Source organism: Salmo trutta, chromosome 23 (assembly GCF_901001165.1).
Source record: "Salmo trutta chromosome 23, fSalTru1.1, whole genome shotgun sequence".
NCBI classification, from domain to species: domain Eukaryota; kingdom Metazoa; phylum Chordata; class Actinopteri; order Salmoniformes; family Salmonidae; genus Salmo; species Salmo trutta.
Window position 1 is genome coordinate 21656584 of NC_042979.1, and position 64733 is coordinate 21721316.

At 44.8% G+C, this 64733-nt stretch overlaps 1 protein-coding gene across 3 annotated transcripts; it reads right to left on the minus strand.

The window, feature by feature from the left end:
* Positions 1–23989: 23989 nt before the first annotated feature.
* Positions 23990–60621, minus strand: LOC115159569 (mediator of RNA polymerase II transcription subunit 13-like). 3 transcript variants are annotated; one of them, XM_029709431.1, is made up of 28 exons: positions 60470–60621; positions 48288–48433; positions 46896–47129; positions 44686–44850; positions 44118–44271; positions 43875–43979; positions 42819–43514; positions 42465–42675; positions 37131–37206; positions 36919–37046; positions 36649–36721; positions 36198–36418; positions 34984–35186; positions 33951–34879; positions 32200–32379; positions 31727–31962; positions 31322–31544; positions 29498–29813; positions 29136–29394; positions 28656–28844; positions 28211–28434; positions 27785–27927; positions 27444–27602; positions 26673–26837; positions 26184–26335; positions 25930–26094; positions 25621–25748; positions 23990–25282 (listed from the first exon to the last, which is right to left on the minus strand). In XM_029709431.1, the coding sequence occupies exons 1-28, from the start codon at positions 60589–60591 to the stop codon at positions 25150–25152; spliced, it is 6135 nt and encodes a 2044-aa protein (XP_029565291.1). In that variant the 5' UTR covers positions 60592–60621; the 3' UTR covers positions 23990–25149. The 3 variants fall into 3 exon arrangements, with proteins under 3 accessions (XP_029565291.1, XP_029565292.1, XP_029565290.1); XM_029709432.1 differs by having other exon boundaries at positions 36198–36415; positions 44118–44274; XM_029709430.1 differs by having other exon boundaries at positions 44118–44274.
* Between the last annotated feature and the right edge of the window lie 4112 nt (positions 60622–64733).

Below are 64733 nucleotides of genomic sequence, written 5' to 3' on the forward strand. Positions count from 1 at the left end.
GAGGGGAATGGAGGAGGAGATGGGAGGGGAAGGGAGGGGAAGGGAGGGGAAGGGAGGAGGAGATGGGAGGGGAAGGGAGGAGGAGATGGGAGGGGAATGGAGGAGGAGATGGGAGGGGAATGGAGGAGGAGATGGGAGGGGAATGGAGGAGGAGATGGGAGGGGAATGGAGGAGGAGATGGGAGGGGAAGGGACGAGGAATTGGGAGGGGAAGGGAGGAGGAGATGGGAGGGGAAGGGGAAGGGAGGAGGAGATGGGAGGGGAATGGAGGAGGAGATGGGAGGGGAATGGAGGAGGAGATGGGAGGGGAAGGGAGGAGGAGATGGGAGGGGAAGGGAGGAGGAGATGGGAGGGGAAGGGAGGAGGAGATGGGAGGGGAAGGGAGGAGAGGATGGGAGGGGAATGGAGGAGGAGATGGGAGGGGAAGGGAGGAGAGGATGGGAGGGGAAGGGAGGAGGAGATGGGAGGGGAAGGGAGGAGGAGATGGGAGGGGAAGGGAGGAGAGGATGGGAGGGGAAGGGAGGAGGAGATGGGAGGGGAATGGAGGAGGAGATGGGAGGGGAAGGGAGGAGGAGATGGGAGGGGAAGGGAGGAGGAGATGGGAGGGGAATGGAGGAGGAGATGGGAGGGGAATGGAGGATGGGATGGGAGGGGAAGGGAGGAGGAGATGGGAGGGGAAGGGAGGAGGAGATGGGAGGGGAAGGGAGGAGAGGATGGGAGGGGAATGGAGGAGGAGATGGGAGGGGAATGGAGGAGGAGATGGGAGGGGAAGGGAGGAGGAGATGGGAGGGGAAGGGAGGAGAGGATGGGAGGGGAATGGAGGAGGAGATGGGAGGGGAAGGGAGGAGAGGATGGGAGGGGAAGGAGGAGGAGATGGGAGGGGAATGGAGGAGGAGATGGGAGGGGAAGGGAGGAGAGATGGGAGGGGAAGGGAGGAGGAGATGGGAGGGGAAGGGAGGAGGAGATGGGAGGGGAAGGGAGGAGGAGATGGGAGGGGGAGGGAGGAGGAGATGGGAGGGGGAGGGAGGAGGAGATGGGAGGGGAAGGGAGGAGGAGATGGGAGGGAGGGAAGGGAGAAGAGGATGGGAGGGGAAGGGAGGAGGAGATGGGAGGGGAAGGGAGGAGGAGATGGGAGGGGAAGGGAGTAGAGGATGGGATGGGAGGGGAAGGGAGGAGGAGATGGGAGGGGAATGGAGGAGGAGATGGGAGGGGAAGGGAGGAGGAGATGGGAGGGGAAGGGAGGAGGAGATGGGAGGGGAAGGGAGGAGGAGATGGGAGGGGAAGGGAGGAGGAGATGGGAGGGGAAGGGAGGAGAGGATGGGATGGGAGGGGAAGGGAGGAGGAGATGGGAGGGGAATGGAGGAGGAGATGGGAGGGGAAGGGAGGAGGAGATGGGAGGGGAAGGGAGGAGGAGATGGGAGGGGAAGGGAGGAGGAGATGGGAGGGGAAGGGAGGAGAGGATGGGAGGGGAAGGGAGGAGGAGATGGGAGGGAAATGGAGGAGGAGATGGGAGGGGAAGGGAGGAGGAGATGGGAGGGGAAGGGAGGGGAATGGAGGAGGAGATGGGAGGGGTAGGGAGGAGGAGATGGGAGGGGAATGGAGGAGGAGATGGGAGGAGGAGGGAGGAGGAGATGGGAGGGGAAGGGAGGAGGAGATGGGAGGGGAAGGGAGGAGGAGATGGGAGGGGAATGGAGGAGGAGATGGGAGGGGAAGGGAGGAGGAGATGGGAGGGGAAGGATGGGAGGGGAAGGGAGGAGGAGATGGGAGGGGAAGGGAGGAGGAGATGGGAGGGGAATGGAGGAGGAGATGGGAGGGGGAGGGAGGAGGAGATGGGAGGGGAATGGAGGAGGAGATGGGAGGGGAATGGAGGAGGAGATGGGAGGGGAAGGGAGGAGGAGATGGGAGGGGAAGGGAGGAGAGGATGGGAGGGGAAGAGAGGAGGAGATGGGAGGGGAATGGAGGAGGAGATGGGAGGGAAATGGAGGAGGAGATGGGAGGGGAAGGGAGGAGGAGATGGGAGGGGAAGGGAGGAGGAGATGGGAGGGGAATGGAGGAGGAGATGGGAGGGGAAGGGAGGAGGAGATGGGAGGGGAAGGGAGGAGGAGATGGGAGGGGAAGGGAGGAGGAGATGGGAGGGGGAGGGAGGAGGAGATGGGAGGGGAATGGAGGAGGAGATGGGAGGGGAATGGAGGAGGAGATGGGAGGGGAAGGGAGGGGGAGATGGGAGGGGAAGGGAGGAGGAGATGGGAGGGGAAGGGAGGAGGAGATGGGAGGGGAGGGAGGAGGAGATGGGAGGGGGAGGGAGGAGGAGATGGGAGGGGAAGGGAGGAGGAGATGGGAGGGGAAGGGAGGGAAGGGAGTAGGAGATGGGAGGGGAAGGGAGGAGGAGATGGGAGGGGAAGGGAGGAGGAGATGGGAGGGGAAGGGAGGAGGAGATGGGAGAGGAAGGGAGGAGGAGATGGGAGGGGAAGGGAGGAGGAGATGGGAGGGGAAGGGAGGAGGAGATGGGAGGGGAAGGGAGGGACGAGAGTCAGAGAGATTCCAGGCGGAACATCATTCTGTGGGAATCTGTGATCATTTCTGGGGAAAGATGATTTGGAATTTTGCTCATATCTCTCACACCAAAGTTACTGCACCACCGTAGACATTGATGTTAGGGAGGGAGGGCGACTGGTTTTCATGCGTGAGCGTGGTGTGTCTGGGTGTGTGTAGGTGAGCAGTATGATGTACACAGCAAAGCAAAGCAAAAGAGCAGAGGTCTTGGCTCATAAAATCTTTTGTGTGGCGCATTTAGAGAGAGAGAGGCAGATACCCAGAGAAAAAACATGTCAAATGTCTTTCTGCACTGAGTCAGATCTGGTTTATAAAGACATATGCCATTTTAACCTGAGACAGGGAATTTAGAATTATGATGCTCAATGAAAGCGAAGGATTGACTTTAAGCTATTGCACTGTATATTTGGGACTGCTATAATAAGAAATAGTAACGTTTTGAAAATAGTACCATGTTGAAGTAATGCCCAATAAAGTCAATAGATGTTCAATACATTGATGCCATTATTATGGTAAACATAAACATGGGATCAAAGGTCATGTATTTAAATACAAAATACATTATTCTTATGTGGGACTTGCCTACATTAGCCTATAGGCTACATCCAGATTCCTTGCTGATAAATAGTCGTATTGATGTTTGTATTTTTGGGGGCTTTACAAAGGCATAGCCAGAAAATGTGTCTACTTGTTTCCTGTACATTTGACAAACAACAACAGCTAATTAAAGAGCAGACATATAAGGAATATGATGATTTACAGAACAGGGCCCACAATCTATAGACCTTATTGTGACAAAATTCAATATAATCAGCAATGAAAAAACAATACTGCTCTTTTTTATCGATCATCCATCCATTAGAATAAATTCAAAAATTCAAGATTGGCTTTTAATTTAAATTTTACATTAACACATTAACACAAAGTAACCTATTGTCTACAATGACGGCTGCCATTTCTGCAACTTGTATCAGTAGCCTTACTAATGATCATTTATATTAGTAATAGTAGCCGTATGGTTTTTGTTATCATTGGTATGCTATGTGTTTTTCATATGTATGTATGAATATGATTATGATAATATACGGTGCCTTAGCGCCATGCAGTGGTGAGATACATTTTCAAATACAATACTTTTCAGGGTTAGAGACTATGTACATGAACATCTAGTTGATTTATTGAGCACGCGTGTGTAACATGTTTGTAAGTATTTTCAAATGAGGTGTAATCTAATTTAATGTTATTCATTCACTTTAATAATACTCTAAATCCGATCTATTAATTTATAATGTATCTAAACAAATATTAGATTGCCATTAGTTTGGATTGTTAGACAGTAGGCCTATAGCCAGTATTTGTTTCAATGCATTTTAGGCTATGTAGTTGGTTGAATAGTTTACACTTTTCAATTCATCTTCAATACGAAAGAACACTGTTCTATTGAATTCTAAAATTGTAAGTGGATTTAAATGTCCATTAAAGTGTTTCATGAAAATAATCTAAACAAACGTTGATTTATGCTAAAAGTCGACTTTGATGTTGGAAATCAAAAGCTAGTCCTTTGTAAAAATTCCATTTGAGAAAAATGGGGTCGATCAAGTATAATTGTTACAATAACTTCACCTCTTCCTGGCCGTTTACAAAGAAAACTCAGAAAACCTCTGCCTCGTATATAATGATGCAATTTTCCTTCACCCGGACACCGCTCCACGAGTCATTTGCTAGGGAAAGGAGTAAAATGTTAAACAGGACCATTTGAGAAGATGGTTTTTCTCTCAAAATAATTTTAACAAGTTGAGATGCCTCGCTCTCGGAGATCGTTTGAAAATCTGTCTTCTTCAATTAAGGACGACTGCCATTTCGGTGGGGGACTGGGGGTTACAACAACTCTTACTTAGAATTCTGACACGAGCGCGTTAAACAATGCCGTTCTAACCCGACTGGTTTTTACAATTCTACTACGTCTGGTTAAATATAATGTCATATTTCGAATTATATTAGTTAAATGTTTGTTTTTTATAAAAAATGAATGTCTTTATTGTAGGCTATTGTAGCTTATATTTATTTATTTAGCATATGGGAATTGTTGCTCGTTTATTTTGCATATCCTGATTGTTAAATAAATAAGCAGTTGTGATATCAAAATGTCAGTGATATATCTTCTCACACAGCAAAGATCAAAGGGTCCTTCCAGAATAAACAAATGAATCAACTACATTTCAAAGGAAGATATTATTTATTTTCGTTTAAGCCTATTAAATGTTAAGCTAATTAGCAATGAAATTAACAATAACTAGGTCGTGTTGCCTAATGCAGTTTCTTTTGCATTTTTCATGGTATCAAAACAATAATTGAATCATCGAATTGAAAGCATCGCTAGCAATAATGAAAAAGAAGAATCTCACCGTGAACTATCATTTAGCTCCTGTAGTTATTGACAAGCCAATAGTGTATGCTTGGAGCTCCTTCTCTCTGGCCGCATGCCCTGGGCAAATATTTTTCTGACCCAGTTTTACAATCAATTGCGGCACAGCCATTCAGGTATCTAATAACACCCTCCGCGTCGTTTTAACTGTCTAACTCTAGACATATGATGCACTGTGAAACGTTTTCTAATTAATAATAGCAAAATAGACCAAAATCTGTTTTAAGAAAAATATTATTGAACATTTTCATATGTTTACGTGTGTCTTTAAAAAAATACATTTTAGTAATGTATTTGCCCATACAAAAAAATAGAAACAACCGACATAGGCTAAAATAGAGTTTTATGAGGCATACATGCATCTTTTGGAGGGTGTTGTATACCTACAGCAGGTATAGGCATGAAGTAACCACTTATTAAAATTCTAGAACCAAGCTGATTCATTTCAGGACAGGTCAAAGTGAAATCAAAACAAGTGTAAACTGTTTGAACTGATCTATCTTCTCTTGGTACAGTATAACATTCATTACAACCCCGACACATCCTACAATCTAGGGCCCTGTGTATACACTGTATTATACAGTATACACACTGTGCATTAAATACACAGAGTTCATACTCTGCTAGATGAGCTATGGAGTCACACAATAATAACCTCTAATATATCAAATGCCTTCAAGTTTTTCTCGGAATTGCGTATTTGTTCGAGACAAATTAATTCAATGACTCGTCAAGTAGGCCACAAACAGTAAACAGCATTATAATTACCCTTTTTCCCCCTCTTATTCTTCAGCGTGTTTTTTCATGTAAGTTTTGGACATGGAAAAGTTATCAATTTAAACTGTTTTCACACCATTAGAAGTAGATGTGGAATGGAGCAGAGGAGTCTGGAGTGGGGCAACTATTTCTCACTACACTCTAAAAATGCTGCGTTAAAATCAACCCAATTTGGGCTATTTGGTAACCCAACGCTGGGTAAATATTGGACAGAACACACACTGGATTATTTTGACCCAGCCAGTAGGGTTGCTGAATAACTCAACACAGTTTGGTTGATCCAACAGCTGGGTCTTTTTTAATGTAATCCATAGGTTATTTCCAGGAAGCATGGCCTATTAGGGCTGTGTCTTTCAAATAATCCGTTTTAAACTCCCATAAGAGTAAATGTCATTCCTGTTCATCACATTAAGTTTATACACTACAATTTATATATTTTTTCACATTACATATTCTAATATAAAATCCACAACATTATTATTTACATATCCCAACATTTGGATATGCATAGCCTCTTGAGGAACTCATACACTTGTGTAAGCCTCATTAAAGCTTCAAAAGTGTCAGTGTACAACCTTAACATGTGAAAGCAATACAACAGAACAGAATAACCAGAATAACATTTACTTTTACAGGTGGCCAAAAATAACTACCTGAAAGCCACGCCCTACTAAGCCACGTCTCCAGTCTTCTGAGCTGACCCACTGGGTCATATCTCAATAACCCAGCATCAATAACCCAGCGCCCAGCATCAATAACCCAGCGCTTTGGTCAACCAAACAACCCAGCATTTTGTAGAGTGTAACCCCTAGCCAGCCGGCGGAAAGGAGAGACTCCCATGTGCAACTGTTTAAAAGAAGAGAGCTCTCTATCTTCCTTTGTCAGAGTCCCTACTGTCAGTGGGACACATCCATAGAAATAGAGACAGATGACTAAAATTATAGGCAGTCAGAGGGGCTGCCAGCTCAGAAAATCTAGGTATGAGATAAGATGCTAGAATCTCCAAAGTCTCTCCTTCACCTCTCGCTTGCATCATGCACAGTACACTGTACATCAACTATCAAGCAGACTTAGTTTTCTTTAGATGGTGTGTGTGTTAATCTGCTGCTGCGGCTGCTGTGTGTGTGTGCGTGCGTGCGTTCGTGTGTGTGTGTGTGTCTGTGTTTGTGTGTCTGTGCTTGTGTGTCTGTCTGTGTGTGTGTGCGCATGCACATGCGTGTGTGTCTGTATGCATTCATAGGTGTGTGTAGCTCATCCATGCAGGCCTACAGTGTGTGTAGCTCATCCATGCAGGCCTACAGTGTGTGAGCAACTGCAGCTACCACGTCTACAGTACTGTTTGTTTTCTGTCTTTAATAATCACCCCCTTGCCATTTGATCTGGGAGCAGAGAACCTTTCTTTTGTGTACGTTCCTTGTTGTGTTTGTCCACTTGAGTGAAAATGAATTTTTATGGGCACATTTCACCTCTCAGTTTACGCTACAACGGCTGCTTGGTGATGCTTTTATGATTAAAATGGCCAAATGAGAACCAGAGAAGGCAGAGAAGGGAGAGAGCAGAGAGAAGGGAGCTACGGTAGACTGCTAGAAAGCATGAGAAACAAGGCAGTCGGTGGGATGGATATTTCTGTTATCAATGATGAGTTCTTCTCTAATGAAATCCTGCTAAAAAAGACAAATGGATCTTGTGTTATTGTAATGAGTGTACAGACTTTCACTTCAAAGTGCTTTTAGACAAATGGCAAACAGTGGGGTGATGGCACTCCAAGAAAACAATGCATTTTTGTTGTTGAAAGTCAGCAGTCATTGTGGTCACCAAGGCACTCTGGCAACAGTAGTGTATCAGGTGAAATGATTTTGACAAACATTAGTGTTGTTTTACAGTGCAACGACAAACGCCAACCCAAACGAGGTAAAAAAAAAGAAGCTAATGTTCTCTGCTTTCAGTCATGCTGTCTTAGTTAGTTGATTTATCTTTGAAATATAGTTCTGTAGAATATACAAGGAGACAAACCTAGATAGTAAATCATTATGTATTCATTATTGCCTATCTATGTAATGATCAGAAGAAGATCCTGGCTTTGATCCACGTTTTCAAATGCAACTTGAATGGACTAGCAGAGAGACAGAGGAGGGACATATTTTTCAGGAGATTGCAGTGTAAGTGCCTGCAGCGAGACCTTGTGTTTATGTTGCACTCTGAATTGTTTGCAGCTCTCTCTCGCTCTGTGTGTCTGTGCATGTGTGTGTGCCCATGCGTGTGTGTGTGTGTGTGGGTACGCCGATTGGTCATTTCAAATTTCATTAATTAAGGAAGGACATCATGTGAAACAACTTGATTACCGGATAGTAAAGGTGATGGTTATTTCTAAAGGAATCCTATCCACTGTGGCTCATAGAAACATAATGACTCCTCTGGGTGTTATCTGTTGGACGACAACTCTCCCTTGTGGAGAGATGAAGCACTGGTGGGGTACAACACAATGCAATCCTCACAGTCAGTTCTCCTGTGGTCTCAAAAACATAACCTTTAGGATCCAATTCATATGTCAAATTCACATGTCAAATCCTTTCAAATACTTGATCCTAAATGAGTATGCATGGTATAATGGAATTAATGGAATAATCCCCAAGGCGCAAATTCCAAACTAAATCAAGCTCATTTGAATGTATTTGACTGTTGTTTTCTAATAACAGGGCTGTTCTTGTTAGTGATTTACGGAGTTTTAAAAGGTTTTCCCTTCACTTAACATCTGTGAAAATCCTGATGTGCAATGTTGGTGTAAAGATTTACTGTAACATTGTACACATTGTAATCTTCACCATCTCAGGAGCACACCCAGGACTGGCCTGATCAAATCCAGTATTTCACCTATTTATGCTTGGCTGTTTAAATTAATTACATTTTTCTCTTTACTTACCTCTCCTGATTTCCACTTAACCCCTTTCAACAGGGGCACAACTTTGGTTTTAGAGGTGGGGGGGACATCATTTGGCAGGGGATCTGAGGGGCCTCCCATTTTTGTGGGCATTTAATGCTCATTTCCTGAATTTCTACATGATCTAATATGACCCATGGCTCTTCTAGCTGTCTCTATTTAGAACAACAAAAAGTAAGCAAAAATGCCCTCAGTCATCAAGCTAGGTAAGAGACCATTGTTAAATATGTTTAAGTGATTGATAAGACTGAACTAGAAGGATGATAATTCAATAATCAATATTGTGGTGCACCTTTAATCAATAGCCTAACAAATGAACAATTCTTACAAATAAAGTACAGACTTAACTTTTGATTGTCTTTAAGACATCCACTATTTCACATTTCAGCCAGACCGCCCAGCCAGCCTGAGCCGCCTGCATGCCCGACCCCCACCTGTCTAGTCAATAACTCAACTCTCTCCCCAGTACATCCTCCATATAATTGATATCATAGGCCAAGGCCAGAGTGACAACCAACAGTACGACTGGGATTGTGACTGCCTAAATAGGTATTTCCCCTGACGTGGGAATGCTTTCAATACAGACTCCTTTTGTCGTATAGTATTCCATGTAAGGAATCCAGACCTTATGAAAGTTGCACAGTATACCCTTAATCTTGTAATAAATCATATCAAGTGATACATAACGTGACATTTCTGCCATCCATTGTGACATTGTGGGAAGATAACCAACCTTTCAATTAATGGCAATGCATTTATTAGCCGCTATAAATGCTAGGTTACACAGTTTCTTCTGATAACAGTCTCCAGTATCAATTTCCATGCTGAGATAAAATAACATACTCTTTGCCAGAATTCAGCCAGCCTTCACAAGACCATAACATATGCAAATATGTCCCCTTTTGTGTTTTACACCTCCAGCAGAAGAATTACATTTCTGAGCACACGATATTCAGTTTAACTGTCATATAGGATGTTCTATGGATGGTCTTAAACTGCAGTCATTTATGTTTGAGATTATATTAATATTACTGGGCCTTCTGTATCCATTCATCATCATCAAATGCGTCACATTTTTGTTCGACAAAAAGATTGTCAGACAGCCTTAAAATAGTTTCAATATTTGAAGCTTCTTGCTTGTCTATTGTTGGCTGCACTGAGAGAATAAAGTGTTGTATCTGCAAAAGTTTACCTCTACGCTGTCACAGACTGGTCTTCCCTGGCTGCCTGATCCTGATGAGACCCCTGTCACAGACTGGTCTTCCCTGGCTGCCTGATCCTGATGAGACCCCTGTCACAGACTGGTCTTCCCTGGCTGCCTGATCCTGATGAGACCCCTGTCACAGACTGGTCTTCCCTGGCTGCCTGACCCTGATGAGACCCCTGTCACAGACTGGTCTTCCCTGGCTGCCTGATCCTGATGAGACCCCTGTCACAGACTGGTCTTCCCTGGCTGCCTGACCCTGATGAGACCCCTGTCACAGACTGGTCTTCCCTGGCTGCCTGATCCTGATGAGACCCCTGTCACAGACTGGTCTTCCCTAGCTGCCTGACCCTGATTAGACCCCTGTCACAGACTGGTCTTCCTTGGCTGCCTGACCCTGATGAGACCCCTGTCACAGACTGGTCTTCCCTGGCTGCCTGATCCTGATGAGACCCCTGTCACCATCTGATCCTGCTCAGATGAGGCATGACAAAGAAATACCTTGTTGTACCTTTATACATTATATTATCCAAGAATACAATCAATGGTTCAATAATTGAAATAAACATTATTCCCAGATCCCAGACTGTAGCCTACCCATCAACTCAAGATGGAACTTTGTATCCGTTCACTGATTGTTATAATATGCTGCAAAATTAAACTGAGCTCCGTTGACTGGTCTTCCCTGGCTGTCTGACCCTGCTGGGACACCTATAACCATCTGGTTCTGCTAAGACATGATGAACATAGTGTTGTGAACTGACTTTGCACCATGCCATTGAAGCCAGTAGAGCTGTTTATACGGTGTCAGTATAATTAGCTAGGGAAACTGGGAATTAGCTAGGGAAACTGACAGATCAATAACATTACATTGCTATACTGACTAATAAAAACTCACATTACGCTGAAGAAACATCAGAATATATCGGTGTTCAATCATTTGGCTACTTGTTTCATCGTTTGATTCAGGTCTAGTGTGATTGAAGCAAAAATAATAGCTAAAGTTAATTTGCTAGGTAGCTAATGTTATCCAACTTTTGGCTAGCTCTAGCAAATAGTATATCATCAAATTTACTTTGGTTGAAACAGGACAAAACAAAAGGCTACAAACATTTCCATACACACAACAGCTGTTAGATACTGCTACCTAGCTGAAGCTGAACTGGTTGCAGTAGCTATTAGCTAGCTAACTAGTTGCTACTAGTTCATTCACTTCAGTCGAGAGGGGATGAATCATTGGCTAAGTAACATGTCAGTTACACTACTAGCTCAGCTCTGGAAATACATTTTTATTTTCTGTCAAACAGCAGTTACCTTGCCAGCTAGATCAGAGAAAAAGTTTAACACAAACAGCAGCTGCCTCTGATCATCTCTTCCATGCTGATCTTCCATGACCATCTCTTCCATGCTGGTCCTTCCATGCTGGTCCTTCCATGCTGGCCCTTCCATGCTGGTCCTTCCATGCTGGTCCTTCCATGCTGGTCCTATACGCCAGCCTTTCAGAAGCGTCGCATTCACACAGCCTGTCCGCATGCTCTGTGGTGTCTGTGCGGTCCTAAATTCAGCCGGCTGAAACCGGAAAACAGACTACCCGACCACTCTGAGGCATCCACATGGTCCTAAAGCTCACCAGTGCAGCGTCTAAGACAAAACGGCACTGGAGAAGAAGGCTAACGTTTTACATGTCCCCAACCGATTGTTTTTTTTGTTTGTTTATTTGCATTGTTTGTAACTTATTTTTCAACTTATTTTGTACATAATGTTGCCGCTACCGTCTCTTATGACCGAAAAATAACTTCTGGACATCAGGATTGCGATTACTCACCACGGACTGGCAGAATCCTTTTTTTCCTTTAATGAGTCTGGCGAGCCCGACGCAAATGAAATGCTGATCCCCGTGATTTGCGTGAAGAGGAGGCCGAGAAAAAGGAGGCAAAGGGCATGCTGCCTTCTGAGAATTCGTAGGCGATTGAATAAACTTCCACTTCCTTCCATTCTGCTAGCAAACGTGCAATCTTTGGAGAATAAATTCGATGACCTACGCAGAAGATTAAACTACCAACGGGACATTCAAAACTGTAATATCTTATGCTTCACAGAGTCGTGGCTGAACGACGATGCTATCAACATACAGCTGGCTGGTTATACGCTGCACCGTCAGGATAGAACAGCGGCGTCTGGTAAAACAAGGGGCGGCGGACTATGTATTTTTCTAAAAATTTTTTTTTTTTACATTTACATTTTAGTCATTTAGCAGACGGTCTTATCCTTGTCCATTTCATGCATTTTTTTTTGTACAGCTAAATAACAGCTGGTGCACAATATCTAAGGAAGTCTTGAGCTATTGCTTGCCTAAGGTGGAGTATCTCATCATAAGGTGTTTACATATTTTCATAGCTGTTTACATACCACCACAGACTGAAGCTGGCACTAAGACAGCATTGAATGAGCTGTATTCCGCCTTAAGCAAACAAGAAAACGCTCACCCAGAGGCGGCGCTCCTAGTAGCTGGGGACATAAATGCAGGGAAACTTAAATCAATTTTAACAAATTTCTATCAGCATGTTAAATATGCAACCAGAGGGAAAAAAACTCTAGACCAAAAACTCAAAACTCTTTACTCCAAACATAGAGACGCATTCAAAGCTCTTACTCACCCTCCATTTAGCAAATCTGACCATAATTCCATCCTCCTGATTCCTGCTTACAAGCAAAAATTAAAGCTGGAAGCACCTGTGACTAGATCAATAAAAAAGTGGTCAGAGGACACAGATACTAAGCTACAGGACTGTTTTGTAAGCACAGACTGGAATATGTTCCGGGATTCCTCCAATGGCATTGAGGAGTACACCACATCAGTCATTTTCTTCATCAATAAGTGCATCGATGAAGTCGTCCCCACAGTGACTGCACGTACATACCCCAACCAGAAGCCATGGACTACAGGCAACATCTGCACTGAGCTAAAGGCTAGTGCTGCCGCTTTCAAGGAGCGGGTCTCTAACCCAGAAGCTGAAAGAAATCCCGCTATGCCCTCCGACGAACCATCAAACAGGCAAAGCGTCAATACAGGACTAAGATCAAATTGTACTACACCGGCTCCGATGCTCGTCGGATGTGGTAGGGCTTGCAAACCATTACAGACTACAAAGGGAAGCACAGCCAAGAGCTGCCCAATGACATGAGCCTACCAGACGAGCTAAACTACTTCTATGCTCGTTTCGAGGCAAATAACACTGAAACATGCATGAGATCACCAGCTGTTCTGGAAGACTGTGATCACGCTCTCTGCAGCCGATGTGAGTAAGACCTTTAAACAGGTCAACATTCACAAGGCTGCAGGTCCAGACGGATTACCAGGACGTGTACTCCGAGCATGCGCTGATCAACTGGCAAGTGTCCTCACTGACGTTTCTTTCCCTGTCCGAGTCTGTAATACCACCATGTTTTAAGCAGACCACCATAGTGCCTGTGCCCAAGAACACTAAGGTAACCTACCTAAATGACTACCGACCCATAGCACTCACATCTGTATCCATGAAGTGCTTTGAAAGGCTGGGCATGGCTCACATCAACACCATTATCCCAGAAACCCGAGACCCACTCCAATTTGCATACCGCCCAAACAGATCCACAGATGATGCATTCTTTATTGCACTCCACACTGCCCTTTCCCACCTGGACAAAAGGAACACATATGTGGGAATGCTATTCATTGACTACAGCTCAGCGTTCAACACCATAGTGCCCTCAAAGCTCATCAGTAAGCTAAGGACCCTGGGACTAAGCACCTCCCTCTGCAACTGGATCCTGGACTTCCTGACGGGCCATCCCCGGGTAACAACACATCCGCCAAGCTGATCCTCAACACGGGGGCCCCTCAGGGGTGCGTGTTCAGTCCCGTCCTGTACTCCCTGTTCAGTCATGACTGCATGGCCAGACACAACTCCAACACCCTCATTAAGTTTTCTGATTACACTACAGTGGTAGGCCTGATCACCGACAATGACAAGACAGCCTATAGGGAGGAGGTGAGAGACCTGGCCATGTGGTGCCAGGAAAAGAACCTCTCCCTCAACGTGATCAAGACAAAGGAGATGATTGTGGACTACAGGTAAAAGAGGACAGAGCACGCCCCCATTCTCATTGATGGGGCTGCAGTGGAGCAGGTTGAGAGCTTCAAGTTCCTTGGTGTCCACATCATCCACAAACTAACATGGTCCAAGCACACCAAGACAGTCGTGAAGAGGGCACGACAAAACCTATTTCCCCTCAGGAGACTGAAAAGATTTGGCAAATCCTCAAAAGGTTCAACAGCTGCACCTTCAAGAGCATCCTGACTGGTTGCATCACTGCCTGGTATGGCAACTGCTCGGCCTCCGATTGCAAGGCACTACAGAGGGTACTGCAAACGGCCCAGTACATCACTGGGGCCAAGCTTCCTGCCATCCAGGACCTCTATACCAGGCGGTGTCAGAGGAAGGCCCTAAAAATGGTGAAAGACTCCAGCCACCCTAGTCATAGACTGTTCTCTCTGCTACCGCACGGCAAGCGGTACCGGAGCACCAAGTCTAGGTCCAAGAGGCTTCTAAACAGCCTCTACCCCCAAGCCATAAGACTCCAGAACATCTAATCAAATGGCTACCCAGACTATTTGCATTGCCCCCCCCCTTTACACTGCTGCAACTCTCTGTTTTTATCATCTATGCATAGTCACTTGAATAACTCTACCTACATGTACATATTACCTCAACTAACCGGGCCCCTGCAAATTGACTCTGTACCACTACCCCGCTGTATATAGTCTCGCTATTGTTAATTTACTGCTGCTCTTTAATTACTTGTTACTTTTATTTATTATTCTTATACGTATTTTTATAAACTGCGTTGTTGGTTAGGGGCTCGTAAGTAAGCATTTCACTGTAAGGTCTACTACACCTATTGTATTCAGCACATGTGACTAATAAAATGTTATTTTATTTTATTCGTATCACAGTGTAATTATAAAACTTGGGCGGGGACAAAAATGCAATTTAAGAATGTGGGAGGGTCATGTCACCCCCCGTCCCCAGTGAAAGTTGCGCCCCTGCCTTTCAATAACACCAGGAAAACAGAATCCAGCTCCTTTGCCAAATGTGCAACTTGAGCCCCTGATTCACCTCAGATTTGTGTCAAATGCCATCCTTCATCAAGAATATCAACATCACAGCCGCCTCAGCACTCTCATGTACATTTTCACACTCATAGAGAGGATTAATTCACTTCAATATTTTATTTCCAGAGGAAATGACAGATTGTTTTTGCGTGGGACCTATTTGATGTTGGCGCAGGAGAAGCTAATACTCTGGGCTTTGAAGTCCCCAGCGCTGTTATCTCCCTCTATTTACTTTGGCTGAAGTGTTAAGTGGAGTTTTCGTTTGGCCTGAAGGATGTAACGCCCTGCGAATGAGAGATTTACAGGAAGAGAAACTGCGACTCTGCCGCTGCACACTCCTTTTAGGCGCCGAAACAAAAACTATTTATGCAAATGTTTAGCAAAGCCCAAAAACACTCTCAGACAAAATCAGATGTTTTCCAACAGGCTGCTGAGTTGGCAGATGTTCTGTCGCTTCAACAGGGACCCTGTAAACAAAAGCTGTCGATGGCTCTCCGCTTTAAGTGGAAGCTTTGCCAGGAGCTAGACCTCCTTGTAGCCATCTGGAAGATAACAGGCTCTAGTCTGCCTGGCTGGCAAGCCACACACAGGGAGACAAGCTCCTTATTGAAGTGATATTGGAGCGAGAGAGAGAGAGAGAGAGAATATTAGATACCTCTTAGAAATAATGATGTTTCACTAGGATTTTGGAGTGTTGTTCTTTTTTGGTCTCTATGGGAGTTACATTTAGGATAATCAACTTACAAAAAGGAAATATCATGACACTTTTGAATAACAACACATCGATGTTCATAATCTTATATCATATCATAGCCTACAGAAGGTGCAGAAGTCTGATCCTCTAGGTTATGCTTTACAAGTTGATGGCTGACCATCTTACAACAGTAGTGATTTTAACTGGACACATCAGTTAAATAGTAGACATTGGGTCAGGGAGAATGGCCAGTCCCAGAAAGATTGATGACAGTGGTCATCAGTCTTCTTATCAGACCCTTCAAAGATGACCTTCTGGATCTACCTACCCACAGTGTTGCCTTTGAACAGCAACATCTAAAACGTGTCTGTGCAATAAATATGATTACAATGTGAAGCATGGAGGAAAAACCTGCTATGACTCTAAGCAGCGGTCCCTCCAGATCTTAACTCCAGATGTCCTGTAGCAGTCAAGTCCAGGGTGTGTGGTGGGGTGGGGCGGGATGGGGTGTGTCTCACAGAGACCAGAGCGCCCTTCTAGCCATGGCTACCCTGACACCGTGTCTCTGTCTATGTGTGTCTGTCTATTTGTCTGCATGGGCGGCCCTTTGGTGTTGGGCTGATGATGAATCAGAGTCTGCACCTGTCACCTTATAAACCCCACAGACCCCCAAACTACTCCAGCCCACACCCCAGACCCCAGACTACCCATGCCCCCCCCCCCCACCCTCTCCTGCTATGAGCAACGAGCATGACCTGCCACACTGCTCCAGTCCCTCCCCTGACCTCTTGGTGACCCCCAAATCGGACCCACCACGTTGTCCCCGGTGACGAGTGGAGGGTTGCCATGACAGACGCCACACAGATATCCGGTAGTGGGGGAGATCCCTGGCTGTTGACTAGACAGACATACAGACAGACAGACCACCTCTAAAGTGTGTGTGTTTGTGGGGGGGTGGGGTGGGGGGGGGGGGCAAGCCCAGTTCATCCCAGGTTCACCGCATGACAGAGAAGCGAAACACGAACACACACAGATGCACACACCGGCACAGATACACACACACACACACACAAACACACACACGCACCTTCATGTCCATCTCCACACCAAAACAGTGAAGCTACAGCCCCCAGCTGCCTCCACATCTGAGGAAGAGGAGATGTCAAAACAGCACACAGCTCTCTCACTAAAGTCACGCCTGGAAGTGAAACAGTCTCACAGACCATCTGGAGCGACAGCCTGCCTGGCTGAGGAGAGGACAGCATCTCTGTTCACTTCAGGCTCTGTCTGGGAACAATGTAGCAGTCTGGAGTACAGTGCAGTGTAGTCCACTAGCAGAGAGAAATGTGTCTAGAGGGAAACAACGTTGTTTTCGGGAAAACATATTGAAATGTGAATGTCAGGGCAGTTAGTTAATCACAAAGAGATTGGACCCAGGTGGGACAGAGTTGCTGCTGATCTGTCTTATCTTCACCTAGCTTTTGACACCAACACTATTGTAGGTAACATGTATAAACAAAGGTCAGACTTCAATCAAGTAGTCCCCTGTGGATGGTCTATAGATGATACATATCAACAAACTACCAACTGCAAATCTGTTAACATACAACAGCTTTAGGGTAAGGGTTAGGGTTAAGGTATGCATTACTGCTGTAAGTACAATGTATTACCAATCTAAGGGTAGGGTTGGGGGTAGTGGACAGTTAGTGGAAATTTAGTTGAACACCTACAAACTATCTTTAGGGGACTTCCTTATTTCAGAAATTGTTCCTTGTGTTTCTACACTTTTAAATACATTTATAACCTAAATACACATGATATATCCACAATTAATTCCTCTTTTGTTGGGGGAGGGGATAAAAAGGGTTAAAATGATTGAACCTCTATAGTGACCTCATAAGGTACCATTAGAGAACCTTGTCCCTTTGTTAAGGCCCACATTTGTAGAATGGGATAAAATGTAATTGAGTGCTAATTGTATTTGCGCTAATAGCCACATTTTCAGGGCCGCTGCTTGGCTCCATTGTCCAGTCTGGAGGCCATTTGGCTGCAGCCGAGTGGCGGTGAGGCAGATAGCAGGTGAATGGACATAGTCTAATAGGCCATCTGTGGATAACGCAACAACTCAATTAGTCATCTTCCTCTTGGGGTGCGGCCGCACAGTGGCCATTAGACAGCCTTGCCACTCCTGGAGTGACTCTTCAGCGCTGGGCAATTCGTGACCACTGCCTTTTCACTAGACCTCCTCATCCTCCTCCACTGCTGCCATACAGCTTGACTTTTTGTTTGGTTGGTTTGCTCACCATTTTCATGTGATGGCTTCATTGAAACGCAGGCCCTCTTGTCGAGTGGGCGCTTTCATTTGACCCTGATGCTCAAATGGACTGAGTCTCTGACCTCCACGAAACACAGCCACACTCCTCCCCTCTAACCTGCTCTCTAAAGCCACAGGATGTGGTGCTTTAAAAGGATACACTGACACAGGGTGCACCTTGACCACAGCTGGTCCTACTGAACCAGTTTGTATTTTTCCTTTATCTGATTGATTGATTGATTGTAATATATTTGATGGACATGATCTTACTGGGCTTGTGTGATTCAACACAGCGTGTCACCAGCTCGGCAGCACCACACAGCGTGTCACCAGCTCGGCAGCACCACACAGCGTGTCACCAGCTCGGCAGCACCACACAGCGTGTCACCAGCTCGGCAGCACCACACAGCTTGTCACCAGCTCGGCAGCACCACACAGCGTGTCACCAGCTCGGCAGCACCACACAGCGTGTCACCAGCTCGGCAGCACCACACAGCGTGTCACCAGCTCGGCAGTACCACACAGCGTGTCACCAGCTCGGCAGCACCACACAGCGTGTCACCAGCTCGGCAGCACCACACAGCGTGTCACCAGCTCGGCAGCACCACACAGCGTGTCACCAGCTCGGCAGCACCACACAGCGTGTCACCAGCTCGGCAGCACCACACAGCGTTGTTACCGACCAACCCTCTTTTGTGTGATGAGTTGAAGACATTCAAAGGCAGGACAGCATCTCAATCAGCAGGTTGTCGACTTAATCAAATTTCAGCGGTGCCGCTGTGCCTGGAGCTTTCAGACGCCTTCAGCTGGGTTGTTGGATGGCTCATCAGGTAAGTTGTGACTAGCTGGCATTTGGACATGGCATTGATGTGGGCAAACCTTGTTTTGCGTAGAGCGCGTGTGGCACTGACCAGGCCCCGGCACTCTGTCTGTCACGGACACAGACAACTGTCTCTGAGTGTCACTGCCAAAGCGAAGGTCAATGTAACCACACAATTATCCTCCAAAAACATGAAATACTTACCACAAAAAAGGAAAGGAGCTATAGTATATAACCTTATTCCTGACCTACGTTACAGAAATACTGATCTATATGTACAGGCCCAACCCCTGAAGTGACTCTTATCACCACTCTATGCAATAAGATTGTATTGTCTTCTCAGGAATTCAGCCTTCTCTGTGTTCATCTCTACAAACCCATTCTGTCACAGTTCTGTGAAGCAGAGGGTCTGTTGTCTTTACGTCCTGCAGGTCTTACAGTAATACTATTGGTCAATAACGCTGATTTTCAATCCAAACAAGTCAGATGTTATAAAGGGTCTTAGATTCATTGTCTCTCTCTCTTTCTTTGTTCCTGACCTACGCTGGTGAGATACACTCTCTCTCTTTCTCTCTCCACCCCAGGGACTTTTGGGGATGGCCTTGAATAATGCCTTGTAATGCTTGTTAATGCTTTGTAACTTATGCTTTAAGCCTTCTATGTGAATTAATTCATTTTACAATGTTATTAAATCTATTTGCCTTCAGAATTACATTCTTAGACCTTTCTTGATTGCCTATTACCGTAACTCAACTATAATTTATTGAATATTGCTGAATCATCTTTATGGAGTCAGATAAACATTTTAATAGACTAATTGCATAGTCTTATCATGGGTCGCATGTGAGATATACACTGAACAAAAATATAAAGGCAACATTAAACATTAGGCCCTAATCTATAAATTAAACATGACTGGCAATACAGATATGCATCTATGGGTCACAGATACCTTTAAAAAAAAGTAGGGGTGTGGATCAGAAAACCAGTCAGTATCTGGTGTGGCCACATTTGCCTCATGCAGAACGACACACCTCCTTCGCATAGAGTTGATCAGGCTGTTAATTGTGGCCTCTGGAATGTTCTCCCACTCTTCTTCAATGGCTGTGCTTATTGCTGCATGTTGACTGGAACTGGAACATGCTGTCGTACACGTCGAACCAGAGCATCCCAAACATGCTCAATGGGTGACATGTCTGGTGAGTATGCAGGCTTCCAGGAATTATGTACAGATCCTTGCGGCATGGGGCTATGCATTATCATGCTGAAACATGAGGTGATGACGGCGGATTAATGGCACGACAATGGGCCTCAGGATCTCATCACGGTATCTCTGTGCATTCAAATTGCCATTGATAAAATGCAATTGTGTTCTTTGTCCCTTGCTTATGTCTGCCCATACCATAACCCCACCGCCACCATAGGGCACTCTGTTCACAACGTTGACATCAGCCATACACACTGTCTGCCATCTGCCCGGTACAGTTGAAACTGGGATTCATCCGTGAAGAGCACACTTCTCCAGTGTGCCAGTGGCCATCGAAGGTGAGCATTTTCCCAATGAAATCTGTTACAATGACGAACTGCAGTCAGGTCAAGACCTGGTGAGGATGACGAGCACACAGATGAGCTTCCCTGAGACGTTTTCTGACAGTTTGTGCAGAAATTCTTCCGTTGTGCAAACCCCCAGTTTAATCAGCTATCTGGGTGGCTGGTCTCACACGATCCCGCAAGTGAAGAAGCTGGACGTGGAGGTCTTGGGCTGGCGTGGTTACACTTGGTCTGCGGTTGTGACGCCGTTTGGACGTACTGCCAAATTCTCTAAAACGACGTTGGAGGTGGCTTGTGGTAGAGAAATTAACATTCTAGTGGAAATTTCTGCAGTCAGCATGCCAATTGCACTCTGACTCAAAAGTTGAGACATCTGTGGCATTGTGTTGTGTGGCAAAACTACACAGGTTATAGTGGCCTTTCATTGACCCCAGCACAAGGTGCACTTGTGTAATGATCATGTAATGATCATGCTGTTTAATCAGTTTCTTGATATGCCACACCTGTCAGGTGGATGGATTACCTTGACAAAGGAAAAATTCTCACTAACATGGATGTAAACAAATTTGTGCACACAATTTGAAAGAAATAAGCTTTTTTTGTGCAATCTTTTATTATTTCAGCTCATATATATATATATATATATATATATACACAGCACCAGTCAAAAGATTTCTTCAAAGTAGCCACCCTTTGCTTTGATGACAGCTTTGCACAGTCTTGGCATTCTCTCAACCATCTTCAAGAGGTAGTCACTTGGATTGCATTTCAATTAACATGTGTGCCTTGTTAAAAGTTAATTTGTGGAATTTCTTTCCTTCTTAATACGTTTGAGCCAATCATTTATGTTGTGACAAGGTAGGGGTGGTATACAGAAGATAGCCCTATTTGGTAAAAGACCAAGTCCATATTATGGCAAGAACAGCTCTAATAAGCAAAGAGACAAGACAGTCCATCATTACTTTAAGACACGAAGGTCAGTCAATACCGGAAAATGTCAAGAACTTTCAAAGTTTCTTCAAGTGCAGTCGCAAAAACCATCAAGTGCTATGATGAAACTGGCTCTCATGAGGACCGCCACAGGAAAGGAAGACCCAGAGTTACCTCTGCTGCAGAGGATAAGAACATTAGAGTTACCAGCCTCAGAAATTGCAGCCCAAATAAATTCTTCACAGAGTTCAAGTAACAGACACATTTCAACATCAACTGTTCAGAGGAGACTGCATAAATCAGGCCTTCATAGTCGAATTGCTGCATAGAAACCACTACTAAAGGACACCAATAAGAAGAAGAGACTTGCTTGGGCCAAGAAACACAAGCAATGGACATAAGACTGGTGGAAATCTGTCCTTTGGTCTGATGAGTCCAAATGTGAGATTTTTGGTTCTAACCGCCGTGTCTTTGTAAGACGCAGAGTAGGTGAACGGATGATCTCTGCATGTGTGGTTCCCACTGTGAAGCATGGAGGAGGAAGTGTAATGGTGTTGGGGTGCTTTGCTGGTGACATTGTCTGTGATTTATTTAGAATTCAAGGCACACTTAACCAGCATGGCTACCACAGCATTCTGCAGCGATACACCATTTGTTTTTCAACAGGACAATGACCTAACACACCTCCAGGCTGTGTAAGGGCTATTTGACCAATCACCCAAACTCAACCCAATTGAGATGGTTTGGGATGAGTTGGACTGCAGAGTGAAGGAAAAGCAGCCAACAAGTGCTCAGCATATGTGGGAACTCCTTGAAGGCTGTTGGAAAAGCATTCCAGGTGAAGCTGGTTGAGAGAATGCCAAGAGTGTGCAAAGCTGTCATTAAGCCAAAGGGTGGATACTTTGAAGAATCTCAAATATAAATATTTTTGATTTGTTTAACACTTATTTTACAATGTATAAAATAGTAAAAATAAAGAAAAACCCTGGAATGAGTAGGTGTGTACAAACTTTTGACTGGTACTGTATATAATATACTTATGAATCAAATATTACCCCACTACAATACAGATTATTGAATGAAACCAGCATGGTGCAAGGAAACACTATCATTCATATTTCTGTTTTGTTTCAATAAGTTAGAAGCTGACGTATGCTACAGCAATGTGAGCGAACAAGTCGTGTCTGGACTTCTACAGTACCATGACAGAGCAGCTCTCAGCATGTCTCCCACATAGTCTCCGATATGCAGGGCAGATGTGATCGGGGGTCCGAGGTGTTGATCCAATTCACAGGTCTCTGTGTTGACAGGACAAGGGGAAAGCATTGAAACATGCTAACAGGCCCTCTCCTCCCCTCTCCTCTCTTCTTCACAAATGCAGATAGCAGAGCATTGACGCGCCAGACCATTCCACCCACATTACATGTGGTCCCTGTCACAGCATGGCAATGGAATCAATGTCTGGGACTAATCATGCAGCTTGTCTCAAATTCAATGACTGATCTGAATGGCACTGTCCATAATCATATAAAGATATCAAAAGATTAAAGACTCCAGTGTCGAATAAGACAGCATAGAGAACACACACACTCAAAGGGAGCTTTTTTTCAAGTTTTAATAATTTACTAAAAAAAAAAGTGTAAAAGTCACAGATCTCTTCTCCAAGATAGATCTGTCTCATATTCAAAATGATGGCAGATGTAACAAATTTGCAAACTTGCCCTCTTTTGTACTTTAATGTACATTTCTTGGCAATACACCCTTGGCTGTATTTTGAATGAGACTTCATATGTATATATTTATATTTAAAAAAAGCCCACAGCAAAAAATACTTTATAGGAATCACTTAAAATAAAGTCAATTAAACCAGCATGAAATGTACAGCTTTGAGAAATTCGAAAAAAACGCAGGTGAAAAGTGTATATACAAACATGCTAGGAATTGTACAAATAGCAGGGCTGTTTGAGTGGAGCTCAAGAAATAGGCTTTTCTGATGGTTTGCTTGACATCATTTAGGACCACCACTGAAACACCACTGAAATAAAGCATATTAGTTAAATATACAACACCCATGTAATGCTCAAATACATACTGTTGAAATCTATTGCCTATTTCAAGTTTATTTAGCAGGAGAAGAGAGACACTTTATAAATATATCTTTCCTACAGTATTAAGCTCCTTAATTTAAACTCATTAAATAAAACGGCAAAAAGTTGACATTTCAATAATTGAAAAAATATAAAAGTATAGAACTAAAATACATTTTCTTTGATAAAAGATTTATACTGTATTTGCCTCTTCAAAGAGAAAGTTATGTATAAACCACTATCACCATCATGTGGCTGTTTTAGAGAAGTAATATATTTATATACACACACACACACACACACATATATATACATATATATATATATATATTTATATACATATATATATATACATATATATACACACATATATATATATATATATATATACATATATATACACATATATATACACATATACATATATATATATATATATATGAATTTATATGCATGATATAATATATATAAATATGACATTTTATCATTTTTGTTTTTTACAATTTTCTTCAAAACGTCAATTTCCATTTCCGACCCCAAGGTGATTGATATTAAATTTGGAAAAGACCTTGATAATTGTTTGTCTTCAAAATGTAATTTTAAATATTAAAAATAATTCTAAATTCTTCACAAATGTCAGTTTAACTCTATAAACAAGAACCTCTGTTCATTATTTGTCAAATAGTATTCAGTGTGTTCATATGTATAGCAATAAAATTGTAACTTCCAAAAGTAAGGAAAAAGTGCCATTATCAAATGCTTTGACCTCACAGGAAATTGTTGTGTTCTACGCCCTTTTATGATTGTTGGTATGAATTTCATTACTAAACCGCGAGCCAATGAGCTCACAACTACAGTTCCTTACAAACATGTAAAAGTGTTATTGAAGGTAGGAAGCTGCTGTGTTGCTGTGGTCAGTTGGGTCCCTGGTTGTGCAGTGTGGGGCAGATACAGGACACCTATGCAGGTGACTCCCAGGCTCCCATCCTACAGGAGGATATCTGTATCTCCCAGGGTATCACTGTTATGGCTGGTAAGGGGGATGGTCCAAGTCTTCATGCAGGACCACACTATAGGTCACATAGTGCACCCTTTAACATGTTTCCTCCATGGCTTCAAAACATCTTCAGTCTCACAGGAACAGGATGGAAAGTCCTCCTGTACAACAATGCTGATCTGATAATGACAAATGTAACACTGAAATGTCCTATTATGACAATAAAAAGGGCATAGCTGGATATCTCCATCTTCTCTCTCAGACAGTACGTGCCTTTTCAGATGGTTGTTGGCACATCACCGCATCTTACAATAACCGTTTTTTAAAGGTAAGAATTGCACTGGACTGGTCTCATGGCTGACCCTACTGTTCATGTTCAAAGGTCTCTCTGTACTGTACATAGGCGTTTGTTTGTTTTCCCAACCAAGGACCAGCACAATCTGTTTTCCTACTGCCACCATTTTGGCCATCAATCCACTGAATTATAGCCATGATTTGATCACAGATCACATGGTAATACTAGGTGTAAAAGGGGTCCATAAGTCTCACCCTATCTGTCCTTCCTGAATTTTTTTAACAGACCTCTGGCTCTCTCTGGTGTCCCGGCAGAGACATTGCAGGCAGGCAGGCAGGCACACATGAGCTCAGAGGCCATGGATTGTACAGTACTCAGTTTCCGTAGCTGTCCATTAGTAAGTCCCATCGCTAGAGCATGTTGAGGACGGCATTGTACATCTGTGTGAGCACGGCCAGGTGGACGGGCAGGCAGGAGCGGCGGTCCTGGGTGGCAGGGTTACAGGTCAGCCACGAGAGGGCGTTGTACTGCTCCAACACAAACCTACAGCAGGACATGAGCACCAGGGTTTGGGGTTAGAGAACACATAACATGAACATACATCATACTAAATGAAGTGTTGACCTTTATAGCCTTCAAATGATCCCTGCACATATGCTACTACTTCATCACAGAGAGCAAGTTAGTGACAATAACAACCAATATGACAGAGTAAGAAGACAATAAGGTGTTATACAGTAGAAGAAGGTAGGATGGGATGGGTAGTGGATACTGGGAGGGTTTCAGAATTCTCTGGTTTTCCAGAAATCCTGTCTTAATGTTGGGGAAGTTAGTGGAGTTTTGTAACCATAGCTACTGGGCATACAGCATAACCTACTAACCTGAGCACGTCAGAGGTGGTCTTGGAGTCCAGAGGGTGAGGTATCCTCTTGGTCGTCTTGTCTGAGCTTGTCTGATTGGGGTCATCTGATTGGGCTGTGGCAATGGCGATGTGGTGGTGTAGAGATGCCTGTAGGGGAGAAACAGGGGTAAGTGTCTGAACACACTTACACACACATACACAAAAGTATTCACCCACACGCACACCCATCCCATACTCACACTCACACACACCCACACTCACACACACACATCCCCACCCCCCACCCTCACACTGGCACACAAAATCAACAAGTACGTGGTTCCCTTACCTTGAGAAAGAGTGGACACTGGTTCTGAGCCTGAGGGCAGGAGGCCCAGAACCAGTGAGGCAGGCTGTCGGCCTGGGCAGTGGAGACATAGTATCCCAGGGCTAGAGGCTGCTGCTTCAGCTCCTCCGGAGGGTTCTCCCTGGACAGAAACCTCTCTCCCTGACTCTGGAGGACAGAGGGAATATTAAGGATATATGGCCACTAACAGTGGATAGTTCATATGAATCGAGTCCCAGCCTGGTTCCTGAACTCACCCTGTTATGCTGGAAGTGTGAGCTTCCCCCCATGCCAGAGGGGGAGCCAGGGGAGGGTACGGGGGAGGTGTTGGGGGAGGGGTGCAGGTTGAGAATGTCATGTCCTATGTCATTCTCCAGCTCGTCAGGGAAAGGCAGGTCGAACATGTCGTCTGGAGACAGAAACACAGCAGAGAGTTATCTATCTAGTCAGTTACATATACACATCTCATACACAAGAGGTGTAGTCCACAGTATCTTCCTCTGATCCTATTCCAAACAATCCTGAGAGAATTGTACCCTCTGGTGGGGATATTTGTGAACTTCACATAACTTAAATACAGCAACAGTTACTGTAAGTTGCTGAGTATAAAATACCTAACTACCAATATTAAGCCTTCCAGCTCTCTAGATTTTTAGATATAATGTTATTGTCGCTAACATATTGGTTGTACTGAATAAACCTGTATACTCTGCATTCAACATGGAGGTCTAATGTGGAGCCCTTACCGGCGTTATCCTCTGTGGGGTAGGAGCTGGCAGCCAGCTGTGTGGTGGCGGAGGTGGGGAATACCAGGATGTGGGTACAGGAAGCGTCTTGAGGGGTGTTCAGCTGGGACGTCTGCAGGTTGAGGGCTGTGCTGCGACCAAACACCGAGCCCATCGTCACGGCGTCTGCACACACACGCACACGCACACACACACACACACACACACACACACACACACACACACACACACACATAAACAAAAGTGCCATGTGTATGATAGTAAACCTATGGGCCCTGTCATGCAACAAATCCCATGAATTTGGTCTCCATGACGATGGAAATGCTCCGGCGCTCCGTTGCCAGGGAAGCTGATGGGGACTGAACACTGCACATTTCCAACAGCCCGCTTCAATAGAGCTTTCTGTGTGTTTGGCAATGAAATACTTTAAGTGTGTTAAAGTGTGTATTGCTGTGCACAATGTGCTACAGTGCAGTCTATACTGTAAAATCTACTTGGCCTAACCTTACCTCAAAATGCTGCAATCGCCATTATGTCTGCATTACTGTGTGCTGTGAAGTGAGTGTGGCAGCTCGCAGTGCTCCCTAAGTGTGTGGCAGCATTGGGGTTAAACACACTATTACACTGTTCACCCTTGGCTCATAACATCATGTTGTATCTGTAACTCAGGGCTTACAGAGTGAGCTCCTATAACATCTATTAAATATGTCTAGAATATCTGGAAGGTTCACTAAACACATCATCCATGGGCCCAGCAGTGCTGCTGCTAACCTGGCATCACCACGATGGAGCCCTGTGGCTCCATGGCAACCAGGCAGGCGCTGAGGATGGAGGGGGAGTCGGCGGAGGAGATGCCACACATACGACACGCCTCCTTCAGCTGGCGACTGATGGAGTGGAGGGAGTGCTCCCCCAGGAGAACGCTCCAGTCTGGAGGGAGGGAGGGAGACTCAGGTCAATACAGTGAATTGTTCTACAGTCTACTGTCATCCCCTCTGGATCAACTGAAATACTGAGGCAGAAAACATGGAAACAATAGTTCCAGCAGATCTCACCTTCCACCAAACACCAGGGATATTGAAACAGAGTTAGCTGCACTACGCTGAACTCACCTTTCAGTTCACCGTGTCCTAGTCTGCCCAGCCGACCAATTACGATCCTCCATGGCAGTGAGGTCATCTGGATGATGCCGACACACCAGTCCCATAACTTTTGCAGTCCCATCTTCCTGGCTGAGACCTTGGGCCACCGCGCTCTGAGGAGGAGCAGGGAGTGATAAGAAGAACGTCTGGTAATGTCTATAAAGCCTCATGAACTGTATAAATATAAAGGTTTTGAAATGCAACATTAAAGTGGATTACTTTACTCAATATAATATAGCCTAGCCTACTATGCATAATAGATATTATATGATTGATTTTAATGAAGGACGGGATGAAAGGATTTGACATTATGTAACATTAGCACAGCATCATCAACACCTCATACATATCCCACACTCTCCCAGGCCCTGAGTGATCCAGTAACTGACTGACTACCTGTTGGGCACATCGATGTTGATGATGCAGGTCTCCAGTAGCTCTCCCTGTTGGTCGGTGCAGGAGACCAGGATCCAGCGCTGGTCGTGGGACAGGCAGTAGCCCACAAACAGCACGTTGTACCTGGGAGGGATCTCTGCCCACACCTCCCCTGGCTCCGGCATCTTGGCACGGGTAGGACCCAGAATGTACGGGGGAGAGTAGCCCTGTAGAGGGCTGGGGTGCTGGGGAGGGGACAGGGGACAGGGGGAGAGAGCGGGAAGGGGAGTGAGGAGGGAGGGGGAGAGGGAGAGAGTGGGATTGTCAGACATTTGGAGCATTTACTAACCAGATGAGATGTGTAGGTAGGGTAGGCCCCTATGTGTCTGACTGAGTGTGTTTGAAGCCTGTGTGTGACTTTGAATGGGTGTACATGTCTTTAAGTGTGTGTTTGTCCAAGCCTTACCTCTGGGCTCTTGAGCACAGATTCTAGGGTGGAGGCGGGGCCAAAGCCGGTCAGAGACTTGATGTGTGTCTTTGTGGGTAGGAGGCGTCTGCACTGGGAGTAGGCTGAGAAGGCCAGGGAGCGCAGGTGCTGCAGGTACAGAGGGCTCTCACCACTGGCTGGCTGGAGCAGGTACTGACATGGCACCACCTGGACAACCCATACAGAATGAATGAACACTCTGGTATGAGCAGATTGACCTGGGGAGCTATTCACTGCTGTTAGCTGTGGTAGGACACCCAGACGGTGTCTTCTGGCACTCTATTCCATATATACTGCACTCCTTTTGACTAGAGGGTTCTGGTCAAAAGTAGTGCACAATGTAGGGATTAGGGTGTTCCCCCACAGTCTCAGTCACTCATCCATACAGCCATTAACATTGAACCATACAGAAGCAAAGCTATAGGTGGTGAGGGAGTACAGTACAGTATATGATCCTACCTGTAACACCAGTGCTGGTCTCATGCTCTCCGGCAATGTCTGTAGCATTTCTGTGTAGCAACGCAGCAGCCCTAGTAACCACACACTGCCTGCCTCCACCTCCTCACCCTCCTCCTCCTCTCCTCCTCCTCCTCCATCCCTCGCTTGGCCCGAGCACAGGAAGGGGTCCACCACGTAGATCACAATGGCCGGGGGGTGGGCGTGGCTATCGGCCGAGTCCGCCAGCGTGGGGATGCCGATTCGCTCCCGCTCCGCCACACTGGAACAGGGGGCGGAGACATATATCATGATAACATAGAATACTGAATAATAACATAGTAATACAATAGTAATATAGAAGCATATATGCCCTGGGTCCTCACCTCTCAGGGGTCTCTGGCTGGCTAGGTGGTGGTGGTGGGGCATTGGGGGTATTCTTGACCTCAGTGGACCCTCCTTGGGTGCTCTCTGCTGGACCTGGCTGGCCCGAGGCTGCTGCTGTGGGGGTTGGGGTGCTTTCTGAGCTGTGGGCCACTGGGGGGGCTGTTGACTCTCCCTCAGCAGGGGCCCCAGGACCATAGGGGGGCTGGCTGGAGGAGTGGGCAGGCTGGGCTGAGGAGGGCGTAGGGGCTGGAGGAGGCTGAGGCTTGGGGGGTAACAACAGACTGCTGTCCAAAGACAGGGCAGACAACTGTGGACCTGGATGAAGGAAAACATAGAGGATTTAGAGTTGCATGGAGTAGTTAGTGTTTAGGGGTGGGGGTGCTGCAGCACTCTCAGCACCCCAACTTCCTACGGCAATGGTTAGTGTATATACATACAATACCAGTCAAAAGTTTGGACACACCTACTCATTCCAGGGTTTTTCTTTATTTTAACTATTTTCTACATTGTAGAATAATAGCGAAGACATCAAATCAATGAAATAACACATATGGAATCACGTAGTAATCAAAAAAGTGTTAAACAAAGATTCTTCAAAATAGCCACCCTTTGCCTTGATGATAACTTTGCACACTCTTTGGATTCTCTCAACCAGCTTCATGAGGTAGTCACCCGGAATGCATTTCAATTAATTGGTGTGCCTTGTTAAAAGTTCATTTGTGGAATTTCTTTGCATTTGAGCCAATCAGTTGTGTTGTGACATGGTAGGGGGGGTATACAGAAGATCACCATATACACAGAAGACCACGTCCATATTATGGCAAGAAACAGCTCAAATAAGCAAAGAGAAACGACAGTCCGTCACTACTTTAAGACATGAAGGTCAGTCAATACGCGAAAATGTCAAAATCTTTCAAAGTTTCTTCAAGTGCAGTCGCAAAAACCATCAAGCGCTATGATGAAACTGGCTCTCATGAGGACCGCCACAGGAAGGGAAGAAACAAAGTTACCTCTGCTGCAGAGAATGAGTTCATTACAGTTACCAGCCTCAGAAATTGCAGCCCAAATAAATGCTTCACAGAGTTCAAGTAATGGAGACATCTCAAAATCAACTTTTCAGAGGAGACTGCAAGAATCAGGCCTTCATGGTTGAATTGCTGCAAAGAAACCACTACTAAAGGACACCAATAAGAAGAAGAGACTTGCTTGAGCCAAGAAACACAAGCAATGGACATTAGACTGGTGGAAATCTGTCCTTTGGTCTGATGAGTCCAAATGTGAGATTTTTGGTTCTACCCGCCGTGTCTTTGTGAGACGCAGAGTAGGTGAACGGATGATCTCTGCATGTGTGGTTCCCACTGTGAAGCATGGAGGAGGAAGTGTGATGGTGTGGGGGTGCTTTGCTGGTGACACTTAACCAGCATGGCTACCACAGCATACTGCAGCGATACGCCATCCCATCTGGTTTGCGCTTACTGAGACTATCATTTGTTTTTCAACAGGACAATGACCCAACACCCCTCCAGGCTGTGTAAGGGCTATTTGACCAAGAAGGAGAGTGATGGAGTGCTGCATCTGATAACCTGGCCTCCACAATCACCCGACCTCACCCCAATTGAGATGGTTTGGGATGAGTTGGACCGCAGAGTGAAGGAAAAGCAGCCAACAAGTGATCAGCATATGTGGGAACTCCTTCAAGACTGTTAGAAAAGCATTCCAGGTGAAGCTGGTTGAGAGAATGCCAAGAGTACTCATATGTCCCAACTGGTACAATGTCCCTTCATCACTTCAGACAATTGCAATCATAAAGTTCAGTGTTTCACCTAGCTGCTTCCTGCAGGTGCGCGCATAGAGTTTGAGTTTTCTGAGGTTGTCGCTGTGTTGCTGTCCAGCCCAGGGCCCTGTGAACCACTGGTCTACCTGCTCCTCCTCATGCCTCTCCTTCTCTTTCTCCTTATCGGTCTCAGTTTCCGTCTCTGCCCCCACACGCACCAGCCCATCTCTGGAGACCTTTGCCAGGGGTCTGTGTTTCCCCAACCGACACGTCTGAAAATGACAAAAAGTAGGGGTCAAGGGCTATAGAGCATATACACAGTATCCCACCCAGTGTCTTCAAACATTCACAGGAGGTGGAGGCATCTAATGGGTAATTGTATATTCGGAAAGAAACAACAACTAAGGAATTGCTAGAGGAGAGGTTTGGGATACAGTAGTATAATAGGACTTACCTCGTAGACAGCGCTGAGCTCCTGGAAGAAGGCCTGTGCCCCGGCCAGCAGGGTTTCAGAGTTGGGGCAGAGCACCAGGAAGGCCACGTCCCTCTGTCCCCCATATGGTTCCAACAGGAGCTTCTCCCAGAAGGGCAGCGCCAGGGGCGACAGCGCCAGGAAGTTACGGTCATAGTTATCGTAGTAGCCCAGCAACAGGGTAGGGATGGGAAGGGGCTCGGGCGACTCCTCTGACCCTAGTGAGAAGAAAGATGAGAAGATTTATGGAAGGCTGGACTGGACTGAAAGAGGTCAGGTGATTGTCTTGTTCGATTACATTTCTCCAGTTACCCTTTGTACAGCAATGTAAGAACCTGAAATGTTGACATCAAATATAATTTACACAAACAGTTAATGGGAAATCTATCTAAAATACAGTACATTGCAAATATCTACTGTATATACGTCAATAAAGAGTGTCCCTGGTGGCTTACCGTAGGATCCCCGGCCGGCCATCTTGTGGAACTGTTGCCATGTGAGTGGACCCTGGACATGCTGGATGTTCTCCCAGGTCCGGCCCGTACGTTTTTTCTGGATTGCGTCCTGGAGGAAGGGCTGCAGGGACAGCAGCATACGCACCACGTCCTGGGACGACAAAATACTGATGTCCAACACTAGGGAGAAACAAGGAGACACACACACACACACACACACACACACGAGAACACACACACAAGAACACACACACGAGAACAAACACACACACACAAACACAGAAATACATACATTACATAAATAAACATTAGACATCATACACATTGAACGTCACATTACACAACAGTCCGTATCTAACATAGAGAAACATGGATTTAAACTTTGAGTGAATGGATTGATCTTGTATAATTTTCCATTCTAAGAAAACATAAGCTACACTACATGACCAAAAGTATGTGGACTCCTGCTCATCTAACATCTCATTCAAAAATCATGGGCATTAATATGGAGTTGCTCCCCCCTTTGCTGCTTTAACAGCCTCCACTCTTCTGGGAAGGCTTTCCACTAGATGTTGAAACAACGCTGCGGGGACTGCCACAGGAGCATTAGTGAGGCTAGGTACTGATGTTGGGTGATTAGGCCTGGCTCACAGTCGGCGATCCAATTCATCCCAAATGGGGTTGAGGTTAGGGCTCTGTGCAGGCCAGTCAAATTCTTCCCCACCGATATTGACAAAATATTTCTGTATGGACCTCGCTTTGCGCACAGGGGCATTGTCATGCTTAACCAGGAAAGGGCCTTCCACAAACTGTTGCCACAAAGTTAGAAGCACAAAATTGTCTAGAATGTCATTGTATGCTGTAGCATTAAGATTTCCCTTCAGTGGAACAAAGGGGCCTAGCCGGAACCATGAAAAACATTATTCCTCCTCCACCAAACCTTACAGTTGGCACTATGCATTCGGCAGGTAGCATTCCTGGCATCCGCCAAACCCAGATTCGTTCGTCGGACTGCCAGATGGTAAAGCATGATTCTTCACTCCAGAGAACGCGTTTCCACTGCTCCTGAGTCCAATGGCGGCGAGCTTTACACCGCTTGGCATTGCACATTGTAATCTTAGGCTTGTGTGCAGCTGCTCGGCCATGGAAACCCAATTCATGAAGCTCCCGATGAATAGTTCAGTTCTGCTGAAGTTGCTTCCAGAGGCAGTTTGGAACTCGGTAGTGAGTGTTGCAACCGAGGACAGACGATTTTTACGCAATACGCCCGTTCTGTGAGCTTGTGTGGCCTACCACTTCACGGCTGAGCCGTTGTTGCTCCTAGACGTTTCCACTTAACAATAACAGCACTTACAGTAGACCGGGGCAGCTCTACTGGTCAGAAATTTCACAAACTGAATTGTTGGAAAGGTGGCATCCTATGACGTGGCCACATTGAAAGCCACGTTGCAAGTCACTGAGCTCTTCATTAAGGCCATTCTACTGCCAATATTTATCTATGGAGATTGCATGGCTGTGTGGTCTATTTTATAAAACTGTCAGCAATGGGTGTGGCTGAAATACCCGAATCCACTAATTAAAGGTGTGTCCATAAACTTTTGTATACATAGTGTATTTATAACTGTAATCAGTTCACTGCAGATAGACAGCCACTATCAGTTCTATCACCACTGTCATCCCTACAGTCATCCTCCAATTACTATCACCCCTTGGCATCCTTCTATCATCCCAGCCGGATCACTCCTCCTTACCGTTGGTGTGAGGCCAGGAGTGTAGAGCGCTGCTCCTCACAACAGCCGGATCAACTTTCCCTCCGGCGGGGTTATCCACATACTGCTGCCCCTGTACAAGCGCGTTGTAGCACTCCACACACGCATCACTGCCATCCGTCCACTGCTTGTCAGCCATCCAGCTCTGGAGCAGGGCCCCCTGGCGGCCGTGGCAGGAGCAGGCAGGAGGGAGGTGTAGGGAGGCCAGGGAGGAGATGGGCTGGGAGCACTGCTCCTGGAGGAGCCCCATGACAGAGGAAGGGGCGGGGGAGGAGTCCTGGGGGCGCTTGGCCCGGGGGTCTCCCATGGGTGGGTCTCTGCGGCACAGCGCCAGCCTCCTCTCGGCTGCCCGGCCCACCTCCGAGCCCCTCCCGAAGATGTCCAGTTCGTCCTCCAGGAAGAGGCCCGTGCCGTGGGCCAGCCGGCGGTTGACGATGGCGCTGAAGCCGCACATGCACCGGTACTGGTCCTCGAGCGTGGAGTCGGGGATGTAAACGCCCACGTCGGCGCCCTTCACATTCATGTTGCAGGCGCAGATGCAGCAGCTGTCGAAGTTGCGATCTTTGAAGACGTTGAGGACTGAGTCAGAGAGGAGCAGGGCGGCGTACAGGCTGTGTGCCTCGGGCAGGGCGGGGCAAGACGCATGGGGCTCAGTCAGGGAGCTCATAGGCAGGCTGGTGGAGGGCGTGGAGGCAGGGGAGCTCAGCTCTGTCCCGGTGCCCTCCTGCTTCACAGAGCCTTGCCCGCTGGCCGTGCCAACACCCTTGGGGGTGCGCGGGGTACGAGGAGTGGGGACGGAGAAGCGGGGGGTGGCAGGGGAGGGCGAGGGGAGGATGCTGCCGGTGGTGCCTATGGATAGGGCACTGGCACTCAACTGGGCATACTCCTGGTCCCCAACACTGGGGATGTTGCTGGAGGACACACACACACAGTAAATTCAACGTGGTAACGTTTAAGGTACATTTTATGAACATCCATCCAGCTGTAATAGAACCAACCCTGGTACAGTACTTACACATATCCATCTCTGATGAAGGAGGGCGGCAGGGAGGAGTAATGCTCCATCTTGGGCAGCAGGGCCCAGGAGGGCCGGTAGTAACACTGGTCAGGCACCTTGATTGGGTGCAGACACTGGCTGGGGAGGGTCCGCAGCGGAGCAAACATGGAGCAGCCCATCTGTGGCTGGACAGACGGGACATGGTACACAAATGAGAAGTCCTGCAGAGGGGGGATGGGGAAGGAGAGCTCATTGTAAATGTGTTCCCACAGTATCACAATGTGTCACAGAGAGACAATTAGCACTTAACACCGACACAAGTTGAAACAGGCTGTGTGGTGAGGAGCAGTTTAGGTATTTGGTTCCACATACCAGTAAGTTCTCTAGCAGGCCAGCCCAGCAGGTATAAACATGCTACAGCAACATCAGTCAAGACCAAATGAGACGCTAAAGTTTACATTAACACTGGTAGGCTGCATAGTGCCCTGTAGCTACTTTATTTGAAGCCTTTTCACTATTATAACATTCATCATACGACCACCAGTGTTGGGGAGTAGTGAACTACATCTAGTTCAACTAGTCATGTAACTGTAGCTGTAGCTTGGTGGTAGTTGAACTACATTCAAATCTATGTACTGTTTTCAAAACTTAATTACTTTTTTGCTACACATAACTACACATAACTTTTTCTTCAAAATGAAAAAAAAAATGGGTGGAGTAGGCAATTATTTCCTTTCTTTTTTGGTATCAGACATGACTAATTCTCACTTGAAACATACGTAGATTTTGAGTTTAAAGGCTAAATTACACATTCTGTTAACATATGACCCCAAAGTGATCTGTTCTTGCAATTTGTAGTCAATGACATTACAGATGTACATATTTTTCACATATACATACTTTTCACTAAGTGGTTTGGACGTAGTGAACTACTTTTTCAGAGTAACTTTAGTGTAGTTTAACTTCTTCCAGTGTGAAGTAATTGGTAGCTCCGTAAACTATATTTCCAGAGTAGTTTCCCAAACACTGATGACCACTAACCATATTAACCAATTTGAATATATCAATCGGTTACATGTCACTTTTCATGGGACTTATCTCACTTTACAAAGTCAATCCCATTGCAATTTACTGTTCAAATATGGTCAATCTTGAATTGTCTATCATCAAGATTTGCTGCACATGCTACAGACTTAATCATTTCCATTCCCATTGCTTCTGTGGCGCCTCACCTTAATGTCCTCATGTTTAGGACTGGCCATGCCTTCCTCCACCTCCATCCGGTACTCCTGGAGCTGGGTGGAGGACAGGGGGCCCAGGGGGTGGTCAGAGCCCCCCGAGGGGGCTGGGGGCTCTTGGCTGGGGGTGTCGCGGTATGTCATGATGGGGGAGAAGGCTGGGTGCTGCTCCAAGGATGGAGGTGTGGGGAACATCCGCTGGAGGTCTGCTACTGCTGAATGGAGAGAGGGATGGGGGAGGAGATGAGGGGAGGAGAGAGCGAGAGGGAGGGAGGGACGGCGATGGACAACGAGAGATAAAACAGACCGAAACAGGCAGAGAAGATGTGAGAGGAGAAGAAGAAATATTATTATTCCCAGGTCTCCGAATCATGCTAAACTAAGCTAACATGCATAAGATAACAAACAAACTGCTGAACATGTGTATATGTAAAGATGGACTCACTTGAAGGATAGGGCACAGCCACTCTCCCCTCCCTTCGGTCTTCACCTCCTGATACCAGGACCCTGGCTGTGTGCTGATTGGGGAAAGCAGTCTACAAATTATTATACAACACATATCTAAGTCTCCTTGGATAAAAGTGTCTGCTAAATGGCATGCACAGTTCAGTATACAATTATTTATTATTATGATGAGTGTATAGCGCTTTGTTGAACGAGGGAATGAAAATGAAACAGATTTTAGACATCCAGTAATTGTTCAAATGTTTCTCACCCCAAGTTCCTCCTCATCCTCGTCGAAAATGTTCTCCAGGTCTGAGATGAGGACCACCAGATCAGTCTCCCTGGTTAGAGGAGGGTTTTGGGCTTTGGCCGCCTCGTCGTCCTGCGGTGAGTCATCATCTAGAAACACACAAACAAGACAATAAAACACAGCGCAAAGAACACACCTCATAATACATGCGTTGTCAGCATTCAAATCCTTACCAGCTTTGGGGGCAGAGCTAAAGATGGACATGGCATCTTTCCCATCAGGCAGTGCACCGTTGCTGATATCCTCTCCCTGGAAGACAGTTATATTCATGAAATTTTGTCAGCAGGTGATTGTCAACCAAATTACTTCCGGTCTCACTGTAATTCACCGTTAATTAACATAAACACATTTAGCAGCTCCTGGCATCCAAGCATTGCCTACAAGCCACTGATGCAGACCTTTGAAAAATCTACATTTTAAAAAGTCTAATTAATACATTTAATATAGCCTATACGTCACAATAAATCCATTATTTATTTTAGACAGGTCTAAAGAAACATGAAATGAAGAAAATGTTGTCTATTTCAGAAGAACACAATAGCATACTCTGAGTTGTCCTTATGTTAGGTCCTGATCTGGCTATACCACATGGCCGTGTGCTACACTAGTTCATTTAGCAAATAAGATTTGCCTAGAATTCCGTGGCATTATTTTATAGTATGAAGAATACAATTGAATATAGCTGAATAAAATTGATTTCTGATGGAGTGCGCACATGCTGCTGTTCTGTGTTGAGGGGTTAACAAAGAAACAGGTCCTACTATATGCTTCATTTAGAGTTATTCATGCAACTTTAGTTGTGATACAAACGTTGGGCTACATGTCTTGATTTTTAATACATTCCAAGGCTGCATGATGTGACTAATGATGATTTGAAAAAAGTTGCATGAAAGGCATGAGCTCTGCTTTGTTTTTTTTGCGCAGGCTGCACGCACTTTATCAGTCTCTCATTCACAATTTAACAAACACTTGATAATGCCTCGAATTTCCCAGTGGCATCCCCCTTGTGTGGCTGTAATGCCCCTTAAAAAAATCCATGCCTTTTGCTGCCAGTGGCCATTGTGCTCTTGGGCTGAATATAACAACTATAATTCCCTTCTCCCAGCTGCGTGCTCCGAAGGACCTCTAACTCACATGGCTCTCTCAGATAGCTCAATTCTTATTAGCCAATGCCTGTCACGTGATTAAGTCCTTAGCCTACTTCAGAGCTAAGATGCCTACAAGTGAAGACAGACACATCGGGGACACATCTGCGCGCCTCCTTCTTATCGAATTCCGAGAGGCATATTGAAGATGTTAGAAGAACTGTCCACATATACTTTTCGTCAGCCAACAAAATGAGTAGACCTAACGAACAGCAAAAGCACTAGCCTATGTCAATCTACTATCCCCCATAGCACAAAAGTTGACCTATTCTGTTAGTGAAAAAAATATTCCAAACTTAGTCTGGGACAGTTGTGGGATGCGATAAGAGCCCACGTATTTATTTACTTATTTAACCTTTATTTAACTAGGGAAGCCAGTCAACAACAAATTCTTAATTACAATGACAGCCTACCCTGGCCGAACCCTAACCCGGATGACGCTGGGCCAATTGTGCACTGCCCTATGGGACTCCAATCACAGCCGGTTGTGATACAGCCTAGAATTAAACCAGGGTCTGTAGTGACGCCTCTAGCACTGAGATGCAGTGTCTTAGACCGCTGTGATACAGCCTGGAATGGAACCGGGGTCTGTAGTGACGCCTCTAGCACTGAGATGCAGTGTCTTAGACCGCTGTGATACAGCCTGGAATGGAACCGGGGTCTGTAGTGACGCTTCTAGCACTGAGATGCAGTGTCTTAGACCGCTGTGATACAGCCTGGAATGGAACCGGGGTCTGTAGTGACGCCTCTAGCACTGAGATGCAGTGTCTTAGACCGCTGTATACAGCCTGGAATGGAACCGGGGTCTGTAGTGACGCCTCTAGCACTGAGATGCAGTGTCTTAGACCGCTGTGATACAGCCTGGAATGGAACCGGGGTCTGTAGTGACGCCTCTAGCACTGAGATGCAGTGCCTTAGACCGCTGTGATACAGCCTGGAATGGAACCGGGGTCTGTAGTGACGCCTCTAGCACTGAGATGCAGTGTCTTAGACCGCTGTGATACAGCCTGGAATGGAACCGGGGTCTGTAGTGACGCCTCTAGCACTGAGATGCAGTGCCTTAGACTGCTGTGATACAGCCTGGAATGGAACCGGGGTCTGTAGTGACGCCTCTAGCACTGAGATGCAGTGCCTTAGACTGCTGTGATACAGCCTGGAATGGAACCGGGGTCTGTAGTGACGCCTCTAGCACTGAGATGCAGTGTCTTAGACCGCTGTGATACAGCCTGGAATGGAACCGGGGTCTGTAGTGACGCCTCTAGCACTGAGATGCAGTGTCTTAGACCGCTGTGATACAGCCTGGAATGGAACCGGGGTCTGTAGTGACGCCTCTAGCACTGAGATGCAGTGTCTTAGACCGCTACAACTACTCGCATCAATTTTATTTTTTTAAAGCAATGAGGCTGATGCAACAGATCAACACGTTTAGCTTAAAAGTTTCATAAATTACTAGGCTTTCTTCACATTATAAGCATAACAATGCACACACGGCAGTAAGCTATAGGTGTGAAAGTTTCATTAGCAGGAAAACACCATTCTCAAAAGTGACCGCAAATGCGATTTATGCATGTAATACTTTATTATAAAGGTGCATTTTTACAGTGAAAATTATCTTCCCCAAACTTGAAACTCACGCACCGCCTATGTATACCAGTTAAGCTCTACTCTGGTTGTAAAGCGGATTAATGTGCTTCATTTTAAGAAGTTATTTGCCCACTTTAGTTGTGATAAACTTCATCAAAACAAATAGGCCTATGGGCTAGGCTACATGAGGTGTGCGACTATGATTTGAAAAAGTCGTAACGAAAGGCATGTGCTGTTTCTTGCCTTACTGCACACAAGCTGGACATCATTCACAAGATATATTATATCATTCACAAGTGATAATATAGGTGTCATTCACAAGTGATAATATAGGTGTCATTCACAAGTGATAATATAGGTATCATTCACAAGATATATTATATCATTCATTCCCTAGTGATAATATAGGTTTAATTCACAAGTGATAATATATCTATCATTCACAAGTGATAATATAGGTATCATTCACAAGTGATAGGCTAATATTATCACCCATCAGACTATTCTTGATTTAATCTTGTCTTTACACATACTAAATAATATATGAGTGAAATTTGTTTGGATTTAGAATGGGCCATTATCATGCACATGTCTCGGAACAGGGGCAGGGGAAAAAAATACATGTCATATATCCACTTACAGTGGCTTGCGAAAGTATTCACCCCCTTGGCATTTTTCCTATTTTGTAGCCTTACAACCTGGAATTAAAATACATTTTTAGGGGGGTTGTATAATTTGATTTACACAACAAGCCTACCACTTTCAAGATGCAAAATATTATTTGGGGTGAAACCAACAAGAAATAAAACAAAAAAAATGAAAACTTGAGTGAGCATAACTATTCACCCCCCAAATTCAATACTTTGTAGAGACACCTTTTGCAGCAATTACAGCTGCAAGTCTCTTGGGGTATGTCTCTATAAGCTTGGCACATCTAGCCACTGGGATTTTTGCCCATTCTTCAAGGTAAAACTGCTCCAGCTCCTTTACATTTTTTTTATTTTACCTTTATTTAACAAGGAAAGTTAGTTAAGATCAAATTCTTATTTATTTATCCTTCAAGTTGGATGGGTTCCTCTGAGGTCTGGGCTTTGACTAGGCCATTCCAAGACATTTAAATGTTTCCCCTTAAACCAGTCGAGTGTTGCTTTAGCAGTATGCTTAGGTTCATTGTCCTGCTGGAAGGTGAACCTCTGTCCCAGTCTCAAATCTCTGGAAGACTGAAACAGGTTTCCCTCAAGAATTTCCCTGTATTTAGCGCCATCGATCATACCTTCAATTCTGACCCGTTTCCCAGTCCCTGCCGATGAAAAACACCCCCACAGCATGATGCTGCCACCACCATGCTTCACTGTGGGAATGGTGTTCTCGGGGTTATGAGAAGTGTTGGATTTGCGCCAGACATTGCGTTTTCCTTGAAGGCCAAAAAGCCCAATTTTAGTCTCATCTGACCAGAGTACCTTCTTCTATGTGTTTGGGGAGTCTCCCACATGCCTTCTGGTGAACACCAAACGTGTTTGCTTATTTTTTCTTTAAGCAATGGCTTTTTTTCTGGCCACTCTTCCGTAAACCCAGCTCTGTGGAGTGTACAGCTTAAAGTGGTCCTATGGACAGATACTCCCATCTCCGCAGTGGAACTTTGTAGCTCCTTCAGGGTTATCTTTGGTCTCTTTGTTGCCTCTCTGATTAATGCCCTCCTTGCCTGGTTTTGGGGTTTTGGTGGGCGGCCCTCTCTTGGCAGGTTTGTTGTGGTGCCATATTCTTTCCATTTTTTAATAATGGATTTAAAGGTGCTCCGTGGGATGTTCCAAGTTTCTGATATTTGTTTTGAACCCAACCCTGATCTGTACTTCTCCACAACTTTGTCCCTGACCTGTTTGGAGAGCTCCTTGGTCTTCATGGTGCCGCTTGCTTGGTGGTGCCCCTTGCTTAGTGGTGTTGCAGACTCTGGGGCCTTTCAGAACAGATGTATATATACTGAGATCATGTGACAGATCATGTGATACTTAGATTGCACACAGGTGGACTTTATTTAACAAATGATGTGACTATGAAGGTAATTGGTTGCACCAGATCTTATTTAGGGGCTTCATAGCAAAAGGGGTGAATAGATATACATGCACCACTGTTCCGTTTATAATTTTTATTTATTTTTTGAAACAACTTATTTTTTACATTTAATTTCACCAATTTGGACTATTTTGTGTATGTCCACTAAATTAAAACCAAATAAAAATCCATTTAAATTACAGGATGTAATGCAACAAAATAGGAAAAACGCCAAGGGGGATGAATACTTTTGCAAGGCACTGTAAATAACATAAATGGAGGACGCTTTTCCCACGGTTCAGTTTCATGCAAGCCAGATAGGCTATACTCCTGTTGTGAAGCAAAGCAATGTGCTTAATATTAGGAAAGTTGCTAAATAAGTATAGTATGCCTAGCCCATAGAAAGCTAATGCGATCCTCTTTTTAATAGAGGCCATCAAAACTGTTGCGCAACATGAGCTCATGGGCTCTCATGAAGTGTTTGATTTGATTTTCGATGGCATTTGCATTGATGTTAGCGTGATTAGAGGAACAATAGGGGGCTGAGTACCAGGCAGTTAGCAAGTTTGGTAGGCTACTAATGACCTTCAGCAGCATCAGAGCTTGGAGAAGCCTACAGTAGTTATCATAACTAAACGGTCACTTGGAATTGGACTGCAGCAGTAATACAGTCACTGTAACAGCCCTATCCACCAACAATAATAATCATTGCAATTTGTTTTTACTTACCTTGGGGCCTCTCTTGCTAGGGTCTCGGCCCTTCAGTCTTTTGGAGGTGGGGAAGCTGTACTCGATGTCTCCCTCCTTGAAGTCATATGGATCGTCCCCAAGGTCCCCCAGCCCTTCCACCCCAGGCTGCTGCAGTAGACCCAGGGTCTGGATGTGTTCCCTAACGCGCTCCTCTGATATCTTGAAACACTTCTCTGTCTGCGCGAATAGTCTGGAGGGAAATTAGATAGGAAACTTAGAGTGATCCTCTGAGTGTGTGTGTGTTTGTGTGCCTGCCTGCGTGCGTGCATGAATGCTGGCATGCGTGAGTGCGTGTCTTTAGTTTCTACGTTTATGAACTGGTCTCTCTCTCACCTTTTCAGTGCAACTCCCTCAGTGACCTGTGTCTCTGTCTTTAATTCCACTCTGTCACTGGGCAGCTCTGGAGGCCTGAACTCAGCCTTATCAGCCCTGGGAGTCCTGAAGCCCCTCCACCAGCCCGCCCCAGCTTCCCTCTCTCTGGGCCCCAGAGGGGCTGCATAGAGAGCAGTCGCACTGGGCTCCATCACCCCCAGCCCTGACGTCCCATCTGGACAGGGGGCCATGCCCACAGGAGCATCCAGAACCTCAGGGTCCTGCCCCACCCGCGGATGGGGGCTGAGCGTGGGGGGTAATGGGGAGACGGGAGAGTGGAGCAGGGACTGGGGACCTTTCCTGCCAGCTGAGAGGGGCTTGGGGTACTTGCAGGTGGGCATGGGATCCAGGAGAGGGTCCAGGGCGACTAGGCCGAGCTGGGAACCTTCAGTGGAGTCTTGTTCCAGGCAGCCCTCCTGGCCCACAGAGAGCCGGTGGTGGAAGGGGGTCATGGCGGCGACCCTCTTGGGCTGTTTGTCGGGTTTCTCGGACTTGTCCGTGGCCTTGTGCTTAGGCAGGGAGGGAGGAGGAAGTGCTGGGCCCAGGGAAGGGGTGGGGTTGGCACCAGACAGAGGGTTGGCAGAGGAGGTGTTGGTCTGCTGCTGCTGTTTCTGCTGCTGCTGTTTCTGCTGCTGCTGTTTCTGCTGCTGCTTTAACCTTCAGGAAGAGAAACAGGATCTGATGGCAGCCAGAACTAGCGTGGCAGGTGAGGATTCTGTTCTTAAACATACTGAACACTTTCAACTATGTGTAGCAACTTGTGAGGACTTGTCTACATCATATCATATCAACACAGTATATTTAATACAAATAAAGTACATTTTCACAATGTTTACATTATTTCTACATAATAAATACGCAATATTCCATTTCAATAGGCTTCACATAAGTAGCACCAGTCTTTCGGTTAAAAGCAGTGAAAAGCTTTAAAATGAAGCCCAGGTCTAGCTGGGTGGTGCCATGCTGCAGTGTTAAACGGCTGGGGCACTACCCCCAGATGCCAACCCCTGTGCCAACCTGGAGCAGCTGCAGGGTGCCCTCTCGCCCGAGTTGATAAAGTCCCAGGGGGTTGCCCCATTTGGCGCCTCCTTCTTTGGCGTCACGTTACTGGGCACACTGCATCTGGGGGCACAAAGAGAGGCGTGAGGGCGCCAATCGTGTCACTGCAGATCAACACTAACAATCCCACCGTAAATGCCAAGAGATAAACAGTGTCTGGAGCTGTGCCCTGATTAGCCAGCAGCCTCTCTAGGCACTCACTTGTGTTGCAGTTGGTTGAGATAACACTCCTTCCATGCCTGATGCACCACCTGATTGGTCAGTTTCTTCCCAGAATGCTTTGGGCTGTGGTTGGTGGCCCCAATGGCCCTCTCCTGGGCAGGGAGGATGCTGGACACTGTCACAAAGCCACTGTCTGCTGAAATAATCAACAGATTACATTATTCACTGGAGTTTGTTCCCTTTGGCAAGGCTGTGGGTGGATGTCTTAAAAGTGTACAGCAGGAGTCACTTTACTAGGACTCTTGAGATTTTGAAAAATTGCAATCAGACATTCAAGAACAACTCTGCAGCTACAGTATAGCATCATTAGTTTGTTTGTATCAGCTGTTTTATTTCTTAATTTGTTAGATATTCATCAAGTAGACTTCATTCAATGTTGATTATGGATTTTATTGCATTTAGAGTTGGGTTATGGATTGCAGTATTGAGTTGTTTTGCTGTTGTGCAAGTAGAGCTGAATCAGAGTCATTTTGGGTATGTAATTATTTAGGGTCAAGTTCTGGAGTTTATGATGATAACATTGTGTGGTGGTAGAGGCATCCAGTACCTGAGCAGGGCTGTTCAGGGGAGGTGGGCGGTGTGAGGGGGATGCTACAATGGGAGGGGTCTCTGCTGAGCCCCTGGGCTCCGGGGGCAGGTAGGGGCTGGTCCACAGGCAGGTCGCCATGGGCAACCAGCACAAAGGCTGCTGGGTAGATCATCCTCACACCACCTAGAAGAAGACGAAAGAGTAGTTTAAATCCCTTCACACTCACACAGATGCACTCTTATCCACCCCACACACTCCTTCTGTGGCCAATACACACTGGATTGGTTAATCATTGCATGGCCTATAGCGGCTGGTTGGTACTGGGCTTAGGGAGGTCTGATTTCAATCAGTTCTAATCAATGATGAGGGGTCAGGCAGCCAGTCGATGGGCTTGGCAGCCAGTCAATGGGCTGATTACACCATGCTGTGTATCCGTCACTCCCTAGAGCTTCACTGAGCTCCTCTCTTCTCCTCCTATCCCTGGAGCTTCTCTCATCTTCTCCCAATCTCTCCTCTTCCCCTCCCCTCCCCTCTTCCCTTCTCCTCCACTCTCTTCCTCTCTCCTCTCCTCTCCTCTCCTCCACACCTCTCCCTTTCTCTCCTCTAATCTTTCCTCCTTACCTCAATGCACTCTGAGAGACATAACACTTCTCACTTGAGAGCACTGGATCCACCACTAATTAACCACCTCCAGTATCATTTAGCCTCAAACAGACAATGAATGTGCAATCAAAGCTGAGACTAAAATCGATGAAGAGCTATTGTTCCCTCTTTAGGTGTGATAATGATAATACATTTCAGTAACACCATATCAAAACACTTTGCCAATAGCCTACTGTCACCCATAGCCTATTCTTCATGCGCGTACACTGAGTGTACAAAACATTAGGAACACCTCCCTAATATTGAGTTGCACCCCTCCCCCCCTTTTGTAGCATCAATTCGTTGGGGCATGGACTCGACAAGGTGTCGAAAGCATTCCACAGGGATGCTGGCCCATATTGACTCCAATGCTGTGTGTCAAGTTGGCTAGATGTCTTTTGGGTGGTGGACCATTCTTGATATACATGACAAAAACCCAGCAGCGTTGCAGTTCTTGACACAAACTGGTGCGCCTGGCACCTACTATAATGCCCCGTTAAAAGGCACTTACATTTTTTGTTTTGCTCATTCACCCTCTGACCGACACATATACAATCCATGTCTCAATTGTCTCAAGGCTTAAAATCATTCTTTAACCTGTCTCCTAACCTCATCTACACTGACTGAAGTGGATTTAACAAGTGACATCAAAAATGGATCATAGCTGGATTCACTTGGTCAGAGCTGGGAGGATCGTCAGCTGATGTGGCGCACCTGGGCATGCTTAGCCTGCAGGCTATAAAGGGAGGCCACATCAGACAACAATCTCTTCCCTGACTGGCAGGCTGGCGTACACCACCTATAGTTTCTTTGTTGTTTTCACCATACAACACCCTCTCCACACATCCACATCCTGCATACACTACTGATCCTACAGATGTCCACAGCTTGTGTTACATTGTTGTATTTATTATTATTTAGTTGAATAAATGTATTCCTTTTTACATTTAAGTAATGCGTGGTCTCCCTTTGTTGTTACGAACTATGAGCCAGGTCGTAACAATGTATATACAGCAAAGTGTGTCCATTCAGTTACATTCAAAGGTAGCAAGCAGGGCCGGCTCCAGGCATACGCAACATAAGTGGTGGCTCCCAAGTGGGAACTCAGTTTAGGAGTTTAGGAACTCAGTTCGTTTCAACATAATGTTGAGAGTTATAATAGTAGAATACACAAAGTGCAAGTAAATAATTTGGTTGTGCATCAGCAGTTTTTCTCTTGTTTTGTCAGTCACTGACAGTCAGTCAATCAGATTTAAAAAAATGGATTGGTAGGTTAGTCTAGCTAGTTATCTAAATGTATAGTAATCATGGCGGAATACCGAACAGGGCACGTGTCCAGGGGCCCTGACCTCCAGGGGGCCCACATTAATTTTGTTAGTCACTCTCACTCAGATATCATATAAAAAAGGCTAATATTTCTCTACACCCATGGCAAAAAATGGGTAGAATTTCAGGAAATTAGTTTAAAAATAAAATACAAATGTGCCCGATTGGTGGGGGGCCCCACAACCAAATCTCGCTTATGGCCCCCAAAAGGCTACAGCCAGCCCTGGTAGCAAGAGTGTTTTGAACGTTACCATACATACCTACGATGACCTCGATGGCCACATGACTGTTGGGGTCAAACGGCAGGTCAGAGCCCTCCTTCTCTGCACCCATGCCCCCCATGCCGGCACCCCCTGTGCCCCCCTCTCTATGGCGCTGCAGCACCATGGGGTAGAAGTAGCTCCACTCCTCCATCAGCTTCCTCACGGCTTGGTCACTCATCTTATAGGCCTGGCCCGTCAGAGAGCCCGCCAGACCATACGGACTCAGGATCACTGCAGTGGCAACAGACAGACATAGAGTCAGATAGATGGACATACAGATGGGAGCACAGACACATAGATAGGTAGAAGTAGACACCCACATAGATAGGTAGAAGTAGAGACAGACACATACATAGGTAGCAGTAGAGACAGACACATAGATAGGTAGCAGTAGAGACAGACACATAGATAGGTAAAAGTAGAGACAGACACATAGATAGGTAGCAGTAGAGACAGACACATAGATAGGTAAAAGTAGAGACAGACTCATAGATAGGTAGCAGTAGAGACAGACACATAGATAGGCAAAAGTAGAGACAGACGCATAGATAGGTAGCAGTAGAGACAGACACATAGATAGGTAGAAGTAGAGACAGACACATAGATAGGTAGAAGTAGAGACAGACACATAGATGACTTAAATGTAAATGTAAATGTAAAAGTAGAGACAGACACATAGATAGGTAAAAGTAGAGACAGACGCATAGATAGGTAGAAGTAGAGACAGACACATAGATAGGTAGAAGTAGAGACAGACACATAGATAGGTAGCAGTAGAGACAGACACATAGATAGGTAGCAGTAGAGACAGACACATAGATAGGTAGAAGTAGAGACAGACACATAGATAGGTAGCAGTAGAGACAGACATATAGATAGGTAAAAGTAGAGAGACACACATAGATAAGTAGCAGTAGAGACAGACACATAGATAAGTAGCAGTAGAGACAGACACATAGGTAAGTAGCAGTAGAGACAGACACATAGATAAGTAGCAGTAGAGACAGACACATAGATAGGTAGCAGTAGAGACAGACACATAGATAGGTAAAAGTAGAGACAGACACATAGATAAGTAGCAGTAGAGACAGACACATAGATAGGTAAAAGTAGAGATAGACACATAGATAAGTAGCAGTAGAGACAGACACATAGATAGGTAGAAGTAGAGACAGACACATAGATAGGTAGAAGTAGAGACAGACACATAGATAGGTAGAAGTAGAGACAGACACATAGATAGGTAGAAGTAGAGACAGACACATAGATAGGTGAGAGATTTGATAATACACATAGTTATGACATTGATGCTCAGGTTAAAACAGAGGCGGGTAAAGACATCCAGTGTGTTGGCTCTTACGTCTCTCTGTTACCCTGGGTGTTTCTCACCTTGTACGGGGGCTGAGGAGGTCTGGGCCAGGCGGATGTGGTCATCAGTGATGTGGTAGGCAGGCTGGTGTTGGGCAATCTCTACGCTGGTGCACACATTACTCTCCCCATGCAGGAAGAAGGTGAAGGAGCACGATAGGTGCTCACTGTAGAGACAGAGAGAGAGACACAGAGACAATGTCAGTCATATACATTCTCTATGCAGTAAAGACTTGTCACTGCAGAGAGAGAGACAATATAGAGACAACATTTCTGGCACTCTGCTGTTATACCATGTAGTTACTATGGTAACAGGGATGCCATTAGCTCCCCATGGTAACTACTGATTAGTAATCGTGAGCTGCAAATTTGTACATACTGTAAATGAGAAAACAGACTTAATTTGTCTTTGAAAATACAAAGCTTCTCATAAAATCATATAAGCTTATCGTTCGTCTTCCAACATATACTGTAGGTCCGTATTGCAGGAATAAATCCTAATTTCTCTATGATTGATTAAAGTGACATAATGTTTATGTATGGCTTCTACTCTTCAGTTTACTTCTTGGTGCAGTTTATTACGGTGGTCTTTGTTTCATCACACATGTACTAGCTAACCCATTATTGTGATCTATAACTGAGGGTGGGCAGGACATCATTAACCACCAGATGTTAATGATGTGCATTTTGAATCTATAAACCCCATCGCCTGTCTGGCCAGGCTTATAAACCAGCAGACAATAAACTCAGCATGTAATCTCCATGTGATTACCGTGCTGCCTAGTGCCTATGCAATATCTCTGTACCCTGAAGAAACTGGCCTATGTTAGAGCCGTAATGGATCATCAATTCAATACAGTGGCCAATTCCAAAGCCACACACGGGCTGTTTTGGAATAGAACTACTGATAATATCTGAGGGTATGTTGTTCACTGTTGATGTGGCCTGAAGATGGCGCTGAGTGATTGGGGAGAGAGACCAGTTTCTTAGCTACATAAACATTCCTCCACCTCACCAAGAAAAACATACCATCATAACAGCAGACAGTTCCAGCACTGCTATCCAGACTCACACCCTGACACACACACTGACACACACACTTCCTGATGTTCCCGCTGCTGCATCAGGAAATGAAACTCAAACTGGCTTCTGTTCTACATCTCCCATCTCAATAATTTAGATCTCTACAGCACATGTAATATATATATATATTTATTTTTTAAATAAAAAAATCTATGTTTCGCTCCCCTCCACCCCCTTACTTAGCGCCACATGAAGAGCTATTTATAGCTGTGAGGGGTGCCTTCGGGGGATAGTCTGTAGTGAAGAGTCCAGTCCAGCCCACCAACAACACACACACACACACACACACACACACACACACACACATACACACACAAATGCACATATTCAGCCAAGTTGGACCTACTGTATGAAAAGCATGTGTTGTTGTCTGACGCTGCCTCCCTATGGTGACTTTGCATCACTGCCCAGTGTGAACCCATCCATATGAGTGGACAACAGGCCTTTGGGATACAGTCATGTAGAAAATAATGCAATAAGATTAAAGTTGTTCCCTACCGTAGGGAACAGAATAATGTAAGAATGACAGTAAGTATGATTGGACGGTTTCCTAAACTTCAAAATTGTCAGCTCCAGTTCAAATATTTCTATTTTCTATGAGGCCAAATTAAACAATTCCTTAAGACAAAATGTTTCTCTATTTGTATTGTTCCCCTTAGTTTCACACACTGAAAATGCTTTATCAACCAATCATAAGTACAATCTATAACTTTGACAACTGTCTTCTGATACACTTTTCTATCACTTCTGGAGAGTCTCCACGTGCGCTGCCTCTAGACACTTTTAATAAGCCATGTGTAAGGAGCTCCCACAATTTCCTCCTCACATTGGTTATTCTATTTACTCAACAGTCAAGCCCCCTATTTATACTCAAGCAGGAGACAGTCTCCTGGGGTGCTCATTTTTTTTACGAGAGCTGCTTACAAAAACACACATTAGTCCTTTCCATGACTCCCCCATGACCCTTTCTCCAGACCGCAGTCAGAGCAGGAGAGGGAGGGAAATCTCCAATGTTCCAACATAAAGAAATCACCGCCCAGCTCACTAGCTGGCTTCTCCCCTCCCTTCTTGTCTGTACTGAGCGAGTGGAACATCCAGCAGTCAGAACGCTGGCTGAGTTTTTCATATTTCAACAGTGTGGCAGGGAGTACTGAGCTGAAAGTCTACAGTGCAGACTGACTGGCGAACAGCACTGTGGGTTTACCTTGGTATAGTTTACCTTGGTATACTTTACCTTGGTAAATCTACTAGAGCACATACAATGGTTATACTGTTCCAAATAATTATGTCCACAATATAGGGCATGATAACAGTGATGACAATGTACTGTAGGTAATCACAACAATCATAATATAATGTTTTGCTCCATTTCAGGCAACAACACAGACTGAGTATGTTTACATGCACAGTAATATTTCAATATTAAACTGATTGTGGCAGTAGGCAGTTTATGCAATAGTCATGTAAACACCTTAGTCTGTTTAGCTTAATCCAAGTAAGGTCATAATGGAAGTAAGCATACACTGATTAAAACACTGTCACGATTGTGTGTAGGAACGGACCAAGGCGGAGCGTGAATATCCTTCCACATATTTTATTATAATGTGAAACTATGCAAGACATACCAATAAACAAAAACAACAAACCGTGACGACAGCAGGGCAACATGCACTAACTCAAAATAATCTCCCACAAACAAAGGTGGGAAAAACAACTACTTATGATCCCCAATTAGAGACAACAATGACCAGCTGCCTCTAATTGCGGATCATCCAAAAAACCCAACATAGAAAAACAGAAACTAGAACCAAACAACATAGAAAAATAAAACTAGAATAAACCCCCCCGTCACACCCTGACCTACTCTACCATAGAAAATAAGAGCTCTCTATGGTCAGGACATGACAAACACGAGGTTTTCTGAGCAGTCTTTCAAATTATTAGGACATGTAAACACCTTTACCTTTTACTGCAGTGGGCTAAATCAGGGTCTACTTTGAAACAAAAGTATACACCTCACACACATGGTTATGAGCTTAAAAAAAGAAGACGCCGAAACACGACCCTGCCAAGCCACACTGTTTCTTGACACACTGCTCGCTTAACCCGGAAGTCAGTCGCACCAATGTGTCGGAGGAAACACCGTATGCCTGGCGACCGAAGTCAGCGTGCATCCCATCACAAGGAGTCGCTAGAGCGCAATGGGACAAGGACATCCCGGCCGGCCAAACCCTCCCCTAACCTGGACGATGTCGGGCCAATTGTGCGCCGCCTCATGGGTCTCCCGGCCGCAGCCGGCTGGGATCGAACTGTAGTGACGCCTCCATCACTGTGATGCAGTGCCTTAGACCGCTGCGCCACTCGGGAGGTCCGCATGTACCGTGCCTTGCAAAAGTATTCATCCCCCTTGGTGTTTTTCCTATTTTGTTGCATTACAACCTGTAATTTAACAGATTTTTATTTGGTTTCATGTAACGGACAACCACAAAATAGTCCAAATTGGTGAAGTGAAATGAGAAAAATAATGTAAAAAAATGTAAACAGAAAAGTGGTGCGTGATTATGTATTCAGCCCCTTTGCTATGAAGCACCTAAATAAGATCTGGTGCAAACAATTACCTTCAAAGTCACATAATTAGTTAAATAAGGTCCACCTGTGTGCAATCTAAGTGTCACATGATCTGTCACATGATCTCAGTATATATACAAATCTGTACTGAAAGGCCCCAGAGTCTGCAACACCACTAAGCAAGGGGCACCACCAAGCAAGCGGCACCATGAAGACCAAGGAGCTCTCCAAACAGGGCATGGACAAAGTTGTGGAGAAGTACAGATCAGGTTTGGGTTATGAAAAAATATCAGAAACTTTAAACATCCCACGGAGCACCATTAAATCCATTATTAAAAAATGGAAAGAATATGGCACCACAACAAACCTGCCAAGAGAGGGCCGCCCACCAAAATCCAAAAACCAGGCAAGGAGGGCATTAATCAGAGAGGCAACAAAGAGACCAAAGATAACCCTGAAGGGGCTGCAAAGCTCCACAGTGGAGATTGGAGTATCTGTCCATAGGACCACTTTCAGCCGTACACTCCACAGAGCTGGGCTTTACGGAAGAGTGGCCAGAAAAAAGCCATTGCTTAAAGAAAAAAAAAATAAGCAAACACGTTTGGTGTTCACCAGAAGGCATGTGGGAGACTCCCCAAACACATGGAAGAAGGTACTCTGGTCAGATGAAACTAAAATTGAGCTTTTTGGCCTTCAAGGAAAATGCAATGTCTGGCGCAAACCCAAAACCTCTCATAACCCCAAGAACACCATTCCCACAGTGAAGCATGGTGGTGGCAGCATCATGCTGTGAGGATGTTTTTCATCGGCAGGGACTGGGAAACTGGTCAGGAATGATGGATGGCGCTAAATACAGGGAAATTCTTGAGGGAACCCTGTTTCAGTCATCCAGAGATTTGAGACTGGGACAGAGGTTCACCTTCCAGCAGGACAATGACCCTAAGCATACTGCTAAAGCAACACTTGAGTGGTTTAAGGGGAAACATTTAAATGTCTTGGAATCGCCTAGTCAAAGCCCAGACAGCAATCCATTTGAGAATATATGGTATGACTTAAAGATTGCTGTACACCAGCGGAACCCATCCAACTTGAAGGAGCTGGAGCAGTTTTGCATGGAAGAATGGGAAAAAATCCCAGTGGCTAGATGTGCCAAGCTTATAGAGACATACCCCAAGAGACTTGCAGCTGTAATTGCTGCAAAAGGTGGCTCTACAAAGTATTGACTTTGGGGGGGGAATAGTTACGCACACTCAAGTTTTCATTTTTTTTTGTATTATTTCTTGTTTGTTTCATCTTCAAAGTGATAGACATGTTGTGTAAATCAAATTATACGAACCCCCCCAAAAAAATATATTTTAATTCCAGGTTGTAAGGCTACAAAATAGGAAAAATGCCAAGGGGGTGAATACTTTTGCAAGCCACTGTAAATGTTTTAATCAAACTATTATATTACAGTTTTTTTCAATTGCTAACATGCATTGGTCAGAACTGAAGTCATATTGTCAAAACTCTTCACACAGTCAGCGAAATAGAAGTGTATGTGAATCAAACTGTGAATCATTTTTCATTGCTTTCACACAAAATGCATTCAATGACCACAATCTCCGAAATCCATGAACTCTTTTCTCATTCATACTCCGTCACCTGCAAAACTATATACAGTGAGGGAAAAAAGTATTTGATCCCCTGCTGATTTTGTATGTTTGCCCACTGACAAAGAAATGATCAGTCTATCATTTTAATGGTAGGTTTATTTGAACAGTGAGAGACAGAATAACAACAAAAAAATCCAGAAAAACGCATGTCGGCCATGCCGATTAATTGGTCGACCTCTAGCTTGAACCCATTTCTCACTTTTTCACAACTATTCACACAGTGAGCACAACAGCAGTCTATGTGAGCTAAACTGTGGATCATTTTTCATTGCTTTGGCACAAAATGCACTCAATGAATACATCTTTCAAATGTCATGAATTCACAACCACCAGCAAAACTCTATGTACCTACAGGTCAATTTGCACATGTTTACATACTCTCTTCAAAACTGTTAAACTTAAGTTCAAAACCTAACATAACACAAAATTGAATAAGACAGCAATTTGCTACATTTCTACAGTAATACCGTATTGAATATATATTTCAAGTAAAAAAATCAATTAGACCAACCACAGCTGATACCCATTGTAGCTGAACACCTACCCAGGTGTTAGTCTTTCAATTACATTACCGTCTATACAAAAGGGGACATCTTAGGAATAATGCTGTACTGTAATGTAAACATGGACCCAGCCAGAGATAGAGAAGTGGCTGACAGAGGAAGAAGAGTGGCTGGGAGAGGGAGAGGAGTACGTATGCATGGTGGAAGAAGACAGAGGAAGATCAAGAGCTGTAGTACAAATGAGATTAGGGCTACTATAATTGATCATGTAATAAATCACGGTCTATCAATGAGAGAGGCTGGTCTGAGAGTGCAGCCAAATCTGCAACGCTCAAAAGTGGCATCAATTGTGAGAAATTTCCGGCAAAAAAACAGGTAAGATGTGCGTTCTGCAAGGGCATCTGACTGAACTGCACATTACAGAAGTAAATTGAGCAAAGCCTCTAAACCTACTTTTGTGTATTTGTTTTTGTATTTCTGCTTAGGACCCAACGGTTACCTCCCACAGGTGGGAGAGGTAGGATTCTCACTGCTGTGCAGGAAACTGCAATCGTTGATATGTCCATCAGAAACAATGGCATAAAACTCACAGAGATTCGGGACAGAGTGTTGGCAGACAACATTACATTTGGAAATATTCACAATGTAACCATAACAACTATTTCTAGAGTCCTGAAACAACATCAAGTCAGGATGAAGCAGTTGTACACTGTCCCCTTTGAGAGGAACTCTGAACGAGTCAAGTAACTCAGGAGCCAATATGTCCAGGTAAGAGGACTATAAAATACAGAACTGGTTATGAACAAAACCAAACAGGGCAGAGGCACACAATGGCATGTTTTTAGGTATAATGTAAACTACCGTAATAGCCTAACTCGTATGTTGTTAGTGTTGTTAGTCTTTTTTAGGTCATTGTTTTATGAGTGACAAAGTGTGCTTGTTGGGTGACAACCTTTGCTAGTGTTATGGAATAATAACTTGATTTGAGACATGTATGAAGTGTTTTGGTAGTTTTAGTGCATTTTGGATGTGAAATGAATTGCTGTGCCAAGCTGAAAGTTGGCTAGGAGAACTGTGTGAAGAGTTTTGAAAAAGTGACCTAAGTATTATGAAATGGGTCCTAGCAATTGTAAAAAAAACTGTAGTTTGGAAACATGGATGAAGGAAGACAGGTTGGTGGGGAAAGAAGAGTGGCAGGGAGAGGGAGAATGTGTGGAGGACAAAGGAGAGGAAGACCAAGAGAGGTGGTCTCTGATGAGATAAGGGCCACAATTATTGACCATGTTGTAAACCCTGGTCTCTCTTTGAGAGAGGCCGGTTTAAGGTGGAACCAAATCTGCAGCGTTCAACAGTTGCATCAATAGTACGAATTCTCCGACAAAACAACAGGTGAGATGTGCATCCTTCAATGATAATCAAACTACATATTACAGTACAATACAGTATGTTCACATTTTTACATGTACTGACATTTTGAAATATATTGATTGTTTTGTGTTTTTCAGTAGGATCCAAAGGTTGCCTCCCACAGGAGGGAGAGGCAGAATATTATCAGATGCCATTGCCGTTGTTGACATGGTAATTGGAAACAATACAATAAAACTGCGGAAAATTCAGGACGGAGTGCTGGCAGACAATATCACTTTTGAGAATGTGAATACGGTCAACACAACAACAATTGCCAGAGTCCTAGAGAAACATAATAAGGATGAAGCAGTTGTACACTGGACCCTTTGAGAGAAACGGTGAACGTGTGAAAGAACTCCGGTATCAATATGTCCAGGTAAGATGTCTGTTCAATAACCAAACAGGGTACATACACAGCTATGCATAATGTAAAGTACTGTTAAACTGTGGATGTACTGTATTTTTGAGAGTAATGGAGATGGAAGCCAGGCAAACTGCACATACATTCATCTTTGTGGATGAAGTTGGATTCAACCTGGCAAAAACACGCCGCAGGGGAAGAAATGTGATTGGACAGAGAGCAACCGTGGATGTCCCAGGCCAGAGAGGAGCTAACATCACAATGTGTGCAGCACTGTCCAATGATGGTTCGCTGTTACACAAACCACTCATTGGCCCCTACAATACAGAGAGGCTCATTTATTTTATTGATGACCTGCATAATCGACTTGTGCCAGCGGTGGAGAGGGGCAAGAAACTCCCCTACCTTCATTGTTGTGTGGGATAATGTGGCATTCCACCACTCTGCTGCAGTCAGAGACTGGTTAGCTGCACATCCCAGGATGTCAGTACTCTTCCTGCCTCCATACTCCCCCTTCCTAAACCCAATAGAGGAGTTTTTCTCTGCGTGGAGGTGGAAGGTTTATGACCAGATGTCCTTACAGGATGCCATTAATGCGGGGTGTGAAGACACTTCTCATGAAGACTGCCAGGGTTGGATTAGACATTCCTGAAGACACAAGATGCATCGCCAGATGTGATGTTGATGAGAATTTGTGGCCAAATGCAGGAGAGAGGGAGAACTAGAAACGTCACAGTACTTACTGTACAGTATGAGTGATTATACTATACATGTTGATGAGAACTAGAACCCTCACAGTACTGTACAGTATGAGTGATTATACTATACATGTTGATGAGAACTAGAACCCTCACAGTACTGTACAGTATGAGTGATTATACTACACATGTTGATGAGAACTAGAACCCTCACAGTACTGTACAGTATGAGTGATTATACTACACATGTTGATGAGAACTAGAACCCTCACAGTACTGTACAGTATGAGTGGTTATACTACACATGTTGATGAGAACTAGAACCCTCACAGTACTGTACAGTATGAGTGATTATACTATACATGTTGATGAGAACTAGAACCCTCACAGTACTGTACAGTATGAGTGATTATACTATACATGTTGATGAGAACTAGAACCCTCACAGTACTGTACAGTATGAGTGATTATACTATACATGTTGATGAGAACTAGAACCCTCACAGTACTGTACAGTATGAGTGATTATACTATACATGTTGATGAGAACTAGAACCCTCACAGTACTGTACAGTATGAGTGATTATACTATACATGTTGATGAGAACTAGAACCCTCACAGTACCGTACAGTATGAGTGATTATACTATACATGTTGATGAGAACTAGAACCCTCACAGTACTGTACAGTATGAGTGATTATACTATACATGTTGATGAGAACTAGAACCCTCACAGTGCAGTACAGTATGAGTGATTATACTAGACATGTTGATGAGAACTAGAACCCTCACAGTACTGTACAGTATGAGTGATTATACTATACATGTTGATGAGAACTAGAACCCTCACAGTACTGTACAGTATGAGTGATTATACTATACATGTTGATGAGAACTAGAACCCTCACAGTACTGTACAGTATGAGTGATTATACTATACATGTTGATGAGAACTAGAACCCTCACAGTACTGTACAGTATGAGTGATTATACTATACATGTTGATGAGAACTAGAACCCTCACAGTGCAGTACAGTATGAGTGATTATACTACACATGTTGATTATGTTTTTTTTATATATTATTATTGAAGCCCTGGAATTTCAGGAATTAGTTTTTTGTTTCAACTTATATTTTTAACAAGTAAATTACTATATGCAAGGATGTAGAAAAAATAAAGGCTATTGAAGCAAATTGCTGCATTTCTGACTCATTCCTGTTACAGATACTTAATTACAGTCAATAAAGGGAAAGGTGTTATTCTTATTCTAGAATGAAATACCGATTTACAGTTGAAGTCTGAAGTTTACATACACTTAGGTTGGAGTCATTAAAACTTGTTTTTCAACCACTCCACAAATTTCTTGTTGACAAACTATAGTTTTGGCAAGTCGGTTAGGACATCTACTTTGTGCATGACACAAGTAATTGTTCCAACAATTGTTTACAGACAGATTATTTCACTTATAATTCACTGTATCACAATTCCAGTGGGTCAGAAGTTTACTTACACTAAGTTGACTGTGCCTTTAAACAGCTTGGAAAATTCCAGAAAATTATGTCATGGCTTTAGAAGCTTCTGATAGGCTAATTGACATCATTTGAGTCAATTGGAGGTGTACCTGTGGATGTATTTCAAGGCCTACCTTCAAACTCAGTGCCTCTTTGCTTGACATCATGGGAAAATCAAAAGAAATCAGCCAAGACCTCAGGAAATAAATTTGTAGACCTCCACAAGTCTGGTTCATCCCTGGGAGCAATTTCCAAACGCCTGAAGGTACCACGTTCATCTGTACAAACAATAGTACACAAGTATAAACACCATGGGACCACGCAGCCGTCATACCACTCAGGAAGGAGATGCGTTCTGTCTCCTAGAGATGAACGTACTTTGGTGCGATAAGTGCGAATCAATCCCAGAACAACAGCAAAGGACCTTGTGAAGATGCTAAAGGAAACGGGTACAAAAGTATCTAAATCCACAGTAAAACGAGTCCTATATCGACATAACCTGAAAGGCCGCTCAGCAAGGAAGAAGCCACTGCTCCAAAACCACCATAAAAAAGCCAGACTATTGTTTGCAACTGCACATGGGGACAAAGATCATGCTTTTTGGAGAAATGTCCTCTGGTCTGATGAAACAAAAATATAACTGTTTAGCCATAATGACCATCGTTATGTTTGGAGGAAAAAGGGGGAAGCTTGCAAGCCGAAGAACACCATCCCAACTGGGGTGGCAGCATCATGTTGTGGGGGTGCTTTGCTGCAGGAGGGACTGGTGCACTTCACAAAATAGATGGCATCATGAGGCAGGAAAATTATGTGGATATATTGAAGCAACATCTCAAGACATTTGCTTGGTCGCAAATGGGTCTTCCAAATGGACAATGACCCCAAGCATACTTCTAAAGTTGTGGTAAAATGGCTTAAGGACAACAAAGTCAAGGTGTTGGAGTGGCCATCACAAAGCCCTGACCTCAATCCCATAGAACATTTGTCGGCAGAACTGAAAAAGCGTGTGCGAGCAAGGAGGCCTACAAACCTGACTCAGTTACACCAGCTCTATCAGCAGGAATGGGCCAACATTCACCCAACTTATTGTGGGAAGCGTTTGACCCAAGTTAAACAATTTAAAGGCAATGCTACCAAATACTAATTGAGTGTATGTAAACTTCTGACCCACTGGGAATGTGATGAAAGAAATAAAACCTGAAATAAATCATTCTCTCTACTATTATTCTAACATTTCACATTCTTAAAATAAAGTGGTTATCCTAACTGACCTAAGACAGGGCATTTAAATGTCAGGAATTGTGAAAAACTGAGTGTAAATTTAATTATATAAAGTGTATGTAAACTTCCGACTTCAACTGTTTGTGAAAAACAAACTTCAAACTTCATCATTTATGTAATGCTCTCTGTTGTTAGTGTTTTTTAGGTCAGTGTGTTATGAGTGACAATGTATACTTTCTGAGTGAGAGTTGTTGCCAGTGTTATGGTCGAACAAGCTTATTTTGAGACGTGTGAAGTGTTTTGGTGGTTTAGTGAGTTTTGGAGGTGAGATACATCTTGGCCAAAGAGTTTATGTTGGAAATGGAGACTGTGTGAAGAGTTTTGAAAAAGTGGCTTCAGTATTGACCGATGCTTGTTAGCAATAGAAAAAAAACTGTAATCGGACTATCCAAAACAATCGCATTGTTGCGTGTATGTAACCGTACTCACTGACAAGATGAAAATGGCACTTGACTGACCAAATGAGGATCTACAAAAACAGAGGGTCATACAAACAGTGAGATTGATGCAGCCTGTCCTTTGCAAATGGCATTTTTCTGCACAGTAAGCGTGTGTGTGTCAGTGTGTGTGGACATTGGGTTCCTGCCTCCTAGGGGGTGCTTAGGCAGTGCTGTGTGCCATACAATGCTCAGTGGCAGGCAGGCCAGCAGGCTAGGTGGAGATGTGCTGTTTGCTGAATGAGCCGGGTATTAATAAATGAACAGGAGTGATGGTGGAGCCTAGCCCCGGGGCTGACAACACTGGAGGTAGAGAGAGGGAGGAGAGAGCGAAGAGAGTGGCGAGGAAGTGACAGCAGCAAGGAGAGAAAGAGAGAGCTAGAGAGAGGAGAGAGAGAAAGAGGAGAGAGGGGGAGGTGAATAATTCAGCGCCACACACTCTCAGATTCCTCCACACTTAATGCTGAGATCACAGCCAGGTTTAATGGCTTGGTACTGAGCACAATTAATGCTTTTATGCTCAAATCAATCACACACTGCAGAGCAGGAGAGAACCCATACACAGTCACAGTCACTCCATCTACTGTGTGTGTGTGTGTGTGTGTGTGTGCGTGCGTGCGTACGTGCGTGCGTGTGTGCGTGCGTGCATGCATCTGTGAGTGTGTATGTGTGTGCGCCCACATGTATTTGTCTTACCTAAGAGCCCTACATATCACAGCAAGGTTGTTTGAACACATGTACGTATGATTCAATGCATACACCGAGCATGGCTTTGTTCTGTACGAGAGCCACTGGTGATGTCTACGAGGTGACAACATTTGTTCCTGTGTCAATGGCACCACACTGAGCAGCCTGCCACACAACATGGACCAGCACCACTGGGGGGTCTGAATAATGGTGAGAGAGAGAGAGAGAGAGAGAGAGAGAGAGAGAGAGAGAGAGTAATGAGATTTTGTGTTCTGGCTAGATTTCATTATCCACACTCATATGCATACTAAGCACACCACGTGCATTTATACAGACTAGCGAAAATGTGAATCTCCATGCGATGATCCCCACTAATCTGTTCCACCACTTCACTGACCCGACTTTGGCTCTCCGCACCGCTGCTGAATCTCAATTGTGAATTATCTTAATCTGTCTGGGTGATAATGACTGTTACTAGACGAACGGGCAGCTCCAATCTGCTCTGACCTCTTTACAGACTAACAGAACAAGGCTGACGCCTGTAGCGTGACAATGACCAATAGGAAGACCCTCTGTCTCCTCTCCCATCCTTTCCCAAACGCCTCTCATTTTAACCAGGAGATCAGGAGAATGCAGCCACCCAGCCCTACATTATTAATTGGCTGCCTGGTGGGTGGCCTTAGCCTTTGTTGCTGCTAGCTAGCACAATGTTAGCGCTTAAACAGAGAGCCATCAATTTATATGGCTGCTGCTGTTGAATAAGGTAACTCCTGGTTCAAGGACAAACTATTGTACATGTCATGCACATGCACAGTACACATACTGGTCCTTTTAAATGATGAAAGCACCACACAATGATATCAATTGGAAAAAAATGTTTTTAGTGATCAGCGTTGTAGATAGACATAGTGCAAACTGGACCAACATACATTATTATATGCTCCATATAATACAACACAGGAACCAGGGGCTTAAGGAAAGTCTCTGTAGATGATAAATAGCCTACAGTCAACAGATCTCAGAAAGCTAGACAGACTTTACCTACACATTTGAGAGCATAGCTAGCTATACAAGGAGGATACAGTGGCTGCTGTGCTGGTGTATATAAAGCCTTTATTTCTATTGATCCCCTCTCTCTCCTCAGTGACCGAGGTGTTTACATGGCGCTATTTCAATCACAGAGGATAAAGGAAATGTTTCCCTCTGCTGTTTGTAAGTCAATAAATGGGCCTATTAAAGGATTGTGAGTTTGGAGGAGGGGAGGTAGGGCGGCGGGGAGGTAGGGAGGTGGAGAGGGAGGGTGAGTGGTGGGGAGGTGGAGAGGTGAGGAGGTAGGGAGGTGGTGAGGTGAGGAGGTAGGGAGAAGGGGAGGTGAGGAGGTGGGGAGGAAGGGAGGTGAGGAGGTAGGGAGGTAGGGAGGGGGGAGGTGAGGGGGTGGGGAGGTAGGGAGGTGGAGAGGGGGGAGGTGAGGGGGTGGGGAGGTAGGGAGGTGGGGAGGTGAGGAGGTAGGGAGAAGGGGAGGTGAGGAGGTGGGGAGGTGAGGAGGTAGGGAGGTGGGGAGGTAGGGAGGTGAGGAGGTGGTGAGGTGGGAAGGTGGGGAGATGAAGAGGTGGGGAGGTGAGGAGATGGGAAGGTGGGGAGGTGAGGAGGTGGTGAGGTGGGGAGGTGAGGAGGTGGGAAGGTGGGGAGGTGGTGAGGTAGGGAGGTGGGAAGGTGGGGAGGTGAGGAGGTGGGAAGGTGAGGAGGTGGGGAGGTGGGGAGGTGGGCAGCTGGGGGACAATGAGGGCGCGATAGGAAAAAAATTAAAATGAGACAGGAGAAAATGTGAAGTATATTCCTAACTGACAATTATTAGCAACATTTTGCATGTAAGCAATTCTACCAGAATATCAGGTAGAATTGAAACAGTTCTGACCCCAACCCTGATGGTGTCAAAAACAAGTCTAGCATTATCACAGGTCACTAACATGTGGTATTGTTCCATTCCACAGTAGTGTTGTTGTTCAGCTGAACAGTAATATGTCTGTGAGTCACCATGATGAATTGAGCCACTCAGAAATAAATCTGTGTGTGTTTTCTAGGATACTTTCATCCCACCAATTACAATGCTGATGTGAACCACAATGATTTAACCTGATCACATACAAATGAACAGAAACAGTAAATAACTGCGGATGCCATTACTATCATTCCTAAGCAGTAGTATGTACTGTAACAGGCTGGTTGGTAAATGAGTGGCATAAAAAGGCGTAGTATGTTCTCGGCTTCTTTCCCTTCACTCTCTTCAGTTTACTTCCACTTGAAAGGGGCTAAACTGAGCAGTATCCCATGAAGAAAGCCCAGCGGTTAAAAGGAGGGAAACTACTTGTGAAGTGACTGAGCCACTCAACCATACCCTACAAGTCAATTGCCATGGAAACCATTGGATGCACACGCCTGCGCTGCACCAGGAGCCCTACACAAATGTGTGCAAACACAAACACACACACCTTAGCCAGGTTCAGCTCAGAGCAAGCCCTCCTCATCCCTTAGCAGTGGGCCACAATCACTGAGGCTTCAGAGCAGTCAAACCAGTAGAATGAACTGCCAGTGATCTGTTCCATCCTCTCAGCCACACGCAATGGGAAACAATTAACACGCCACTCTGAGATGCATCTCTCCGGATGTGAAGGTGGGGGGAGATAGAGGGGAGGGAGGGAGAGAGCGGGAGAGAAGAAAGTGGGGAAAAGAAGGGGAGGGACAGGTCTCCTTTATTTGACTTTCCTGAGGTAACGGAGTGACCTTGTGATGTAGCCTGACACCAAATGTCCGTTGCCAGGGAGATGGCTAATGTCTCAATGCCATTGGCTCCCTCCTGGCCGAGGGGAGAGGGGAGTGAGGGAAGCCATCCAGACAGCCTCACACTAGGAGCACACACTCACATACATACTAGAGGTTGACCGATTAATCGGAAAGGCCGATTTATTGGGGCCAATTTCAAGTTTTCATAACAATCCGTAATCGGCATTTTTGGACACCGATTATGGCCGATTACATTGCACTCCACGAGGAGACTGCGTGGCAGGCTGACTACCTGTTATGCGAGTGCAGCAAGGAGCCAAGGTAAGGTGCTAGCTAGCATTAAACTTATCTTTTAAAAAACAATCAATCTTAACATAATCATTAGTTAACTACAGATGGTTGATGATATTACTAGTTTATCTAGCTTGTCCTGCGTTGCATATAATCGATGTGGTGCCTGTTAATTTATCATTGAATCATAGCCTACTTCGCCAAACGGGTGATGATTTAACAAGCACATTCGCGAAAAAAGCACTGTCGTTGCACCAATGTGTACCTAACCATGAACATCAATGCCTTTCTTAAAATCAATACACAAGTATATATTTTTAAACCTGCAAATTTAGTTAATATTGCTTGCTAACATTAATTTCTTTTAACTAGTGAAATTGTGTCACTTCTCTTGCGTTCAGTGCAAGCAGAGTCAGGGTATATGCAGCAGTTTGGGCCGCCTGGCTCGTTGCGAACTGTGTGAAGACCATTTCTTCCTAACAAAGGCCGTAATTAATTTGCCAGAATTTTACATAATTATGACATAACATTGAAGGTTGTGCAAGGTAACAGGAATATTTAGACTTATGGATGCCACCCGTTAGATAAAATACGGAACGGTTCCGTATTTCACTGAAAGAATAAACGTTTTGTTTTCTAAATGATAGTTTCTGGATTTGACCATATTAATGACCTAAGGCTCATATTTCTGTGTGTTATTACATTAGAATTAAGTCTATGATTTGATAGAGCAGTCTGACTGAGTGGTGGTAGGGAGCAGCAGGCTCGTAAGCATTCATTCAAACAGCACTTTCCTGCATTTGCCAGCAGCTCTTCGCTGTGCTTCAAGCATTGCACTGTTTATTACTTCAAGCCTATCAACTCCCGAGATTAGGCTGGCAATACTAAAGTATCTATTAGAACAGCCAATAGTCAAAGGTATATGAAATTCAAATGGTATAGAGAGAAATAGTCCTATAATAACTACAACCTAAAACTTCTTACCTGGGAATATTGAAGACTCATGTTAAAAGGAACCACCAGCTTTCATATGTTCTGAGCAAGGAACTTAAACGTTAGCTTTCTTACATGGCACATATTGCACTTTTACTTTCTTCTCCAACACTTTGTTTTGCATTATTTAAACCAAATTGAACATGTTTCATTGTTTATTTGAGACTAAATTGATGTTATTGATGTGTTATATTAAGTTAAAATAAGG

What these genes read in the sequence shown, in the direction of transcription:
- LOC115159569 (XM_029709430.1), bottom strand. Translation starts at nt 60,591, where the DNA reads ATGTTGTCACCTCGTAGACATCACCAGTGGCTCTCGTACAGAACAAAG. An exon ending in GTGATATGTAGGGCTCTTAG is followed by an intron (nt 48,434 to 60,469) that starts GTAAGACAAATA and finishes CTGTCTCTACAG; the next exon opens with TGAGCACCTATCGTGCTCCT. An exon ending in AGGATGAGGAGGAACTTGGG is followed by an intron (nt 36,722 to 36,918) that starts GTGAGAAACATT and finishes TTCCCCAATCAG; the next exon opens with CACACAGCCAGGGTCCTGGT.